This window comes from Lygodium microphyllum, chromosome 16, assembly GCF_053477565.2.
Source record: "Lygodium microphyllum isolate KBCC chromosome 16, Lygodium_microphyllum_v1.1.10, whole genome shotgun sequence".
NCBI classification, from domain to species: domain Eukaryota; kingdom Viridiplantae; phylum Streptophyta; class Polypodiopsida; order Schizaeales; family Lygodiaceae; genus Lygodium; species Lygodium microphyllum.
Genome location: NC_141150.1, coordinates 111,143,783 through 111,213,782, shown reverse-complemented (window position 1 = coordinate 111,213,782; position 70,000 = coordinate 111,143,783). Strand labels below are relative to the sequence as shown.

Below are 70,000 nucleotides of genomic sequence, written 5' to 3'. Positions count from 1 at the left end.
TACATGACACACCCTCCTAAGTAGTATAACTCTTGGGAGCACTCGTGACTTGGGAACAAGTGGGCATTCTTGTGATATTTGAGGGTCTTCAAGCAAGGCTCACTCGAGTCACATCATCAACATAGAAAGAATTATAGTAGTTGAAGGGGCCATCTTGCAACTAAAATTGACAAGAATGTGTGCATATCAAGTGAATCTTGTGATGTTATGATGCAACCATGGGATGTTGTGATTGGGATGGTATAAGGCCACCAACATTAGGCATTGCTAGCACCACAATAGGATTGTTGCACCTTGCCCTACATTTCCTAGGAATCTTGACCTTGCACCATTTGGAAGGTCTTGTAATAGGAAATCTCATTATACTAGCACCACAAGAGCATTGTGTTGGACTCGAGACTTTGTACTCAGAAGGGCCATCTACTCTTAAATTCAAGCTATCAAGAAGTTAGTAGTGGGAGCACTTGAAGGGTTACAATAAATGACATCTCATTGCCACAAGATCCCATTCTCCCCTTGAGGAGTGGTACACATGCAATTGGAATACCTCATGTCACTAGGAGCATCATAACTTGTTCAAGCTTAGAAGGAGATGTATGCCTTTCCTACTTTTGCTCTGAGGGGACCCTTCCCTACCCATCCGTCCTTCTTTACCCCCTTCTCAAGGCCGTTCCATCTCTGTTTCTCGTTATTTCTTGTTTTGAAAATTTTTCATGATAACACATCCTCCATTCATGGGAACCCCCATCCAACCTTACAGCCCTCTTTGTCCCTTTGACCTAGACACTTTTCCTTTTTACAACCCCCTATTCCGAGCCATGGATCATGAGTTATTAATTTTTAAAGAAAATTTCGCCCATTTCACACGTTCCTATGTAAACGCTCCCTTTTTGCATCGAAAATGCACTCTGCTGAGCCAACCCTAACCTACACCTTCCCTTGGAAAATTTTCCTTTTTATTGCCTCCCATTCCAATGTATGGTTTGTTCGTTATTAATTTTTCTATAAATTCTGGTATTTTTGTGTGCATTTTTTTATTTTTTTTCCATGTAAACCTACCTTAATTACATCCGAATTTAATTTTGATTACATAGCCATGTCCGACTTGGCCCTTGCATGATTTTTCTTTTTCCTCCATCCTGATCTGGTATACCAAGTTTATTTTATTAATTTTTTGTGCATTTTTATGTTATTTTTTAATTCTTTTTTCCATGTGAACTCCCCCTAACACCCTCAGATCTACATTTTGACTGGACAACCTATTCCATTCCTCTCTGTTGACATTGATTCCTTTTCGCTTCCCTCCGTTCTGATGCACGGATTTCTTTGTATTAATTTTCGAGTCCGTTTTTCTTTTTGTTTTGTAGTTTTCCCATGCAAATACATCTTACCATCTCCAAAACCATGTTCAACCTTACCCATCCTGTCCGCCCTATTCTTACGGACATTTTCCATGTTCACTTTCTTGGGTTTTGACCATTGAATATGGTTTAATGGTTTTTTCCACATGAACGGATCCTATCTTTGTTAGAATGGCATTTTGATATGATACGCCTGCGGCGGACATAGTTTTGCATATTTTTCCTTTTTTTGTACTTCATTCTGACAAACGGATTTTCCAAAATCAAATTTTGTCTACTTTTGTGTCCCGACATCGCGGGGTTTGCGTATGAATGCCCTTATTTCCGTCTTTCGACGCAGGTGTCTCGTTCATTCCATCATCCTCCATCCTTGTGCCTACCCGCATCTGCTCTACATTCTAACGCAAATCCCCCCCCCCCCCCCCCCCCCCCCCCCCCCCAAACTACCTCTCTCGCGTCCCCACCTCTCTCTCTCTCTCTCTCTCTCTCTCTCTCTCTCTCTCTCTCTCCACCCGCTATTCCTGCTCCCTTCCCTTTCTTCCTCCTCCTCCTTCCCCGCCCCATCCTCTCCCCTTGGCGCCTCCCATTGGCCACCCACCTACTTTATGGCAACCTACAACACCTCCCGCCTTCGCCTCAATCACCCCCCCCCCCCCCCCCCCCCCCCCCCCAATAGAAACACCCCCCATTCCCACCACCCACCCTTCCCCCACCCCCTCCCCCTGCACCCCGTAAAAACACCCCCCACCCTCCCTAGGTCCCCCCCTTCCCACGAGACACACAACCGCACCAACACACCCCTACCCCCCGTAGGCCCCCTTTCCTACTTGGGCCACACCGTCGAAGCCGGAACACACAATGCAACCACACCCTACCCCACCACAGGCTGTTTACGTGCTGGTGTGGGTTTTGGATTTTCTGTAGGTTGGAAGTGCCCGTTCATGTGCAAGAACGCACGTCTTGTTTCACCCATGCTGTGGAGTTGTCATTCGCACGCACGTGATGTCACATACCTTATTGTCCCGATTTTGATTATTTTATTTCCATAAACTAGAAAAACCCGCAAATATCATTAAAATTTTGGCAAAACATGTAAAAATCAATTTTAAAAATCCATTAGAATGCTAAAAACTAAAAATAAAAAATTAAAATCCAAATTTTTTTAAAATTTAAAACAATTTTCTTCATGTTTTTAACATTCCAAACATATAGAAAAAATAAAAATAAAAAAATAAACAAGAAAATTTCTAGAAAAATAGCTTTAAAATTTTGTAAATGTTTTAAAAATTTGGCATAATTTTTAGTAATTGATAATGCCATTAAAAATGAAAAAACATAAACAAATCTCATTAAACCATAAAATTTCATAAAAATTCCATAAAATCCTTTGAAATTACCAAAAAATCCCAAGAAATTTCCATAAATTCCAAAAATTTCTCTCTCCCATTATGGTTAATTAACATGAGTTGGAACTTTCAAAACACATTGAAAGATTATAAATGATTGCATTTATCACAAACATATTTTAACAATCCAAAAACAAAACACTTCTCACTTCCATACAAATATGCTTACATTAGCTACATTAATAAAAAATTTAAAAAATAAATTATAAAATTTCCAAATTTTTTATAATAAACCAAAAAAACAAACAACCACGCTAAAATCTAAGCCAATATATTCTATACCATAAATTCATCGTTGAAAATCTAATCATCACATTAAACACGTGTTGAAAATTTCTATATGATGCTTTATGTTTAGCTTATGTCCTCAACTTTCTAGCTAGTTGACTTGTTTGTTGGCTTTCATTATGATTGCATTCAATCAATGTTTGCATCACATCAGTGGACAAGTGCGCCCAATTTTTAGTTGCATACACACCCTTGCCAGGTATTTCTCTCTCTATTTCTTTTACTTTTGGTTCTCTCAAAACCACAATTAATTACTACAATGAAATTTAATCCACACACATTTTCATGCGCATCCGCGCTAAGCACACATATTTCTAAATTAAAAATAAACTTATCACTCACTTAGCACGCGCTTCATGTGCTACAGACACATCTAAGTTTATTTAAAAATGAACTCGCCATCACAAATGCACGCACTAAACAAAAAGTGCTAAACACACAATTAATTTTTAATCAATGAATTTGCATTTAGAGACCCCAGTCAAGGTTCAAGATCCGAGGTATGTTAAAACACACCATTTCACACTTAATAATTTTTAACTCAAGGATAAGAAAGAACAGTTGTTTTCTTTTAAAGGTTTATAACTTAATAAAATCTCACCCATTATTAATAACTTTATTAAAATGAATCATTCATTATATTTAATTCACCTATATTGCATATTTCATTTTTAATAAACATGATTCGTGGGGACGGGTCACGGTAGAGTCTTGTTTAGTGTCTTTTTGTTGTTGATGGTGGTTAATATTTCCAGTGTCATGTCAATGACGTGATTTGTTCCTTTGAAATTTTCCTTTTTGTCTTGGTCATATGGACAAGTCATGGTACGGTATGTCTTTTTTTTTAATACCTAATATACAGGGATTTAGGTTATCTAATTATATTACATCGCATGAAGCTTTCAGTTGCACATGTGTAGAGGTCATGCTAGATTTTTTCTAAGATGTGGATTGCTTGGGGTGGTCAATTAGTTGGTTGAGTTTGTGTTAGTTCATTTAGATTGATATCTTATTCCTATCCTAATATTTTGCAAGCATTCGTTGTGATTGTCTGTGTATATGGTGTGTGTGTGTGTGTAATCCATCTGAATGACGCTCGTACTCCTCCTCCAGTTCAATACATTCCATTGGTGTCTCATTACTATTCTTTATTACTGGATTCAGATCTTATCAACAAAGTGGGCTTAGCCAAGTTCGTAGCACATTCATTGCCACTTATCCCGGAGGATACTGATACTTGTGATCAGTTTCTAGCTTCTTATAGTAAGAGGTCTGGCCCTGTAAGAGGAACAGCTATCCAACTGGCGCCTAAAAGCTTGGGCAAAGCTCTATCTTTACTCTATCGAGGAGACTCTTTCCCTTCTGCTCGACAATTATTCTCGAACGAGGACATCCTTAAGTAGTTGCAAAAGTAGACACAAGATGTGTTGGACCCCAAGAAGGTTATTACTATCTCAAGCATCAGTGTCTCCATGACCTCTAATTCTATATGGAAGCAGTTATGCCAATTTCTTCAGGATAGGTTTATGCCTACCAAGACACCCTCTAATTACCTTTCAAAGGAGTTGTTTACAGCTTCCAGAATGGTGTTGAAAGGCATAACTATTGATTGGAGTTCCTATCTTTTGTCAAAGATAGATCAACACTTTGTTAAAGCCACAAAGGGTAATGTAACTAATGTTACATTTGGTTCCTACCTTTTTGTCTTCTTGGCATATGTTGCCCCTCTGAAGGAAGTTCCTACCTTGATAGTTGATCCACCAAAAGCTCCTTCTCCTAACTAAACACATTGATGTTATCATTGAGGATCTTGATCCTATCCCTCCTATGGTAGTTCAGAGGAAACGCCTCAAACGAGTGGCTTAATCAGCCCCAGTTCCTCTAGTCTCCATTCCTATTCAATCTAGCAGTCAACTACCAGCTTTCCTCACAATGCCAAAACTTTTCATAGCACATCATGATGGTACTCTAGAGATTTCCATTCCTTCTGTACAATGCTTGGTATCTGGAGATGCAATTCTCTTCCTATGTCAAGACATTCAGAGTTCTATTGAGCTCTCGGTGATTGCCTGTATCCAGCAGCTCTATTCTTCTTGCTATGATGAAGTTCAACAGACCAAAGAAGAGCTGACTAAAGCAAATGACAAGCTAGCTTCTGCTCAAGAATGATTTTCTACTCTCTGTACTCAAATGAAGCGACAAACTCAGTTCATTGATGCTCAGAAAATGGAAATTTTTGGTTTGCAAACTCAATTAGCTAACACTAAATCCCAAGTGGTTAATGTGATTGAGGAGAGGGATAGATTCTTGAAGGAATCTCGAGAGCTTCAAGCTTTGATAGCTGCCCAAACATAGGAGCTTAAATTAGCTAACACCACCCTAGAATAGAGAAACTTTCAAATTCAGCAACTTAACGATTAGTTAGTTCAGTCACGTTCTTCTTCACAGAGTCCTACTGTACATCTAGTTCCTTCTTTGTCCCCTGCTGCAGACACGGTAATTCTTCACAAAGACAAGCCACACTATGCCCTTTGTTCCATGCTAAAGTGGAAAGGCTTCGATCCAAGATGGACTTATCATGGTCTTCATTTGAGCACTTCCAAGAGTATGTTCCTCTAGATCACTCTTTTTTTTTGCACTATCAGCTCCAGAAGTTGATCTTCAATATTAAGCTCTCAACAATGGATTTACGTCTTCCAGAGGATGGATGGAGTGGAGCCTAGTCTTCTGACTTGTTGATTGAAGTAGTCCGAATGGTTATTGAAGACTCTGTGACTTCAGATACAATGTTGATATCTTATATGTATTTGAGAGGTGATCTGCTGATTTCAAACGATGAAGATCTAGCTTGGTATGTTGGGGATGTGGTCTTACAAGCTGCCTTGTACATCAAACATTTGGAGTTGCTGATAGATGAGATGTTTCAATGTTATTCCTCCAAAGTGGCTAATTGTTGTGACACTTTGTGGCATACAATGATTGATTCTGTGATCTTGAACCAAAGACATAATAAAACCTCTATTCATGTGCAGAACATTAACCAACTGAGAGTGGATCTTTTAGCCTATCTTTCCAAACAACATCCATTTGATTCATCTTTCTTTTATTCTTACCATTTTCCCCTTCTCCGTCTTGGCCTTCCCCATCTATACATATTCCTTCCACTTTTCTTGCCTATCAATTAACACATTTCTTAACAGATTTGCCTAAATTCTCGGTTAATCCTTCTTTAGCTCATTCCTCACTTTATGATTTTGCCTACCCATCTCTTCATCCTCTTGTACCGGTTCCTCTTACATCTCCTACTACTTCTATTTCTCAATCCCCCTCAATTGGTTTGTGGATATGTAGGGTTTGATCAAAAGATTCCTAGAAGAAGAGGATGGAGCTCAATTGATTCTCTTACTGGAGTGCAGATTAATTGGCCATTAATTCCAAGAGAGTAGATGACTGCCAGTCAAGCATATAAAAAATTATCTCTATTTTGCTCAATAATATTCAAAATCTACAGATCCGTTAGTGAGATTGATGGCTCACTTTGCTTGGTACCTAGCATATATACATAGGAATTCACATAATGATCAAAAGGCCATTCCAAAGTTATGCATGAATGTCAATGTGAACATTGATTTCCAACAACTGGATGTATTGTATTTTCATCCCCTTTGTTTGCCTAGTAAATACCTTGCCTTGCTACAGAGGATGTGTTGCCTTCAAATTTTTCTAAATCCTCCAAAAACTTTTGTAGATAAATCCTTATCCATGGATCGTTTTCATAATCATCAAGCCTTTAAGGGGGATCATCTTCATTGATACCTCTAGATGTATCTTTCATGATTCATAATGATATATCTCTATTTTGGAGGTGCCATTTAGATGGGTGTTTTGTGTTTGTGTTGTGTTAATTTTTATGTGCTGAGTTTGTGATGGCTAAATATTTGATTTGTTCAAGAGCTATATTTTTGGAGATTTGCAATGATGGTGTTGGTGGATGGAAAGCTTAAGAAGCAAAGTTTAAGAACCTCTTATATCCTTTACGAATTTGTCATGATTTGTTGTTGTTTATAAGATATGTTAATGGATAAAGGGTTTTCGTTTCATTGTATTCATTACTAGATATAGGTTATAAGTTGGGGTTGTGGTTTGATGGTTTCTTAAAGATGATAAGGACAATCAAGTTGAGCTCTTTGATGAACTTGTATTCCCTTTTTCTTAGGTCACAAGGATGCTCCTTTATTAAGTGTGAAAAAATATTGAATGCTGAAATGATTTGATTTTTTGGATGATTTTTGTTGTTTTTTAGGGCTGAATGGTTGATTTTTTACGGATGTTGAATGATTTTTAGTTGTTTGGGAAGTGTTTCAATGTGTTTTGGATGAGGTTGATTATGTTTTGGAAGCTCATAATGTTTTATAGTAGAGATATAAGGCTCTCTAATGTTTTGGTAGGTTCTATTGAGGTTCTGATTGGTTTTGATAGCTTCTGTTTTGTTCTGTTTTTCTTTTATATGAAGCATGGAGCAATGATTGATGAAGTTTGAGGTTGTTGAAAGCTCATTGAATGGTTTTTGATAGTTTGGAATGGTTTTAGTATGAGTTGTGTGGCTCTAATGCTTTCTATTGACCTTATGTAACCCTCTATTGAGCTTCTATAGACCCTCTGTTCCTATTCCTATTCCTATTCCTATTCTGTTATGTATGTCTTTGTAAGTGTCTTGTGGAATGTATGTGAGACTTTGGGAAAGTTGTCTAGCCTTGGAAAGAGGTGAATGTAAGTTCAAAAGAGCTCAAGGGAGTGAAAGAAGTAGCTGTTGAAGACTCAAGAGAAGATTGGAGTGAAGTAACATTGATGAGCTATGAAGAGTCACTGTAGTGGCTTTGGTGACCTTTCATATCAGACACACCTCTTGGAAGGGGCATCCACGACCAAAGAAGGATTATTATGAGTGATTATTGAGTATTGTAGTGAGGAGATGATGTACTATTGAGAGAGAGAGAGAGAGAGAGAGAGAGAGAGAGAGAGAGAGAGAGAGAGAGAGAGAGAGAGAGAGAGAGCCAATTTTATGCCAAACAATGTATCTACCTATGAGAGATTGTGAGAGAAAGCTATGAAAAATTTGAAGATGAATCACATGTGATATTTTTCCATTCAAAGTGGAGATTCTTTTGTGTTTTCAATGTCTATCAATAACTCCTATGAAGAATATGAAGAGAATGATGGATTTTGTTAAAGTTGAAATCGTGGGAGAATTGTTTCTATGAAGTTGTGTGAAGTTTTCTTATTTCTGGTGTTGTTTTCTTTGTTGAGATCATATAAAAGATGAAAGAGATGGTTGTTGATGACACAAGATAGATTTTCTTGCAGTAGAAACCACGTTTTTTTGGTGTTCCTTTTGGGGCTCCAAGCCCCAAATATTTGATTCAACATGTCCCTCGTGTCCTTTCTTGTGTCACATCCATTAACATGATGGATGTAGGTGTCATCTAGCTTAAGCTTGATATAGTTTGGGCTTTATCATCTATAACTCCTAAGTAATTATTTGCATTGCATCTCATTGCTTCTTCTCTTTCCCATTTGCAAGGCTCCATAGTCCTTTCATCATGAGGGTTAGCTTAAATCCTTATTTGCCAAGTATGGAATGCACAACCCTTGAACTTAATGGTTGCAGCTTTATTATTACTAGTGGATGACATGGTTGTTGAGATTAAGTTTAGTTTTGGAATAGATTGTTCAATTTTCTCTAAGTAACAAACATGTGTAAAACATGGAGAATTAATGCTACTATAATAGAGTTCACATGTGGACGATGAAATGTTGTAGAGAGAGGTCTTTAATGATGGTGTAAAAATGGTTGTAGTATCTACTTTAAGTATCTAGTCTCTAACTCACAATGGAGATTGAGAGTCACCAATATATTTTTAGCCACAAGACCTACACTTGACACATACTATAGATGGACTATGGTATCTTAGAGAATAATGATGTGGATGAAGAGTATGAGTGCTCCACATTTGTGTTTATAGATCCTCCCTTTTATTATAATGATCCCCTTATTTCTCGATGTCCAAACCCTCTTCAATAGAGATGCATCATTGAATGGGATTTGAGATGAACTATAAATTGCCTTGATTAAATCATTGGTTTCTTAAAATGACCTCTCCATTGATAGGTACTTGTGCTATAAAAAATGGTATTTCTAAAAAAACACAACAATACCCAACCTTAACTAGGTCAAGTGACTCTAAATGTGCCTTTGAGTGGGTAGCAACTCCTTCATTGATGGGTTGAAGAGAGTTGGCCTCCATGTTGGTGTAGATGTCCTCTACTAACAAGTAATGTTGTTAGCTTGCAGGCTAAGAAAATATAGGACCTTTTGAGTAGAAGAGTATTGTAGAGAAGGCAACAACTTGGTAGTGATGTCATTATTCAAGGGAGCAAGCTCTTCACCTTCTACTCATAGTTGTACTTCATTAGTAGGGGACATTACTGATCATGCAACAACATGCTTTAGGGCATAGAGTAAGCACAATGAAGTTGAACACTATTCCTACAATGATCTATACCTAAGCTGCTCTGAAATACCATGTTTAGTGGCTAAGAAGAGTGATAGAGAGAAAGAGAAGTAAGCACATCCGAAGCCAAAAGAGAATGCATTACCTATTTAGAAAAGACGAAACCTTATAAAGGAAAATATAAACTTGGTTTGTTGCAAGTGGATTTGAGAGGTAGATTATGGCTAAGTGGTAAGCAAATGAATCTCCTAAAAAACTTGTGCTAAGTGGCCAAGGTGTGTTTCTATGTGTGCAAGTGTGCATAGGGAGACTCTCCCTTCATTGATGGATACAAAATAAGTTGTGCTCCTAACCTAAGACCTAATACATATCATGGGTTTGATATTTCAACACTAGTGTCACCAAAGAAGATGTGACTAGCATTAACAATTTATCTAGCTTGTATGAAAGTTTCTCTGATATCCGTAGTTCTAGTAGGAACAAAACTTAGGATTTCTTTAAATGAATGTTTAGGCATGTTGGATTCTTTTAATCTCAAAGATATTGGCTTTGGAAGAATAGTAAGGTACTTGGAGTGCTCGATTAGAGTTGGCAGTTCCCTCAAGCAATAATTTGGTTTGATTGTTGCAAAAAATCAAAGAGAAGGTTGAACATTGCAAAAACGCATCGTAAGTTATTGTGAGACACACACTTCAATCTCTTATAGAGTTTTAAAACATAGACTCTCCCTTTATTGATGGATACAAAATAAGGTGTATCTTTGGCCTAAGCCTTGATACATATCATGGGTTTGATATTTCAACACTAATGTCACCAAAGAAGATGCGATTAGCATTAACAATTGATTGATGGACACAAATAAGGTGTATCCTTGGCCTAAGCCCTACTACATATCATGGGTTTGAAATTTCAATACCAATGGCACCAAAGAATATGTGACTAGCATTAACAAGTTATCTAGTTTGTATGAAGGGTTCTTTGATATATGTGGTTCTTAGATAGTAGGAATAAAACTAAAGTTCTTGGCTTTCTTTAATTGAAGGTTTAGATATGTTGGGCTCTTATAAGCTTAAAGAATAATAAGGTACTTGGGGTGCCCCATTAGAGTTGGAAGTTCCCTCATGTAAACATTTGGTTTGGTGTTGCAAAAAATCAAAGAGAAGATTGAACATTACAAAAATGCAAAGTTGAATTTTGCTATAGTAAAATTGTTATTGTGAGATATGCACTTCAATCGCTTATAGCGTTTGTTTCAACTATTTTCCCTTTTTGTAAATGCTCATTTGACAAAGTGGAAAGGCCTTTTAGAGTGAGAATAGTCATCACTCTTGGCATACTATTCCTTGGAGACAAGGGATTGCAAGTAGGTTTGATGTGGTAGACAAGTATTGTTGATAGGGCTAACAAGTTCATGTGGGAGAAAATTCAAACTCAACAAGTATTGGACTATTCTCCTTAGGAATTGGATCAAAATTTCCTCTCTGAAATGTAAGGTATGGGCTAATGTAGAGTGGTATGATGATTACCTCTCAAGAGTGATAAATTGAGAAAATTGGGCTTGAAAGTGTTAATTCGGTTACGACTACACGGGGGGATTTTCCAAACTAGTTAGAGTGAATTCTTGGGGTTATAGGAGACTCTTCCCTTAATCTTTCACATTGGTTTAAACCTTTTGTTTTCAATCACATCATTGCTCATGCATCATTAAGGTCAAGCTAGCCTTTAAAGCTATATTAGAAAAGTATTCATAGATGGTAGGATCATTGGGATAGTAGTGAAGCGATTTGGTTTGTGAAGCAAGCTGCATTAGGTTTTAAAAAAAGAGTGCATTTTTTTAAATGCAAGCTATCTAGAAGAAGGTGAAGGAGTGGCCTAAATGTAGGGGTCAAGATGAAGATGGCATTTGTTGGAGATAAGGGTAGATTAGATGAAGAGATGTTAAATTATGGAATATCATCAAGGGCATTATCATTAGGGCCATTTGGGCCAAAAGAAATGTGGTCATAGCTACTGAAGGGTTAATTACAATCTAGCGTTGGGTAGATTGCGAGAGAAGTACTTGTGATGTGTAAGATGATGAGGAAAAGAGAGCATGTTTTCAAAGTGGGATACAAGCTCCTTAGGAAAACACTTGAAGTTTGTGGGAACTTTTGAAGCCTAATATCATCGTTCAATATTTGTAAATTTAAAAAAATCACATTGTGAGGCCTTTTTGATGTTTGGAATATTATTAGAACAGCCATCCAAAACAATTTGGGACCATAAGAATAAGGTTGCACATACATGGGTATACATATATCAAGAACTACATGATTGTCTCCATGAATGTCGAGTTATTTCATAACATCGATGTACAATAACTTAACATAAAATCCTCACTCTACAATCCCTCATTGATAAATCACAATTGTCCTCACACCTTCCAAATTATGAGAATGATGATGGGCATTTTGAGAATTTTGGGCAAAATTCACTTTTGGTAATTTTAGCCAAGGGGGAGGGAAAACGATGAGATATGGAATGAGTTTATGTACATTTCGTTTAGTGTTCGCTTAAAATCGAGGTTTTATGAAGCGATAAACTTAAAAAAAAACCTTCAAAAGTTAAAGAAGAAGGTTGAAAATCTTGAACCTTGGAAAAAAAAATTCTAGTTATAGAAATGGTAAACCTTCTTCAAGGGTTGAAGGTTGAAACCTTATAAAACTGAAGTTATAGGAATGGAAAATGCATGTAACAATCCCTACAAACCTTCCGATGAATCACGATGGAGCTAGATGAGAGCAGCAAAGCCCATATATGAGAGAGAGAGAGAGAGAGAGAGAGAGAGAGAGAGGAATCGCGATGGAGGTAGATGAGCAGCAGGCTAGCCCATCTGTGCCCCCGCGGTTCTACGGCCGGCTTCAGGAACCTGTCTGTATCTCTACTTTCAATGCACTTGTCCAATTTCTTCAGCTAGAAAAATCAAGCATGATGATTGCTGATCAACGTTTTTGTGCATTTTTAGTCTGCATCTGAGTTGGAGTTTCAATGGTAAAGCTGCGATTTTGATATCCAGCTTCCATTTTAGCTTCTCTTGTAGACAACTACTGTTTTTTGGGAAAGTTAGGTCTTGATCGGAAACCCAGGTAATAGAAAATACTGGTGTCAATTCTAATTTGAATGTACAAATTATCTGGATTGGTTGTACAAATTATCTCCGTGGCCTTGTAAGTCCAGTCCAAAGGAGGAATGAGATAGCCTGGATAAGTCCATTCCTAAGGAGCAAGATGACGTAGCTAGGCACTTACATGACGAGGGCTTTATTGACCCAAGTAAGTCTCCTGGGGATGCACAGGTCCTGAAGAAGGATGGTACTATGCGCTTCAGTGTAGATTGCAAAGGCCTCCATAAAGTGACCCTCCTAGAATGAATATATGCTATCCAAAACAGATGCCCTTGTAGATTACAAAGGCCTCCATAAAGTGACCATCTTAGAATGAATACATGCTGTCGAAAACAGATGACCTTTTAGAACGACTTTGCGGCACAAGTTATTTCAGTTAGGTTCATCTAAGGTCCGGATACTTCTACATGGATATTTCGACAATGGCTTTTTGATTGTTGTATGTCACTATCAATTTTTGGTTTTACCTTTGGGTTGATCATGCTGCCACAACTTTCTAATGGGATATTTGTCTTATTTCGCCTGTGGATAACTGGTTTTTGCAATACTATACTTGTTTATAACGAGTCATTGTAGGAACACATGCAACACTCGTACGAGTATTTGGAATACAAGTAGTTACCAGAATGGAGAATTTGTATACAAAACTATCCTAGTGCGAGCTCTTTCAAAATGGCACTATGTAACTTGGATATGCCATCTTGGTTGCCAATGGAATAAGGATAGACCTTGAAAAGATGAGGGCGGTGCTTCAATGGCCTACTCTTTGAAGATTAGATTATCAACACCCCTTTTGAAAAAGATAGAAACCAGTGGAGATTTCCATATATGAGAGAGTATTAACCTCAAAGAGTCTACTAAGAATATCAACCACATTATTTGTTGTGTTTGTATGGTGGCAAAAGCCTTGCATGAATTGAGCTCACTTTACCTTATGGTGATGAAGGTTGGGTTCACTGGTCGCAAAGGAATAAGTAAATGGTGCTCTGTCCATACAATGAATCACATGTCATGTAGGTATTAACATCAAAGTTAAAACATTTGGATGGCCACCAATAGATCTCTAGTGAGTGTGCATATATATTTTTGTGAGCTCATGATGCTCAAACTTCTTTTGAGTAGTATACAACACAAAAGGTTCATGAATTTACAATCTCAAATGCAATGGGTTTGCTCTCTTGATATAAGGCAACATCTATAGCATAGTCATTGGCATCCATATACGAACCTCTTAAGGTTTGTTTGGATCAACTTGCAACATTTTTGTAGTTGTAACCAGCCGTTCAAGGTTTGCAAACATTCATTGAGTTCTCTTCTCTAGAAGAGAGATGGGCAACGTGTTAGTTAACTTCTAAACCAAAAAATAATTTTATTAGCCTAATTGTTCGGCTAGAAGAAATACCCTCACCTTTGTCTAGGTGCAAAGGACGGAGCAAGGAGTCTACATCTATCTTGGCCATTTTGACATAGCTTGTCTTCTTTCACATTCATGAGTTAGAGAATTTTGTTAGCAGACATGTTTCACATTGTCTTCTTCTATGTACATCTCTTACTTTTTTGTGAGCCTTAGTTTGAGTTAGATGATGGCTTTGGAAGCTCTATAATTGCTCTTATCTATCATTCATTCTCGTGTGTCAATCTTGTTCACTTTAGGCACATTAGGTGGAGATTAGAGTGCATTTGTACTAGTTTACTTCAGTCTAATGTGAAGTTGCTCCAGCCTATTCACATTAATAAGTTCCATCTAGCTTTGGAGGTGCATTTCTAGCAGTTTATGGTCGGTCACTAGCTCATCTAGTTTCAGGTACATTACAGCAATGCCACATGGTAGTCTTGGGCGGCAACATTTCGTGCGTTAATGTTTGTAGGTTGGACAGGATTTTTGATTATTTTATGCCTGGTAAAACCGATTTCAGCATTTTGCCACTTTCAGAGGCAGGTTGACTAGTTTAGGTAATTGATTGCGTTCCTTGTCTCTTATTGCCATATTTTGGCGACCTCGTTGACATAGTCAACGTTCCTTCTTCAGAGGGTGCTAATGACTTGATTAAAACTTGATTACAGTAAGAAGCAAATTCACATAAAATGAAATACACACCTTGCCACTTAATCTTGGACGACTGACACTTGATTGGCTCCAAAACTTGGTGCCCCTTGCAGTAGTTTTAAAACTTGTATTGCAAATGGATGGAGTACATCTGAGATTCTTCAACTTTCTCCTCTAATCCAAGTGCCTCTTATTGTCACAAATGATCAATAAACCTTCAAATCAATTTGCTCCTTGATTTGATAAGGGATTGGCCTTCACTTGTGCTCCTTGGAAAATAAATTAGCCCCAAATTTAATGCTGGTTGGTTGGCCTCTTGAATCCTCCTAAAATACACTGATTTCAGCTCTGACAATTCAAGTCCAAAGCCTTTAAATTTGGGCACGCTTCTTGAGTGGTTGTCAAACCCTAATTTCTACTGTAAATTAGGTTTTATAGCAGAGATTCATCAAAATCCTCCAATGATTGGATTGCTGTAAAACTTGGAACAAAGCTAGGAAATGGTTGGAGAAAGAGAGAGAATGCTATAGAGACCGAAAATTTAGAGATTTGTCATGAGAAAAAGGTGAAATTGAGGTGTTGATGTGGTTTTCTAGTCCAAATGGATTCAACAACAGCAAAGGGAGCATTGGAGGTCCTAATCTTTAGGAGAAACTACATCAGCCACAAACCAACTTTCCTTGGTCAAGAATATGCAGCCGCCTTCACCAAGATGGTTTCCAATGGTTGGGAAATGGCCTTAAGAGCAGGCAACAAGAGTTCAAGGAAAAGGAAAGAGAAAACATGAGAACAGTGCAAAGGAGAACATAGAGATATGCACAGGAAATGGAATCCATATACTAAACATAAGATACTCACATACAACAACGAGTGACTAGTTGCATGGGTATTGGCAGTGGCTTCCTCTCTCCAATAGAACTTTGTATTAGAATTTGCAAGTGGTGAATGACAGACTGTGGAGGAGGGAGCCTAAATATAAATGTCAAAAATATGTCAATAATGTGATCAAATTGGCCAGCAATAAATGCCCAAATGATCACCATAATGATAAATAAAAAATACCCAAAATATCACTAAAATGCTTGGCCCATTAGCACATATGCCAGACTCACTCATGAGTTGACTAGATTGCTAACACCCTCTCTTAGATCATGGGTGATTGGATGCAATACAATGATACAATGATAATGACTCATCGTAGTCTATACAACAAAGATTACCTAAATAGAACCATGAATACCCAAGCAGTGGGTGTGCAAGCCACCACCAAGGTGTCTCAAAGAGAACTTGATGTTGATGTTGATCATACGAGAACTTGAAATAGAGAAGAATTACGATAGCTCTCTATGTCTGTCGACAATGTTGCATAGTAGCATACATGACCATCTCGTAAAAAATGCCATTGAATATATGTGACCATGGATTCCTTACCTTTGGCGAGACCGCAAAAGTGTCCTCTTATGTGAGCTCGGACGAGGAGCCAAGCCTACCTTTGTCAAGACTCAAGAAACAACCCATCATGAACTTGGATATCAAATCCAACTCCAGGAGTTTAAAACCTGCTAGACTTTGGTTGATGCGTTAGGGAAGTCCCTCTTTGGAATGTGTGCATCTGTATACATGTATAGATGAGGGTGGCGTGCGCGACCTCACTACCCTCTCACATTCTCTCTAGCACTGGAGAGTCCTGAGAAATGACCACATCATCGGTACTAGAAAGCAGTTGGAGAGGCAGCCAAGCCCTTCTCTTGATATGAAGAAGATGTGAGAGTGCGCAACAGAAGAAGGAACACGAACATAGAGAGAGAAAGCAGAGAATGAAGGAAGAAATACTACACTGACTGAAATGTATGCTGAATACAAGAATGTGGACTGATCAGTCCCTGCATGCAGACCGGAGCATCATCGAGGGCACCAGATCAGGCTGAAATGAGTGGCAACACACTGTCAGAGAGGAATGGGAGCAATGTATGCTGAATTTGCAGAAAAGAGTGGGTGAGAGTGACCAAGAGGGTTGCTATAATAGCCCTCTCCTAAATCTGGCCAACCAATTGGTGGCTTGCCAAAACTGGCTAACTGCCCTAAAATGGGCGGATTGGAAAATGTGCCCTAAAAAATGAGCCAGTAGCCACTCAAAAATGAAATGCACAAACATATAAATGCTAAACAAATTGATAGAGCTCCTTTGTCTCGTGCCAAAATTTGACAGGAGCTCACAACCAAGAGATGACAGATTGATATACAAAATAGGGCAGGCTAATAGAAGATGACCCTTTCTGCACCTTAGCCTTGGCCTTGTTGAGCTACAACACGCTTTACAACAAATGAACATTTTTAAGCAACCCCAAAACACGGTTAATTAATGAAAAATACAAATTTGGTGCATGGCTCGAGAGAGTTTTAGTGGTTTCCCAAAACCCTAATTTTTGGGGCACCCCACCATTCAGCCTTATTCTTTCAGTGCAAATTTTAGCCATTAGCCTTCATCCATGTGGCATTCTACTCTTCGCAATCGCTGCTACTTCTCCATCGGTCCTTGCTTGGGCATCTTTCTCCCTGGCTGTTGCTCACTGTTCGGTACCCTTCTCCTTCCTGCGTTTGGACTCTCCTTGCTGCGTTTGGACTCTTTTGCCATCGCTAGCACATAGTTTGTCTCCTCCAGCTTGCGTTTGGATACTCCTCCACCAAGTGATAGTTTGTAGTGACCTTCCACATCTTCCAATGACTTCTTGCTGCTTGTGTTTGGCCTTCACCCCACCTAGCAGCGGCTGGCGACCTTCGTCCTCCTCTAGGTGGCCCTCCTAATGCTGCGTTTGTAGCTTTTTGCTACCATTCTCATCATCAGGCATCATCCTTTGCAATCGCCTTAGTTCCCAGACACTCTGGCGATCAACATTTGGTGTTTTCTATACTCTGCACTCCGACTTGTGGTCATAGCACTTGGGATCCATCTCCAGTGGATGCCACTCTTCGATACTACATTGCTCTATCCTTGGACATTTTGTACACTCTTACATTCATTCACTTCAGAGTTTTCCTCTCTTTGTGTTTAGTTTTGAGTTTTTGTGTTTTTTTGTTTTGCATTTAGGGTTTGAGTTTTGCTTGTCTCTGGTTGAGTCTTTGTGTTGCAGTCTTGGTTGTACATGCTATGTTTCCTTAGTGCAAACCCTAGCATATCTTCATAGGTCTTGGTTGGAGGATATGAGTTAGAGTTGGAGGAGGATGACAATTGAGTAGAGGAGTTTGTATTTTGGTTCTTCTTCTTCTCTTGCTTCTTCTTTAAAGCTGCTAACTCTTTGCAATCCTTGCGCAAATGGCCTTTCTTACTACAATGATAATACTAGGCCTATTGTCACCCCTCTTTGAAGTGGTTAATGCCTCATTGGAGCCACCATACTAAGATGGAAGCCTTCCCTGTAACCACAAAGATGTCTCATACTTGGGTAGTATGGAGGACATATGGGCAAAGCTCACCAGCATCGATGATGTCTGGGCCTGCAAAGCATTGGCTACTCCATTATACTTTGGAGGGAGCTTGTGTTGTGAAGGTATATGGTCGCGAGTTGAGTTGAGAGTGCAGGGAGTTGAGAGTACGAGAGAGTGAGAGAGTGAGCACGACACAATGGGTATTCGGTACAAATGATTGGTGTACCACATTTTAGGTTTTGGATATATATAAAGTACAAAGTGTAAGGGTGTGTTCACACCCAAACACAATAAAAAGCACGGTGACCCTTTATTCCCAACAACCTCCCACCTAAAGGCAACGTGCCTGAAGGTAGAGGAAAGAATCAGCTAAGTCTATGTATGTACAAAGTTGAAAGACACATATACTATCCAACCCCATCATCTGGTGGCAATGAGCAAACCGCTCGGTTGGTAGACCTTTCGTGAGAAGGTCTGCAGGATTATCATCTGTATGTACCTTGACAAGCTCGATGCCTTTGTTGTCAAGTACATCCCTGATGAAGTGATACTTCACCTATATGTGCTTTGTCTTTGCATGAAAGAGAGGATTCCGTGCTAGCATGATAGCACTCTGATTGTCACAGTGGAGGATAGGAACCTCTGTAATCCCAAGCTCTCTCACTAGATGTGAAAGCCATAAAGCCTATTTGCATGCCTCTATGGCAGCCACATATTCTGCCTTTGTAGTAGACAATGCAACACACTTTTGCAGTCTAGATATCCAAGAGATTGCTTCTCCTGTAAACATAAACACATATCCTAAAGTAGGCTTCTTGCAGTCAGAATGACTGGCATAGTTTGCATTTGTAAAACCAACAACAAATGACTTCTGCTTACCGAAGTAGATACACAAATCCTTTGTGCCCTTAAGTTATCTCATGATACCCTTCATTGCTTCCCAATGCTTTTTGCTAGGATATGTCATGTATCTGCTAACTACTCCCACCGCAAATACAATATCAGGATGTGTAGCAACCATAGCATACATTAAGCTACGAACAGGTGAAGCATAAGGTATCTTGGCCATTTCAGCCTTACCATCGTTTGATGTAGGGCTGTCATTTGCACTAAGTTTCACATATGGAGGCAATGGTACACTAATAGCTTTCCCTCCCTCCATATAGAAACGTTGCAAAACTTTGGTAATATACTCTTGTTGTGACAGATAAAGAAGACCCTTTGATCTGTCTTTGAGTATACACATGCCAAGAATGTGATTTGCCTCATCGAGATGTTTCATATCAAAGCTATTATATAGACTCTGCTTCAAGGAGTCCAAGGCATGAACATCCGTGCCTGCAATTAGCATGTCATCTACATACAATACCAAGAGAATAAGGCTGCCATCTGCTGCCTTCTTGGTATATAAGCAGTGATCAACTTGAGAATGATGAAATCCTTGAGATTACATGAATGTATCAAATTTGTGATACCATTTGTGTGGTGCCTGCTTCAGCCCATACAGGCTTTTGTTGAGTTTACATACCATGTGCTCTTTTCCCTTGGCAACAAAACCATCAGGCTGTTGCATATAGATTTCCTCTTGCAGATCACCATGTAAGGAGGCAATTTTTACATCCATTTGTATGAGTTCCATGTCCTTAGATGTAACCAAGCCTAAGATGGTTTGCAAAGTAATCATTTTGATTACAGGAGAAAAGATTTCATCAAAATTAATTCCATGTTCTTGCTTGTAACCTTTAGCAACCAAGCGTGCCTTGTACTCGGGCAAAGAACCAGAAGTGACTTTCATTTTGTAAACCCATTTGCAGGGTAGCACTTTTTGTCATTTTGGCAAAAGTATCAAATCCCAAGTGCCATTCTTCATGAGAGATTCCATCTCTGATAGCATTGCTTTTTGCCATTTTTTACTATCTTGTCTGTCCATTGCTTCTTGGAAGCATGACGGTTCACCACGATCTATTAACATGACATAATCAACCACATAGTTTACTCCAGGAACAAATCTATTTGGCTGTTTTTGCACTTTGGTTGACCTATGGACCCGGTGGTCAATATTTGCTGGTTGTTTAGCTTGTAAATTTGCATTAACAGCTTGCTATTCTGTAGGTACAGCTTGCTGTATATCTGGTTCAGGTTGTTCCAAGTGCACATGTTGTTGCTGAATTTGTGAGATATCATGGGCAAGATCTTGCTGATCATTTACAGCATCATTCCCTGCATTTTCAGGGACATTTTCAGCAGGTATTTGCTACTGTCTAATGGGCATTCATTGCTGTCCAATTGGTACATCCTCCCGGAATACAACCCTTCTGACTTCCTCTGTTCTTTCGGGCTGTTTGTGCATGCGATCTTTTTGGAAGATGACATCATTGATGTGTACTACTTTTATTTTCTCAGGATCCCATAATCTACACCCCATTTCACCTTCATCACCATATCCTAGGAAAATACATTTATAGGACTTTGGCTCAAGTTTGTTGTGTTCTTCCTTGCCTATATGCACAAATGCCTCGTAGCCAAACACTTCAAGTGTGCATACGAAGGTGGCTTGCCTGACCACACTTCTTGAGGAACGCCTCCCCCCCCCCCCCCCCCCCCCCAAAAAAAAAAAAAAGACCTGTTTAGTGACCGATTAATCAAGTGTACGACTGTTATAACAGCCTCTGCCCAAAAACCATGGGGTAAAGTAGCATGTGACAGCATTGTACGGACCTTGTCTTGAATGGTCCGATTCATACGCTCTATAACACCATTTTGGGGTGGATTATGAGGAGCAGTAAGCTCCCTCTTAATCCCTTGGCTGTTACAAAAGTCTTGAAAGGCTTTAGACACATATTCCCCACCATTGTCAGAGCAAAGGCATTTTAATGTCTTGCTGGTCTGATTTTCAGCAAGTGCCAGGAATTTTTTAAATTTATCCTAGGCCTCGTCTTTGCGACAGATTGGATAAACCCAAACTTTGTGTGTGGCATCATCAACAAAGGTAATAAAATACTTCTTTCCCCCTAAAGATAACTCTGGCATTTGACATACATTTGAATGTACTAACTCTAAGGGTGAAGACTTTAGAGAGATTTTTTGTGTGATGTTTGAGCATGTTTACCATAAATACAATGGTCACACTGTTCAAAATCAGCATTCCTAAAACGCGGTAAATAACCCAAATGAGAAAGCACTTTCATTCCAGATTGACTCATGTGCCCCAACCGGCTATGCCACAAAGAAACACTTGGTTGCTCAGTTATGGCGACAACATGGTCACACACACTAGATATATGCAAAGGATACAGAGTATCACTTTTGGACCCCTTGGCAACAATGCGGGAGCCCTTACATATTTTCCATTTGCTATCCCCAAAGGTGGTGTGATAGCCTTCATTATCTAGTTGCCCTGTGTTGATCAAGCTCTTCTTGAGCTGAGATACATGTCTCATATTATGCAAAATAAACATGGAGCCATGCTGAAATTCTAGTTTTACACTATCAATACTTGCAATTTTACATGCATAGTTATCCCTCAAGTGGACAACACCACGTACTGCACCATTGTAGTTAGAGAACCACTCATGATGTGGTGTGACATGAAAGGACGCACTTGAATCAAGAATCCAAGTGTGAATGTCATCCTTAGAATCTGCAATCAATGCATGTGCATCCAAAGAAGAAGCTAGAAGTACATCACCGTCACTGTCATTATCATGAGTGACTACATTAACCTCTTCTATTTTCACATTGCTCTTTTTGGCATGCTGGCTGTCCTTGTTTTCAGCCTTGTTGGCTTCATTGTTTTTGTTTTTATCCTTCTCTTTCTTCAGCTGAAAGCAATCCCTTTTGTAGTCCCCCTTTTTGCCACAATGATGGCACTCCACATTCTTTCCATGAGATTTGCTGTGTGCTCGGTTTTCAAAACTGCTCTTATGCTGAAATCTACCTCTAGTATGTCATGCATTTGAAGATTTGTTTGCTGAGTTGTTCTGCCTATTGAGTTCTTCCATCAGCAAAGAACTCTCCGCATCATAGTATAACAGCTGAGCATTCGAATTACTTAAAGCTGACCTGAAAGTATCCCAACTTTCAGGTAGGGTGCATAGCAAGAAGGTAGCTTTGAACTCTTCATCAATATGAAAATCCAAGTCAATCAGTTGACTGAAAATTGAGTTAAACTCATTCAAAAGTACAGACATGGCTGTACCCTCTTTCATGCGAAAGTCCATCAAAATTTTCAGCCAATAAACCTTGTTGGCCGCACTTTTTTAAGCATACAATTCTTCAAGCCTTTGCCGCATTGCATATGCTGAATTCAGCTTCTCGATGTTGAAGAGCAAGTTGTCTGACACTGAGAGCTCAATGGTAGAGCAAGCAAGCTTGCCCAAGTCATCCCACTCGTCTTGTTCCATGTTTGCTGGTTTGATTCCCTTTGTTTTGATGGGCTTTACATGTTTCTTCTGCACCAAGACATTGTAGCATTGTTTCTGCTGGATTGCAAAATTATGGGCACCCTCAAGCTTCTTAATGTGCAAAAGATTACTGCTGCCACTGTTTCTAGCCATAATTGGCAGTCACAAATTGACTAACTAGTCTCCAAAGGCAAGCCCAAATATGACACAAGTGACCACAATGCACAAGAGTACCAACCAGCAATGAAAATCCCAAGATTGCAGAAATGTTCAGATCTGCAAATGAATTTTCAGAATTAAAATTGTCATTTGCTGCACTCCTCAAGCAATTTTTGACACAATTAGAGACCAAGCCAATAGTTACATGTGAAATCCCCAAAATTTCATCGCAATTTCTGCTCCAAAAGCATTCCCAAGCACAAATTTGACAATTTGGGTCAAAAGCCCCAAATTTTTGAGGATAATTTGTTCAAAGTTGCATCGATTCAAGTGCCCAAGTGCATATACCGATCAATTCTTGCACAAATTGATGAAATTCTGCAAAAGCCCCAAAATTTTCGGGTCCGGTGTGCACAAATTTCACTGAAATTGAAGAGATTTCACCGAAATGTGAAAAAACCCCAAAATTTCATGGGCAATTGTACACTGATTTCGCAATTTCTGAGTCAGATTGTCCACTTTTGCATTAAAATCCCTAGATCTGGGAAAAGCTCCAATTTTCTTGGGCAAAATTTGACTTTGTCCCTTTGCATGTGAACGCCCGGTACAGTAACTGCAGAAGTTAAGGGGAAAAAAAAAAGACTAACAGGTCAGGTTTGTGACCCGTCTGGTCACGGGTGACCTATCCAACAGGTCCCCGCTTGCTACGTGAATTAGCTCGTCTGGTCGTTGCATCCTGCTCGTCACGTCTGTAGCCTTGTTGTTGTGTTTGCTCGTCATGTCCGCGCTGAGCCCAGTTATGTGTTGCCTGGGCCTGGTCGCCTGCAGTGTGTCATCGCTTGCAGCTTGTCACCTACAGCCTGATCGCCTGCAGCCTGGTCACTTGCAACGTGTCGCCTATCGCTTGTGACCTACCAACTGCTACCCGTCGAGCCTGTGTGCAACTCCCGTGACACCTGCAACACCGCCCGCTGGTCTGATTGCCTCTCTTGCATCTACTAAATGTTGATTATTGCTGCTGACACCTCTCACTTGAGGTCACATGTGTAGCCTATCCAACTTCGGGAAGCGTGCACAACTTGTGTGCTCTGATACCAGGTTGTTGTGAAGGTATGGTTGCGAGCTGAGCTGAGAGTGCAAGGAGTTGAGAGCAGTAGAGTGTGAGAGAGTGAGCATGACACAATGGATATTCGGTACAAATGATTGGTGTACCACACTTTAGGTTTTGGATATATATAAAGTACAAAGTGTAAGGGTGCGTTCACACCCGAACGCAATAAAAGGCACAGTGACCCTTTATTCCCAACAGCTTGTAGAGTATCCTTTGGCTCGAACTTCATTTGTTGGAACTAGCCATAAAGGGTGATTGCACCCATGGTCAAGGGAGCTTCGTACGACATCTGAAGGTTTGCCCATATTGCTAAAGCTGTCTTGTAGGAGGTGACCGTCGGAAGAACTTCTTTAGAGATACAACAAAGAAGAGTTGAATATGTATGGGCATCATCGGTGTCCCATGCGAGCACAACTTCCTCGTGGTTGTCCTCGTCAAAATGATGTGGAAGAGTAGGATGCTAAGGACACTCAATAGCTCCAAAAAGAACGTACGACAGTCGTTTTTGCACAAACCATGCTGTCGTAACAGCACTCTTGGTTAAATAATCAGGGGCATGAAGTTTGTCATTAGTAGAAGAGTAGGGAGGAGCCATTGGGAGATGTGAGAAGGAGAAGATAAAGGAAAGAAGAGGAGGAGAGAGAGATAGAGTACAGTCGAAACATAGCATGGACTGCACTAAACAGAGTTCATGTGCAGTGTAGAGACAGGTGATCACACAAAAACGGCTGCAAGAGGACAAAATCTGATCAAACATAGCCAGAAGTGAAGATTTCAGCCAACAGAACTTGAAAGTACAGATGTCCAGCCTCTAGGAGTAATAAATGCTGAAAAACGGAGTCAGCTGTAGACAAAACACAGGCAGAAAATGGCTGAAATGAGGTCGATCTTGAGTAGCAGTAAGTTGCCCAATCAGTAGCAAACAAAAGAAGATTAGTGATCAGCAGAAAAGAGTGATGGAAGATGTGTAACAGTAGAAAACCGCAATAGGAGTGTAGATCCTGAAATCTGATACCATGTTAGAAGTGGATGCAACGATGGAAGCGAAGAAGAATGCTAAAATAAACTGTTGAACACAAGACATAAGAGAAAGGAAAGAGAAAACATGAGAACATTGCAAATGAGAACTTAGAGATGTGCACAGGAAATGAAATCCATATATCAAACACAAGAAGGGGCTTCCATTTTATCTTGACTTCTGACATCTATATGGACTTGCATATTGCCTGATGTCCTTGTGCATTTTTACTCCTTATTAGCATGTCCTTCTGCTGCCATTTGACACAACTTGGGTAAGCTCACAAGATGCATGTCTGATGGTTAGCTGCTTTGTGAGGATGACTTTCCACATTTATTCTTCAGGTTCCTTATCTAGGCTTCAATAGTTTCAGCTTAGTTATTGGTGTTGCACAGATGGTACTGATACTTTTGATGTTGAACTCAGTTGCTCAGGGACTTTTGTGTTCCAGCATTTCTTAGTTTACTGTGTGTCAACGGGATCTGAAAATTGGTTCTGTAGTGGTAGTCAAGCGTATGACATTGACATGGAATGCATCACTGGGTGGGCAAATTTAATCCCTGATTTGTGTTTCATTTATGCAGTAAGTGTATATCAAGTGGGTACAAAATTGAGCACGTAGTTCAAGCAAGACTTTGGGCTCACAAAATGCTACACAGTTACTTTGCTACCAATTGACAAAGATTGTGCAGTTAAAACAATTATCTGACTTGTGACCTTGTGTGCATCTTAAATTGTTGGTCTCCTTCATATTTGTATATCTGAATCATTGTTATTCTCTCCAAGGATCAGTTTCTGGTGACACATGCAATACAGTATCAGTGTATTAGATGCTTAGTCTTTCTATTTAAAAATTTAATTAATTTTGCTTGGCCTCAAACTGAGTCTCTGTATCAAGAGGTCAGAGAGAGATGAAACATTGCGTACTCTTATTCTGAAGGTATTTTCTTTTGGGGCAGAATAATAGATGGAAGGTAAGTGCGAAGCTTATGGATAGCTCAGGGCTGCTAGTGAAGATCAAGCAGACGATGATACTGCCAGATTGCATTGGTTTGGGTTAGTGTTTGACTTTCAATAAATGTGTTGATCAGGGACTTCCTCTTAGCATGAACCAGTGTGACACAACAAAAAGTGAAAGGTGCTGTTGCCTTACAAATTCTTCATACAAAAACAGCATGCTCACAGTACATGGATTCATCTAAATCTATGCTAAAACCTTACTGTAGATGACCGGAATTCTATAATCATGGTGTAGTGGGGAGAAAACATCATCTAAGTAACCAAGATTATCAAAGGAATCACAAAGAACCTCTACAAATATTGTAAAAGGTTATTAGCCAAGCAAAATATTCTGAACCCAACAGAAGTTATCCACAATTCACAAGTAGGTTATGTCATAATGAGGCAAAGTTTCCTTGATTTCTACTAGCTTTTTTGCATGATCAGGACAATTCAGTTTATGTACCATAACCTATGACAGATCATACAGATGAATTTAACAATTGCATAATCCAGTTCATATGGTCAAATTAAATCATTTCTACCACTTGTATATTTCCAATGACCTTAGCTATATGAGAAACTGGAAAAGTTGTATAGTGTGCTAACAAGGTCAATAAATGACTGCTGTGGAAGCAAACCAGAGAGACAGTAGGGTTTGCAGGGGGAAAACATAGAATGTGCACAGCAAACACTGAAAGAGAAGAGAAACACAAAACATAGAAGAAGAAGAAGTGAACCAAGCTGATACAGTGGAGCCGAAGCTCAAAAGATGATTGCAACTTCTTGTCTGAATCAAGCGGCAGTATCTGAAGGGAATTTGCATTGTGAAGGGAGTGAAACGGAGTCCTCTGGGCAGTAGGCTGTCGAAGTAATGACTGGAAGAGGAGGAAAACTGTCGAGGGAGTGGGATATAGTCCTTAAAAGCTGTATGAGAGGAGCAAGATGATCACCAACTATCGGAGATTGATGCTGAAGCTAGCGAGAGTGCCAAAACTGCCAAACGCAGCCAGCAAGATGACACCTGGAGTAGGGAGACTGCTGTTTGATGGAGAGGAGCCTTTGAATCTGCAAATGCAAGCGGGAGGACTGACGCCAGTTGCTATGGTCAAGCTGCCAAACGCAAGAGAGAACAGCCCATATGATGATGACAGAGGAAGAGGGAGGTCGCCAGGGTGGAAGAAGGTCGTGCACTGCCAAATTCAAGTAGGAGGAGGCACTAGATGTGGATGCAGACGCTAGATGTGGGACAACGGGCTGATGCTAGGTTGCAGATGCTGATGCCAACTGGTGATGAGCTGTTGCTAGGGTGTGGATGCTGACGCCAAGTGTGGGAGAGCTCCAAATGTAGGCCCGATGTTGAGGGGACAAAGTGCTTGAAGTAGAAGGATGAAGATGGTGGAAGGAGAGAGGAGAGATGGTCCGATAAATGGACGAAAGGGTGTGGAGTGATGAGTGAACGGGTGGTGCCGTATATATAGGCACAAATAGTCTCGAGTCTCGCCCTCTGAAGTCTCTTGAGTGGCACTCCGACTCTCTCAGGAGGCACCCATAAAGCCTTTTTGGGATTGGAAATGTAAACCGGAAATGGGAATGAATGGAGGGAAACTGTACTAAGTGATGTGGTTTCTCAACGAATAGCTCATTTTTTGGGAGAAATGATGGTGGTTTTGGGATTTCATGCCAAATATCCAATAGATTTTCAAGATCTTCCCTTGTATGAGTCTCACATATATGAGATGCGAAGATGAACTCGTCCTTTCTATTAGCTAGCCCTTTTTGGGGATTGGTAATTAAGGGAGATCAAAATAAAAAAGAAATAATAAACCTGTATTTTGCATCCCAAGTGTAGCATTGAGTGTTGATAACCCATGTAAAGTCTTGTAGTGTGTCTCATCTCTAAAAATAAAATGACTTAGGTGCATGGCTGCCACCAAAGACACTCCCAAGCATATTGAATGTACCTTGTTGAATACTTCTACTTAGAAAGCTTCCTGTTTATATCCACATTGATACTCATGTGGGTTGCTGTGAACAGAGCTTGATTAGACACCATAGGATTTGAAGAGAGTATGTAGCCATTATAAGTTAGATTGCTAGGGTTTGCAGAGGCAACACTTGTAGTGGATGTACATGACAGACACATGAACTTAGACAAGAATGCAAAAGGAAAAGAAGAAATTGATGACTGAATTGTGAGAGTGCACAATGGAAGAGAAACACGAACACAGAGAGAAGCAAAAAGAGAGTGAGAGAGAGGAAGTAGAAGATGAGGGAAGAATACTGCACTGATTGAAGAAGAATGCTGTTACAATGATGGTGGACAGATCAATCCCTGCACGCAACCCAAAGCTTCAGTGAGAGGGTACCAAATCAGGTTGATGACGATGGTAGCACCAAGCACGGAGAGTTGGACTATGGAGTGTGCACCTGCTAAGGGAAGACTAAAGATTGAAGAGTGTGTGTGTTTGCCAAGTGGGGAGACTGAAACTGGCCAACTTGATCGAGAGGAGGCCATAAATGTTGGCAGATCAACAATAAATGATAGTCATTGAAGTAAAATGCAAGAAAAAATAGGAAACACCTTGGAAAAACCCCAGATGGCAACAACAACGTATGATAGGCGTAGGGAGATTGTGGAAAGCAGTAATTGGCCTAGGGATGCACATAGGAAGCCGACAAATAAAGAAAATGTGCCTAAATTGCCAAAGCTCCTATGTCTTAGTTAGACTCTGACAGGAGCTCACAACTAGGTGATGACAAAGTGACATGACTAACACAGGCAAGCTAGCACCCTCTCACATCCTGGGAGGGTCTGAAGACCCAAAACCTCATGTGATGAAGCAGAGAAGCCTTGGGTAAAGGCTTCATGAAGAGATCTGTCGCGTTGTTCTTCATGGGACAATAGCCTACCACCAACTCGTAATCCATGATCCGCTCTCGAACAGTGGTACTGAATCTCGATGTGCTTCATGCGAGCATGAAACACAGGGTTCTTGGATAGAGCTAGAGCTCTTTGGTTATCCACACGTGGCTTTGTAGGTTCAGGCTAAGGAATGCCAATCTCTGCCATATTTGTAGAATATAAGGCACGATACCGTGCTTCTGTAGAAGAAGGGGCCACAATAGGCTGCTTTCTGCTGCTCCACGAGATCACTCTTGATCCAAGGAAGAAGGCATAACCGGTAGTGGACCTCCATGAATCCACATCACCTGCCCAGTCTGAATCACTCCAACGAGAGAAAGTAACCCTCTCTCCATACGTGATCTCGTCGGATTGAGTCCCATGTAATAATGAAGAACGTGCAAGGCTACGCTCCAATGCTCCTGAGTGGGAGTCTTCATGAAAGAAGATAAAAGAGGCATAACAAAAGAAATATTTGGCTGTGTATGAACAAGCTAGATGAGGAAGCCAACAAGGCACCTGTAACGAGTGGCATTTGTAAGGGGAACTCTTGCTACCAAATGAAATAGGCCGATAATCGGCCATACCAAACTCCAAGAGAAGCTTGGAAATGTACCGGTGCTGCGAAAGAAAAATGCCTTGTGCCATTTGATAAATTTCCAATCCAAGGAAGAAGTGAAGGATCCTAGATTTGTCATGTTAAACTCTTGTCACAAAATCTCCAGTCAACCTCCTGAGTAGGGCTCCCTGTATTGATAAGATCATCCACATACAAGATGAGCAAAACACATCTGCTACCCTCAACTTGGAAAGTATAGGTTGGGGTCATGAGCCGATCGATGGAAATCACTTTGAAGAAAGAATCGATCAATCCTTTGGTACCAAGCTCTAGAAGCTTGCTTCAGCCCATAGAGGGCCTTCCCCAATCTGTAAACATGGTCCTTCTTCCCCTGCATAAGAAAACTAGGAGGTTGGGAAACATAAATCTCCTCCTCAAGGACACCATTCAATGAAGGTAAACTTTACACCCATCTGATAAATAAGCAAGTGGTAGTGGGCTGCAAGAGCCAAAATAACCCGAATAGCAGACATTTGAGCTGTAGGTGCAAAAGTCTCAAAATAGTCCAACCCTTCTCTCTAAGTAAAACCCTTGGCAACAAGCTTAGCTTTGCGCTTGTCCAAGGAACCATTTGCAAGATACTTGTTCTTATAGACCCATTTTACACCTATCATCTTCCACTTCAGGGTATGCGGAACCAACTCCCAAGTCTAGTCATGCTCCATGGAATCAAGCTCCTCTTGCATGGCTTGATGCCAAATTTCCTATGCAAGAGCCTCCTCAACTGTAGTAGGCTTACTATGTTGGGAATAAAGGCCTCGTGCCTTTAAATGTGCTTGGGTGTAAACACTCTTAGCACTTGTACTTACACATATATATCTATCTAAAAACCTAAAGGTACTCTCTCGTTATTGTAGCTAAAAACGGGCTCACTCTCGACTTTGCTCTATCTCACTCTCTCTGTCTCTCACTGCGCGTAACGACTGTCTGTCTCAATCTCTGTGTCCAACCTGTCACTACAAACTAGTATCAGAGCCATCAGGTTCTGTGCGCTTCCCGAGATTTGACAAGACCAGCAGACAATTGGAGTTGTTGACAACCTGTGTGTCAGGCTGAGGCAGAAGGCAATGTGTGGCGTCAAGCAGGCGTAGATTGCCAAAGGTTCAGGCGGGCTAGATAGGCGATAGCAATTGTTGAAGAGTAGTCGCAGGCAAGCTGACGGACGGCGTCTGCAAGGCAGTTGACCTGTGCAGAAACGTGACGGGTAGCAGTCAGCGAGACTGGTCACAGCGGCAGGCAGTAGTCGGCGGGGTGTTGACCAGCGGGCGTTGACAGTGCGTCTCGAACGGGGCGACATTCAGTCGACGCCCCCCCTTGTCACGTTCCTCTTTTTTTTTCTTTAAAAAAAAAGGAAAAATCAGATTTTATCCCTTCCTTGACGGGTTTCGCGCACCAGGCACAAAAGGCCAGATTTGTGCAACTGTGGTTCAGAAAATTTGGGGCTTTTCCCAGATTTGGGGAATGTGATGTAGGACAAGCAAACTTGTCTCAGAAATTGCAGGAATTTGTAAAATCTTGCCTCTGACATTTGGGGCTTTTCATGTACATGCACAAATTGGGCTAAAATTTACCCAATTTCTCGACATTGATGCACATTGGACCCCGTGCAATTTGGGGCTTTTGTAGTTTGGGCAAAATCTGTGCAACATTTTGTCATTTTATGTACATGCAGGTTGAATTCCATGCAATTTGGACATCAACACTTGGTAAAATTTGGGGGTTTTGCTGAAATTGCTCTATTTTGGCAAAATTGGCCTGTTCTATGCATGACAGAGAAAATGTAGATGTGCGGTTGATGCTTTGAGCACAAAAATTTTGGGGCTTTTGACAGAGTGTGTCAAATTTCATGCCCGTGGGTACATGTACAACAGAAATTGCAGCTAAAATCTGGGATTTCTCATGTAATATGGTGCATATGCCCTTGGAATAGCTGTAATCAGTTGTGGAATGCTGTAGCACATGATGTGGTGCTTTTGAAAATTTAAATACAGATCTGAAATTTGTGCTTCTGCGTGGTCATTTATTGCTGATTGGTACTTGTTTGTACCTTGGTCACTTGAGTGACAGTTTTGGGCTTGCATTTGCTGTTTTTTGGTCACATTTGGGCTGAAAATCATGGCTGGCAGCAATGGCAGTAGTAATCTGATGCACATAAAGAAGCTTGAAGGCGCATATAACTTTGCAGTTTGGCAAAAGCAGTGCTACAATATCTTGTTGCAAAAGAAGCAGGCAAAGTTGATCAAAACCAAAGGAGCAAAGCCCGCGGACATGGAACAGGACGATTGGGATGAGTCAAATGAGCTTGCACGCCCAACCATAGAGCTATCGATTTTTGATGCCTTGCTGTTCAACATTGAAGGTTTGGATTTTGCATATGCTATATGGACTAGACTGGAAGAACTGTGTGCACAAAAGAGTGCTGCAAGCAAAGTGTATTGGCTGAAAAAGCTTATGGATTTGCGTATGAAAGAGGATACAGCAATGTCTACTCACTTGAGTGAGTTTAACTCCATTTTCAGCCAGCTGGTTGCCTTGAAGTTCATGATTGATGAGGAATTTAAGGCTACTTTCTTGCTTTGGACTCTACCAGAGAGTTGGGATACATTCAGGACTGCTATGAGCAATTCCAATGTGATCCTTTTGTATGTTGATGTAGAGAGTGCTCTACTTATGGAAGAGATGAATCGGCAGAACAATGCATCTAGTAAGTCTTCCAGTGCTTTGTATACTAGGGGCAGATCACAGCAAAAGGGCAAATATGATAGCAAGGGACGCAGTAAATCACATGGCAGACATGTTGAATGTCATCATTGTGGCAAGAAGGGTCACTTTAAACGTGATTGCTACAAATGGAAGAAAGAGAAAGGAAAAGGCAAGAAGATAGATGATAGCAAGGAAGAGAAGAAGGACAATCAACCTAAGAAGAGCAGTGTAAAATTGAAGAGGTGAATGTAGTCACTTATGACAGTGATAGTGGGAGTGATGTACTCTTCGTCTCTTCACACTTTGGTGCATATGCTTTACTTGTAGATATGGATGATGATATGTATACCTAGATTCTCGATTTAGGTGCTTCCTTTCATGTCACCCCTCATCGTGAGTGGTTCTCCGCCTATACAGGAGGTCGATATGGTGTTGTCCATCTTGGGGACAACTATACATGTGACATTTTAGGTATTGGCAGTGTGCAGTTACAGTTTCAACATGGCTCTGTCTTTACACTTCAGCATATACGGCATGTACCTCAGCTGAAAAAGAGCTTGATTAGCACAAGGCAGTTAGATGATGATGGTTTTCATACTACCTTTGGTGATGGAAAATGGAAGATCTGTAAGGGATCTAGGGTTATTGCCAAAGGTTGCAAGAGTGATATTTTATATCCACTTTATATATCTAGTGTGCGTGGCCATGTTGTTGCCGTGATCGAGCAACCAAGTGTTTCTTTGTGGCATGGCCAGTTGGGACACACGAGTCAAATAGTTATTCGCGTTTGGAGGGTTATTGGCCTTGTCTTCGTTATGTTGATTTTGAGCATTGTGATCATTGTATTTATGACAAACATGCACAAATGTCTCACAAAAAGTCTCTTTCTTTGAAATCTTCTCCTCTAGAGTTAGTACATTCGGATGTATGTCAAATGCCAGGATTATCTTTAGGGGGAAAGAATATTTTGTCACCTTTGTCGATGATGCTATACGGAAAGTATGGGTTTACCCTATTCGTAGCAAGGATGAAGTGCTTGACAAGTTTAAAAAATTCTTGGCATTGATTGAAAATCAGATAAATAAGTCACTTAAGTGTCTTCGCTCTGATAATGGTGGGGAATATGTATCCAAGGCCTTTTAGGCATTTTGTGATAGCAAAGGGATAAAGAGGGAGCTCACTGCCCCTCATAATCCGCCCCAAAATGAAGTTGCAGAGCGTATGAATTAGACCATACAGGGTAAGGTCCGTACGATGCTATCTCATGCTGCACTATTCTATGGTTTTTGGGCAGAGGCTGTTATGACAGCTGTTCACTTAATTAATCGGTCACCAAATAGGTCTTTTGGAGGAGGGGGGGGGGGGGGGGGGAGTTCCCCAAGAAGCGTGGTCGGGCAAGCCACGTTCATATGCTCATTTGAAAGTGTTTGGCTGCGAGGCTTTTGTGCACATTCGTAAAGAAAAATGCAGCAAACTTGAACTAAAGTCCTGTAAATGCATTTTCCTAGGATATGGTGATGAGGGTGAAATGGGGTATAGATTATGGGATCCCGAGAAAAGGAAAGTAGTACGCAGCAATGACGTTATCTTCCGGGAAGATCGCATGCACAAACAGCCCGAAAAGATTGAGGAGGTCCGTAGGGTTGTATTTCGGGAAGAAATACCTTTTGGACAGCAAAATGTGCCTGTTGTACAGCAGCAAATACCTGCTGTAAATGAACCTGTAAATGCAGGGAATGATGCTGGAAATGATCAGCCAGCTATTGCCCATGATAATGAGCCACTACATGTGCAGGAACAGCCAGGACAACAAGCTGTTAATGTTGATTTGCAGGCTGAAATGCCAAGACAACATGCTGAAAATGGAAATTTCCAGGAATAGCCAGCAAAGAATGACCATTGGGTTAGGAGATTGTTGAGGGCTACTAGACAACCTGATAGATTTGTTCCTAGTGCAAACAATGTGGTTGATTATGTCATGTTGATAGACTGTGGTGAACCGTCTTGCTTCAAGGAAGCAATGGATAGACAGGACAACAAGAAATGGTACAAAGCCATGTTGTTAGAGATGGAATCTCTTGAGAAAAATGGGGACTTGGTGCAGTTGCCTAAGGGGCAAAAAACACTTCCATGCAAATGGGTTTACAAGATGAAGGTCACTTCTAGTTCCTCACCAAGGTACAAAGCAAGATTGGTTACAAAGGGGTACAAGCAGGACAATGAAATTGATTTTGATGAGATTTTCTCTCCTGTAGTCAAGATGGTTACATTGAGAACTATTTTGGGCTTGGTTGCAGTTGAGGATATGGAGCTTATATAGATGGATGTAAAGTCTGCGTTTTTACATGGTGATTTGCATGAAGACATCTATATGCAGCAGCCCGAAGGGTTTGTTGAACAAGGGAAAGAAAAAATGGTATGTAAACTCAAAAGGAGTTTGTATGGGCTGAAACAAGCACCAAGAGAATGGTATCATAAGTTTGATACATTCATGCAATCCCAAGGCTTTCGTAGAAGTCAAGTGGATCACTGCTTGTACAGCAAGAAGGCTGCAGATGATAGCCTGATTACCTTGGTCTTGTATGTTGATGACATGCTGATTGTGACAGGGATACTCATGCCTTGGATTCATTGAAGCAAAGTCTTCATGGCAGCTTTGACATGAAGGATCTTGGTGATGCAAATCACATTCTTGGCATGCGAATACTCAGAGATAGATCGAAAGGCTTACTCTATCTATCTTAGCAGGAGTATATCTCCAAAGTTTTGTAGCGTTTCAATATGGAGGGGGGAAAAACAATTGGGGTTTCATTGCCTCCATATGTGAAACTTAGTGCAGAGGATAGCTCTACATCTGATAATGAGAAGGCTGAAATGGTCAAGATACCATATGCTTCAGCTGTTGGCAGTTTGATGTATGCTATGGTTGCTACACGTCTTGACATTGCCTTTGCAGTGGGAGTGGTTAGCAGATACATGGCAACCCCTGGCAAGAAGCATTGGGATGCAGTGAAAGATATTATGAGATACCTCAAAGACACAAAGGAGTTGTGAATTTGCTTTGGAAAGCAGAAGGCATTTGTTGTTGGCTTTACGGATGCAAACTATGCTGGTCATGCGAACTGTAGGAAGTCCACTTCTGGGTATGTGTTTACTTTCACAGGAGTAGTCTCTTGGATCTCCAGGCTACAAAAGTGTGTTGCATTGTCTACTACAGAGGCAGAGTATGTGGCTGCCACTGAGGCATGCAAGGAGGCTTTATGGCTTTCACGTCTGGTGGGAGAGCTTGGCATCTCAGAGTTACTTGTTTCTCCATTGTGATAGTTAGAGTGTTATCATGCTAGCACGAAATCCTGTCTTTCATGCAAAGACAAAGCACATATAGGTGAAGTACCACTTCATTAGAGATATACTTGACAGTAAGAGCATTGAGCTTGTCAAAGTGCATACAGATGATAATCCTGTAGACCTTCTCACAAAGGGTCTTCCAACAGAGAGGTTTGCTCATTGCCGACAGATAATGGGAGTTGGATAGATATATATATTTCAGCTTTATACATACTTAGACTTAGCTGATTCTTTTCTTCTCTTCAGGTACATTGCCTTTAGGTGGGAGGTTGTTGGGAATAAAGGCCTCGTGCCTTTAAATGTGCTCAGGTGTGAACACACCCTTAGCACTCGTACTTACACATATATATCTATTTAAAAACCTAAAGGTACTTTCTCGTTATTGTACCTAAAAACGGGCTCACTCTCGACTCTGCTCTATCTCACTCTCTTTGTCTCTCACTGCACGTAACAACTGTTTGTCTCGATCTCCGTGCCCAATATGTCACTACATACTATCATGAAGAATTTGACATAAGAGCATAGTTTACACAAAGTGAACTATTCCACTGGGCTTGTAAGTGAGCTGATTTGGGTGGATTGGTAGAAGAAGCAAGAAAGTGAGAAACACTTGAATCCTGCATGAGCTTTTAGTACCAACAGGGAATCCGAATGGGTTCATCCCGTTGTGGGGGAGAATGTTGAGTCTTCGGTACCTGCAATGCACTTGTCTGGGTTAGGGATTTTCCCTCACCAAGGGAAGGTAAATCCTCCTCATTTGAAGAAGGCTTCCCCTCCAATGGCTGAGCACCCCTAGAAGCCTCTGGAGGGGAGGCAAGAGGGGTGGTAGTATGCAACGAAGTAGAAGTAGTAGTCGTATCCATTAGTGGTGGTAGGGAAGCTGGAGTAGAGGAAGGAGGAGGAGGGGGAGGAGCCGAAGACGAAGAAGGGGTGCGAGAAGGCAATTTGGAGGGGAGTAGAGGAATTGAGGGTGGGGGAGGGTCACTCCATGATGAAGAATCATGTGCAATAGAACCGTCAATTGGATCCTCCGAGGCCAAAGCCTCATTGAAGATCACATCCCGTGTCGCGGGGTCGTAGATTTAATAGCCCTTTGTGGTAGTGCTGTAGCCCACGAAGATGAGCTCCTTGACTTTGAGGCAAGCTTTGTCTTCCTCTTTTTCTTGTCCAAATAGACAAAAGCATCACAACCAAAGATGCAAAAATGAGACACGGAAGGCTTTCAACAAGAAAGTCTCATAAGGAGTCATGTCCTATAATGTAGAAGTTGGGGAGTGGTTGTGGATGTGAACCACAATAACCACCGCCTCACCCCATAGGGTATGAGGAAGACCGTGATGCTCCAACATTGAGCGGGCCATCTCTAGCATGGTCCGATTCGCATGCTCCACCATACCATTCTCCGAAGGTGTATCTGGATGGGTATACTCTACCCGAATGCCGTGATCCTTGCAAAAATGAGAAAAGAGATTATAAGTAAACTCGCCACCATGATTTACTGGTATACCACAAACTTTGGAAGTAGTTTGCGTCTCCACAAACACCTTCCACTCGCAGAAACAGGAGTACGCCTTGCTCTTGTACTCCAAAAAATAAGGCCACACATAATGACTAAAGTTGTCTATGATCAACATCAGATACTTGGCCTTCTCAAGGGAGTTTGTGCTTATAGGGCCGCTAAGGTTGAAGCCCTCCTAGTGGCAACGTGGGGATGTGGCTGCCGATGTTGCTGCCCCTCAAATAGCTAGGGCACAAAGTGTGAATAGGAGGGAAATCAAAAAGTCCCTCCACCATTTTCTTCTGAGAAGCCTATTGGATCGCATCAAAATGAAGATGACCATAACGAGCATGCCAAAGGAGCCAAAGCTCCTGGGATGACCGCGTGGCTAAGGTTGTGAGTGTGTAAAGCCCATCCTCTTGGGATCATGTCCAAAGAACGGTACGTGTAGAAGCATCCTCCATTGTCACCGCATCTTGTGTAAAGACCACACGGGTCCCAAGCTATGTGAGGCTATGAAGAGACAATAGGTTAAAACCTAAATCTAGTACATAGAGAACTTTGGTTGAAGAAGATTGCGTGTTTGGCAATAAAGGAATAGTCCCACTCCTTGAATGGGAACGATAGAGTTGTCACCAAAGGTGATTGTGCCCCCTGGCTCTCAGGTCTTGAAGCTAATCCTGCCTATAGGTCATGTGAGAAGAGGCCCCACTCTCTACCAACCAATACTTCTTTTGAGTGGAAGAAGTAAGAGCTGTGTCCTCATCAGCAAATACATACACAAAGATAGATTGTCATCGTAGGGGCAGCCTTTGAATCCTTCGAATCCTTCTCCTTGGGCTTCAAGTGGGGATACTTTTGCCAACTCTTCTCCTTGGGATGAGTGCCCTTCTCCCCACAGTGTGTGCACTTGGGCTTCTTCTCCTTTCATCTTAGCCATTTCTACTTTGAGCTTTCATGTCCTCTTTGATGGCCCTCGGTGTGCGGTTTATGATGATTGGGTACCTTCTTCTATTCTATTGACTAGCACTCTCACACCAGGACTTTATCGTCTTGATACTTATGATCAACATGATGCTGAAATTTCTCTTGATCATGCTCCTTTGGTGAGTGATCTTTTTATGATACATGTTCCTTCAGTGCCATATATTTCAGATTTGTTGATTTTTATTCCATACATTGATTATTTGCTTATTATTTGGATCAATGCTCTCCGAATCGCAGCATTACAGCATTATTTCCAGCAACCACTTGCTATCATATATGTTGGTGTTCTTTGCCCACCTTTGGCTCCCCAATTTGTCACCATTGATGGGGGCATATTTCCATCATAAACAAATTATTCAGCTGCCCAATCAAGTATCATAATTGACAGCCCTTTTGTGAATCATGGGCAAATAGTGAAGAGTGTCTTCACTTACCTTGAGGACACCAAGGATTTAAGCCTTTTCTTCAAGGTTGTTTCTACACTTATGCATGGATTCGTGGATTGTGATTGGGCCGGTTATTCAAAAGACATTTTGACAATTCTTTTTATGAAGGCTATTCCTCCATTGGAGTTTCAAGCTATTCAACCATTTCTACTCATGATACCTTTTAAACCATGACTTGTCATTCATTGTATTGTCATAGGTTGCTATATCCATCAAGATAAACATGTGCAACCGTGACCGCATATATCATTTTTTCTAGGATTTTGTTATTATTCCTAATCCATTTGCCCATTTCATGGAGGGGCTTTGTAGGCCATCTCATGGGCTATACATTGATGCCCTTTGATCCATGATCCGAACTTCCCAGACATTCAAACTGTCATTAAATGGAGTTGTTGCCCCTAGTGTCCTAGGCACTAAGTGATACTAGGATTAGGGTTTCCTACGACGGTTAAGCCGTTAGGGTTTCATTTTATTATAGATAGACACTTTGTGCCTCATTAGCACACAAGTGTGGCATTATTCAGTGTTATTGCCTTGAGCGTTGTACTCTCTCTCACTCATTAATACACTATTTCTCATTCGTGCGAGTATCATTGTGCATTGATTAATTCTTTCATTCTCATTCATTTTCATTAAATTAATCATGCAATTGCTCCATGCTTGGGCCAACAAGAATTGTTATTGAAATGTCTTAGGTGGAGGTGAAAGAAGGCTGAGATAAACATAAGGAAGATGTGCTCATAGATGTGTAGTATAAATGAGGTGATTGGGTCTTGTTCAAGACACCAATGCCTTTTAAGATTCTACAAAGAACCAATGAAGTGGATTGTAGACTCCTCTTGCTTGACCATTGGAAGATTCATGATGCTTTTCATGCCACTGCATAATAAAATATGTGGGATTGAGCTAATGAATCCCTATGTGAAGATGTACTTAAGAAGTGAATGATTTGGAGGACGTCCTCCAACTTGAATAGTTTGTGCATTAGAAAGAGAGGAAGCAAGAGGAAAAATTTCTGGAAATTACCCCGTGTAATGTGGCGATTATTCAGTTGCAGATGCTGCGGCATACTTCAAAGACTCACGACTAGTTTGTGCATTAGAAAGAGAGGGAGCAAGAGGAAAAATTTCTGGAAATTACCCCGTGTAATGTGGCTATTATTCAGTTGCAGATGCTGGGGCATACTTCAAAGACTCACGACTTGCACTAGTCTAGGATCTAGGATGTAGAGTTAGATGACCAATGATAAGCTTTAATAAAGGCAGTAAATTCTGTCACTATGTGCATTTATAGAGCATTGCGGTTATAAATGTTGTTGATAGAAGAGTTATTTGTATAAGCTCTGTGAGGATCCAAATCACGCAAACACACAAATATAGACATGCTACATGATTCTTAGGTCAAATTTACTCAAAACCATGCACCTCAATTCATGCCATGCATGCTAGTAGGTATCATTGATCGGGATCTCATATTAAAGGAAACTCAAATGTAAATGGTTAGCATCCAAAGTTATGCTCGTCATTATTTTAGTTTGTGTTTGCATTGTTTTCTTGAACATTGTCTTTCTTTATGAGTGTTCATTTATATAGATAAATAAAAAATTCTCCTGTACTAAAATACTTTCAACTATGGTAAACTTAAGGGTCACATATGGTTTAGCCAGGGATAGTAAACCGTACTTATTATACTTATATACCCACATGCATTTGCTGTATGGTAACATATGCAACTATGGGTAGAAGATTTTGAAGCAATATAGAATCTTGTGTCATTTGGATAATAGGGATTGCTTGAAGAGAGGGACTAGAGAAGATGCAATAACCTTGTGTAATATGATTGTAAGAAAAGAAAAGACGTTATATCTTTCTAATACAAGTTGTAGGGGCATAATCTGGGCATTTTGAATTGTGAAATATAATCTTGTAGTAATGGATTGTGGAAATATGTAAGCAGCAGCAAACATGTGTTGGTTGTGAATAGTATTATGTCTTACATATTTGAAGAGATTCTCTGGGGGTAAAAAGAGATCATGGACATTACACAATCTGCCACATAATCCCTGTCAAGTTGCAGCACATGGATGGTTGCAAGTTTGGCGATCCCATAGAAACTCAAAGCCTAGGAGTTTTAGAGAGTTCTCAAGATGGTTATCAGGGCTAGTTGGAGAGATGGACCTTCATGGTGATTATCCAAGCCCATTACTGGGATATGAGGTCTCTCCATGCTGCTAAAGGTCCCATTGAGGCCTTATTTCCCACAATGAACTGCTTTGAGATAGAGTAGCAAAGTGTAAGATGGCATACCATTAGTATGTCTAGCTTCGTGTAGCAACATGTAACAGGAAATTTGAGCAGCATAGAACCCTGCAGCAGACATGATTTTAGCCAAATGGCCAGACATCAGTAACGTGATGAGATCAAAATGATTGTGTAGAGTCCAGACCATGATATGGATGGACATAAATATTTAAACAGTGTATGATAGATTGCAACAATATACATACTGTTTCTTCACAAGAAGAGAGTGGGCCTACTTCAGAATACTTTATTTATCATTCAGAAACTTTGAAATTGAGGTGATGTACACTTGTTATGCTCTGAGTGCATATGGATTCTTTAAGTGAAGTTTGAAATATGCAAGAGTTCTTGCAGGTAAAAATGGAAGATGGCAATGGGAGTGGATGCCCCTTTCTTTATCAACTGGAGTCAAGTCAGAGCCTACGAATCACGGTCATGGTTTGCATCTGTATAAGAATCTTCAGCCTTACATACGCCTGCAATCCTTGAGCCCTGTACTTGGGAAACTGGGTACATCTTAGACACCCGAATCTTGCTGCTAAAGGCATTGTTATCAAATGTGTAGAGTTTTCATAAAGTGTGGTCTGTTAGAGAACAAGTTGGCAATGTTTTAAACTTCATCCCCTCAGGCTAGCTAGGTTTGGCAGGTTGCCAGCAGGTGTTACAGTTGTGAATGACCTTCTTTGATGGTGAAGATTTTGGTGTGTGCAGCCCTATGGCCTGAGCTGGAGCTTTCTCTTGAACCTGCTGGAGCAATAACGAGGGAATTTTCAATTGGCAATACTAAATTAATATTTGAAGCTAATTTTAGGGTACTGCATTTTTTTACAGATTCATTTTTTGTTACAAGAGTTCTCTTCTCTTGCTAGAAGTCTAAAGATCCATGACAACCTACATGTTTAGAAAACTTCAAGAATGGCAGTTTTTATGCTGGCACTGCAGATATACAAGCATGTCAGGGATACAAATGGCTGGCCTTGTTGTACCATAAAATTGGATTGGATTCCAGACGAGCTGGTAAACTTGTACTGCTTCTTGCATTGGTTGTGTCTTTCTGTTCCTCATATCAAAAATTGAGGGCCTTATAATCCAATTTCATCTCAAAAGACCAAGGTTCAGAGTAAGCTCGCATCTGGTGCTGTAGCTGCAGAGTACTCTCGGAGATTCAGTATAACCCGAAACAGTAAAGTTGTGAGTCTTAATACTCCAAATCTGGATGTAGAATTTGGTTTATAGAGGTTTGTACACATACACATATGTGGAAGATGTTAATTAAACAATAAAAAGGGGTGATCACCAAAATAATATTTTGGGTAAAGTATTACAACTTTGTGTTTTTATGCAGCTGCTCTTCAATGAAGCCCAAATTCTTTTGCATTATTCAATGTTTCTTTTCAAAGAACTGCAGTTTGGAGATTCCTTATAACTTAGATTTTAGGTTTTTAAAAAAAGAAGGTTTTCTTGGATTGAAGTGTTGAGGATCTGAACAATTGTCATTCCTTATAAAAGGTCCTTTCACTTGCGGTTTTCTGGCTTACAGTTTGTTTTTTTAGCAATGCAGGTGTTGTCTGCTGTTTCAAACAATAAATTAACCACAGAAATTTTTACAAACTGGCCGAAATATTGCTCAGTGAAAATATCAAGAACTTTTGGCTGGGTCAGTACATGTCAATCCTTGCTGTATTCTTTCCTTGCTTTTACAAGTAGGGAAAATTTGTCACTTCAAAGTGTTATCTGTGTAGGCCACCAGAACGGCACCTCCATCTACAGCTGTTTATCTGAAGGCAACAAAAGATAAGGGAAAGCTTAATCGTATCTCTATTGCTCCAGGACACTGGATCGATCCTGGGTCTGAAACCGGAGCTCCTGGGGAACGAGATTTTAATCTTGAAGTAAAGACAGTGCTAACACACACACATATAAACAACTGGAAAGTTTCTGATGCATGCCATCTTTTCAGGACCTAACCCTCGTTCAAATAGGTTGCCGATGCTTTAGAGAAACAGCTAGGTGCGAATGGTTGGAATGTTCTTCGACCTGATCGTGATACACATCTGTCATGGGAAGAGTATCTGGATTGGGTATCCAGACAGGTGCAACTGCTTATTTCTCAACTTACGATTTCTGTTATATCGGTAGAATGGCTGATATCTCCCTCTTAACAGACATGCAAAGGTCTACCTGTTCTGGAGATTCATGGCCAGGTTGAAGATAGTCCTCTCCTGTGACATTTATGGAACAGTTTCATTCTCCTTTGTTGCTGCCTTAACATGTTTTGGCCATTTTGCAAGGACAGGGCTATTACAAGGGTTTCTCTCTCGGTGTTATTGGTAACATAGAATCACCTTTAACCAAGGTTAGCCATATCTTGCTCAAGCAAGTGCTTAGACTAATTCGCTGATTGCTGTTTCTCATGTTCAGTTGTTTCATAGGAGCTGGCAAGGGAATTTGGCTACTATAAAATGAATTGGAGAGAGCTTGGTGTGCCACGCCATGGAGGAGTGATTGTGGAGAGCTTCAATGCTGATGAGGTAAGCTCGAAAAAATGATGTGACACAGCACAAAAACAAGGACCATTACAGTTCACTGTGCTGTATTTATTTGAAGTGCAAAATAAGTTATAGGTTACTGAGCTGGTGTAAGTTTTCATACAACTTAGTCGAACAATCAGGGCCCCAGCAGTGTGAAGCAGTGAGGCCCCCCAGAAAACAGCAAAGCATAGTCAGAGGTAGGCATTTGGAGTCAAAACTAAATGTCAGTGAAATAATAGCGAGGTATTTCTGCCCTAATATGCAGTGAATCTAATCAGCATATTTTATTGTAAAATGCACTGGCTAATAAAGCTCAAGAATTTGACAAAATCCAACTAAGAGTCATGTTGACTCAGTTGGCTAAAGCTGGGCTGAGCCGATCTGCAATCCACCTGCCATGTGTATAGCTGACTGCTTCATCCCATCATGGCATCATGGCATGAATCAGAGCAGGTGTGCTGCAAAGGGCTGCTGAAAATGTTGGGCACATTTGTGTGCTAACTGCAAAATGTTGGGACCTGCCTTTGCAGTTGTAAGATGCATTGCTTCTCTTGCAGTGACCCCAGCTGCCAATGTCTTCACAACACTTCACAGACAAAGTGTCTCTTCTCCCTTAGATTTTTGGAGGAGACAAGTTGGCACCTTCAGATTATGAAGATCTTCCTCTTCTTATGCTTGCAGCAAACATGATTCTAGCAAGTTGATTAGGGTAGGGTTCCAGTTGCTTGCACTTGTTATGGAATGGCACAGGAGATATGAAGACACTATGTTTGGAACTGCCATGGATGATACATGATAGCAACTTGAGAAGCCATAGCCTTAGGTCACAGAAGACAGAGGATTAGACTGAATATACAAGGGCAGTCAAGGGAGCTTCTGCCTCCTGCGCCATTCCTACTCTAGAATTTTCTTAGACAGAGTGGGTTGCCAATTGTCGCAAATGGGGTTAGTGTCATAGCTTGGTGCAATTGCACAATGAGATGCAGCCAGCCCTTATGAGCACCAGGATGCATCTCTGGAGAATTTTGATACTATATGCTGCCATAGATCAGCTTCTGTTGTCTGGCATCGTAGACTGCCATAGTTATTCATTGGGCCCTTTTACTACACATTCTCCCTTAAAGCAGTCAGCCTGGGAGATGTATATTTCCCTGTTTTGTTTTTATCCCTGTTTTTTCCTAAAGCGATGTATTATGAGTAGATGAGCCAGTTCTTGCAGACCCATGAGCTGAACAGAGTTTTGGACATCAATCGATTATTAGATTGTGTATCACAGATGTGATGACGCTAAACTACTGAAGAGGTGTAGAATAACCATGTCTCAAGGGTTGAAGACAGACATCTCGAAGTCTGCAATATATGAAATGCTATGCCACATGGGCACACATGGCACCATGCAAAAGATTTGAGATCTGCAATATATGAAATGCTATGCCACATGGGCACACATGGCACCATGCAAAAGATCACCTCCAAGACCTGACTAACAAAGAACTAGTATTTCATGGACTTTTGGTGTGGTGAGAAAATCTATTACTATCTCTACTTTACAAAAAAGGATACATGTGTCTCATATCAAGGTAGCACTTATACCACAACCTAAATGCAAATAGATGGTCATATAGTGGTAAAAAGATCATGACAGAACAGTATCTGCTTGAGCTTTTTCTAGAGGTTTGTGCTTGTAAATGAGGATTCCTTCTTGGTATCAAACAAACAAGGTCTTAATTGATGGGGCTAAGACCATGTACAATAAGTAGGGAGAGAGGAAATGAGGGTCTCTAATGCTTTAGTAGTCCCAAAGGACACATTTCTATCGTTCTTTTTTCTCATCTTCACCCCTTGTGAAGGCCCTTTTTCTTGGCAAAGCGCTTATTCTCTTTCTAGCATATGAATTTTAAGCCCAAAAAAAAAAGGAATATTGCTGAGAAGTTGCATCCATGATTTCCTTTCATTCATCATCATTGATTTTGCTTTCTAAATGCTCATCATATCAAACACTAGTTTGCTGGGCTGATTTTTGAGGTTTTACATGAGGTGTATGTGTAGAAGTGTTGTTCAATTTGTGGCCTACAATATTGCAATTTGCTACAATTATTGCCTATCGGTGATTTATGACCTTTTGGATACTTCTCATGGCTGATAATAAGTTTTGATGATTGGGGATCATGGGTCCACTAAGAATAAATAGATATTTACGGGATTATTTCAAGACAGGGCTTGCAAAGGCAAGATACATGGTGAGCCATAATTCCACTCATGATACTGACTCCTGCGTGGAACAGTTGGGAGGTAAATCTCTTATAGTTTGCTTGATGGCATTTTGGAAAAAGTAAGAATCATTCTACGTATAGATAGCAACATGAATCATCATATGAAGACCATTTGAATGGCATATACTTTTAGTGAGGGATTGTGACCAGATAATTGAAGTGATGTCCAAGTGGCATTTCCAGATCAGGAATATGACTAGACGCGTAAAGATCGATTAGTTTGCATATCTTATTGTGGCTCCTCAATGTAGGTTCGACAAACTTGTATTAACTGCAAATTGACTGCCAAATCAGAAGATACGGGCTCCAGTCACCATTCAGGGGCCGGCATGATCCATCCCAAAGCCAACACAACAAAGCTTTACTTTTCTTTGTTTGCACTAATTAATTAAAGCCCTGATTGCTAGGCTTCTCCACCTCAAACTGTTTTTGTTGTCTTTATTCTTGAAAAGATAGTGCTTAGAGAGATTATCAAGATTCGAAACCTCAGTGTCCTTTCCTGCAAGTTCTGACCCTGAGCAATGACTGATTTAGGTGCTGCAAATGGCACCCTGGCATCGATTGTGGGCAGCAAAGCACATTGCGAGTCGGATTGCAAGTAGTGTTGAGAATGCCAGCTATGAAGGTCGCGTCTCACATGGGATTCATGTAGATACCAGAGCAAGAGATGATGACATCTTCAAGCAGTGTGGGGTTTCTTAAAGAGCGTCTTTTCATCCAATTCTTTCCTTTGAAAATTGAAATAACCGATGAGATTTCTGAGCAGCCAATAAGGGTACATGATTGCCGAGTACAGAATCAGCCTATCTTCTCCATCTGTATGAAGAGGTTTTTGAAGTGGGTGATATACACTCGGGCCTTTGAGGAAGCCTCTCTCACAATTCAAATGTTTGGAAGATGTTCAATCCTTCGTAGGCCCTGTCAGTTTGGAAGATGTTCTGCTGGAAGCATCAAATGGAAGCCCTGTCAATTGTGCGGTTCAAAAATCAGGGTTTCTGTTGGATGAAGAACCACAAAGCCCTCTTTTTGTTTTTGGTTTTATGTCAACCTTCAGAATGCCATTTTCAACCTAATTTGGGATAGCTATTTCTGAACTTTTGAGTTATCTATTCGAGGTTATTGTCACTAAAAGTCGCCAAAGTCTCATGCATTTACTTCATATGTGCTTTCGTCCTTTATTTTTTCCTTGCCCTCTTATGATAAGGGGTGGAGAATTTGCCTTTGTACAAACAAAACTCCGAAATGATGGTAACAAAAGTGCAATTAAGAGCATTGATTGTCATGCCATCGTGGAAGAAATTTGATGCTTATTGAGAGCAATTCTAGAATTTGAAGGACAACCCAAATTTTTAATTTGAAGGGCTGTACTTAAACCACAATTTTGTTAAAGAGATTGGAAGGTACATTACTCTTATATGAAGTATAACCTTATTTTGAAGGGCAAATTTATCTCTATCTTGGTGAAGGATAAACCCCCCTTGGGAAGGGTATTGCAGCCTCGAATTTGAGCTCTAATTGAGAGAGAGAGAGAGAGAGAGAGAGAGAGAGAGAGAGAGAGTCTCAAGTGATTCTTCAATTAAAGCTCAAATCTCTCTTTCTCATTGAAGGCTAGAGCTCAAATTTGAGGTTGTAGTACCCTTCCTCTAACCTTTGATTGAGAGAGAGAGAGAGAGAGAGAGAGAGAGAGAGAGAGAGAGAGTGTGTGTGTGTGTGTGTGAGTGAATGAATTCGATGTTGTGGTAGTGATTCTCTTAACCTTTCAAGAGTATCCCAATGTACCCCCCCCCCCCCCCCCCCCCCCCCCCCCCCCCCCCCAACCCCCAACACACCCACCTGCACGTAAGCATAGAATTTGATGCTTATTGAGAGCGATGCTAGAATTTGAAGGACAGCCCAAAATTTTAAATTAAATGGTTGTACTAAAATTGCAATTTTGTTGAAGAGATTGGAAGGTACATTACTCGAATTTGAGCTCTAATTTTGAGAGAGAGAGAGAGAGAGAGAGAGAGAGAGAGAGAGAGAGAGAGAGAGAGAGTGTGTGTGTGTGTGTGTGTTTGAATTCGAGGTTGTAGTAGTGTTTCTCTAACCTTTCTATGGCATGCCAATATACATTTCCCCTTCCCCCCTCCATCCACCCACCTGTAAGTGTAGCCATGATGTGTGAATTTGTTTATTGAGATGTCTAGTAGACCATTGATAGCTCTAGCATCTAGAAGTGGAGGCAAACACCCTTGCGTGGCTAAGATCCCCTACTAAACCTTGCCATCCATGTGTTGCATTGGCTCCGTAAGTTTCATGGGTTTAACAAAGGAGCAAAGAGGCGAAGTATCATTGCTACAAGCATAGGAGTGCTTGTAGTAATGGTGATGGCAAGGGCGGTCGTGTCACGAGCTTTACTTATGAGATGGTGGACTCAAGGCAACAAATGATAGTGGGGGCTTTGTTAGACATCAAGTATGCAATAGATTAGTTTTGGTAAGATGGTTAGAGTTCTCTCTAATGTTGGAGGTGCGCATCAACTAGTGTTTGGAAAAAATATTATTAAGAAACGTACATGGATTTCATTGGAAAGTTTTAAACTAGCATATGGAGCAATTTAGACATATTTTTAGAAATTTACCATTTCAAAAATGTTTATTTTACAAGCAAAAATTATTTTAGGTGCAAGTCTAATAAGTTCTTAAAGCTAATTGATTGTGATAAGTTGAATACCACTTTTCAAATTGGTGCAAGTTATGTCTCAAAGCTATGGACTGTCACGAGAATGTGAAATTTTGAGATGCTTTAATCTTGTCGATAACATTAAATTAAGTTACTAATCAAATGTGTAAGATTTTTTATCACATGTGATGCACATAGCGGTTATTTCATGGTAACAAGCCAAGGATCTCGAGGATGTAGTGGGTGTTAAAGGTAAAAGTTGTGATAAGTTATGCTAGCTACGCTTTGGGGATTAGTTGGTGTTAGTTTTAACCTTGGGACAATTGTTTGGCTAGTAAGTATTAGTAGTGATACTAGCGAGAGACTAGCATTAATTAATACTAGTCTAAGGATCAACAGAGATTGGGGATCACTCCAAGTTGCAAATGGTATAGCCAATTTAATTATAAATAGATATATTTAATTTTGGATAAGATAGAAAATATTGAAATTAATTTTTAAAATTATTTGATTCTAATAATTAATTTAATGGTTGGATAATAGTGAAAAATGGATTTAGAAGGTTATCGCTTAGTAAAAATGCCCATGTAAATTGAGAAAATGTTTTTAGGGATTGGGTCTCAGTCATTCAGGTAGTTTTCAACTATTGGGAGAGAGAGAAAGGATTGTTGATCATTTTCTGAGCAGAAAAACAACAATTGGCTACATGCGATAGCCATCTGGGACTTTCTAGGGGCATGCAACGACAGGGAGATGTTCTAGGGTTTGTCGACAATATTGCTTATTAGGCGACAATAGTTTGGGGGTGCTTGGTAATAGATGACTACATTAAATGCATGTTGGAGCAGGAAACACGCAAATTTTAGGGTTTTCTCGTCAAGAAAATAATAATTTTCTCTCATCTTGGTTTTCTCTCACCTTCTCCAGGCCATTCTCATGAGATCCCAACTTATCTTAGCCATTTGGAGTAGATCTTAGCCAAATTTGGTGGTTAGTAGAGGAAATTCTGTTGTAAATCCTAGATTTTTGTAAAAATTAAAGTTTAGCAATCACCTTGGGATATGTGCCGTCAGTAGAAGGCATTGTACATTAAAATCTGCACTTGCAATTTGTGGTATTGATAGGGATTTCAGATGCTAAGCTATCTATTGTAAATTTGGGGCAACATTTGGCTAGTTGGGATCTAATTAGAGCAAGTATTGGGTGAAATTCAAGGGAAAATTTGCTCAATTTGTTTGCTAAATTGTTGGACTAGCAAGGGGCTTTTGGATAAGCCAAGGAGATTATGAAATATTGGCTTGTAATAAACCCATTGGCGATTGAAGATAAAGAAATACCAAAAGGGGCGTTAGTTTTGGGGTCAACAAGGTGTCCATTGTCCAAGAATTATAGGTAAAGTGTGTATTTCAATTTATGTTTATTTATTGATTGTTGTAATTAAGTGCTTGATCAAGGAATTACCACGCTCTCTAAGAAGGAAGGTTAGTATCATGGTTCCATTGCTAGAATACCACTCAATCCCTTGATTTGGTAGGTTCGAGGTACTTGATCGTAAGCCAAAGCTTTGTGCTAGTGCTATAGTGAGATGGAATCAAGTAGTGATGATGCCTCTCAATATAGACATTCGCATGCGAAAGAAGGAGATGCAATGCATGATCTTGAACAAGGCTCAGACCATGGACAATGAGTTGAAAATGTTGCTATTGGGCAAGGTGTAGGGTCTTTAAGGCATAATGAGATTGATGTGACCAACAAAGTGAAGAGGAATTTGATGACTAGTTCAATTATCGGAAGAGGACATTAGCCAATCTCTTTGCTAAATTAGCAAAGGATTCTCAATTCAACTGATTTTTGGATGCTCTAAAGAAGGACAACAAGGGTAAGAAGAATAAGTCATCTTCCACATGTTCAAGATAGCAAGGTGCATTAAAAGTAATACCAAATCTTTCACTTGAAGCTTCCAAAGATGCTAATGAAGCAAAATAGTTGGTACCTATGTGACAAGGAATGCAAATGCAAGATCATCATGAAAATGCTAATCCAATGAATTTTGGATAGTCGAGAATGCATGCTATGATGGGACAACTAGGATACTTTGGTGGTAGTATGATTTTTCACGCTATGGTTAAACAAGGACTTTATACGGGAATGTATGGCACAAATTTGTATGATATGTAATAGCCAAAGCATGGTATTCAATGCTCAATGTATTTGGGTGTGGCTAGAAATGTGCAAAACCCTATGGATGGTAGCATTGGTTTGATGCATGGAGCACAAAGTAGCATGTTTGGTAATACAACTGTATCCTTGAACATTTATGGGGCTCAAGGAATGAGTGCTGGTCATGCAAATGTTCCGTTTGGTGTTGATTTTGATGTAAATTTAGCAAGTGCACTCTTTTTGTAGTAGCCAGGATATGATAACTTGACACCCAAAGGGGCATAAAAAAACTATGGTGAGGATGGAAAAGTACTGAAGTTTGAGTCCTTCAGTGGTGCACAAGGTAGTTTGAAAGCTTTGACTTTAATTTAGTAATTTGATACAGCCTATTTAGGGGGGGAACTTTACCGATTCTTCAAAGATTCGATTGATAGCCACTTTTTTAAAGGGGAATACATTGCAATGGTGGTCCACTCTTTTGATGCAAGATAGAGCACCGTCAATATGGATACAAATTGAGAAAATTTTTGCATTGAATTGGTTGACAAGTACCTTTGAGGTGGACATCATGACAACTTGGAATAAGCTAGATGCTAAGGAATGCAAGAATTTGGAGCAATACAATTTTTTTTTTTTGGGATGCATTGCTGCCAATCACTTCTTATCACCTCGTACCCATTAATGAGAAAATGAAAAAATATGTTTGTGGGATGTCTTAAGGGACTAAGGATTTTCGTATTAAATCCACTATCTCTAGCATGTCTCAACTCATAGAGACTGTTGCTACAATCGACGCTTTGTTGCATGGGAAGGATTCATGCTTTCTAGAGAGTGGGGATAAGCGGAATAAAACGTTTTTTAAGGTTGAGAAAAGGGGAAGATCTGAAATTAGCTTAAAAAGAGGCCAAAATAGTAAATAAAGGACTCAAAAACATTGATACAACATAGGAAATTGATGGTTACTAATAAATGCTTTATTTGTCAACAACAGGAGGGTTACATTGCAAGGGACTGTCCCAATAGGCAACAAGTCGGAAAATTAAAAAAGCAGGGAGATCATAAGGGGAAAAAAGCTCAAAACATTAGTGGGATTAGTATCCCATATTCTTAGTGATGAGCCCAATGATGATGTTACTAAGTTGTGTAGAGCGTGGGGCAAAATTAGGGATCACCATGCATTGATATTCTTTGATAATGGTGCATCGACTAATTTCATCACTATAGACATGGCAGTTCGTTTAGGCATCAAAGAGGATGAGATAATGGGATCCATGGGGGAAGTTGAAATGGCATGTAAAGGCCATGTAGAGCCCGTCACACCACACTCATTGGAAAGCATCAGTTGCATATATAGGGATATGAAAATAGTGAAGAGTTTTTCATTGCTCCACTTGAGGGTTGTGATGTGTTGCTTAGTATGCCATGGTGTCACCATATGCATGTAGTGATTGACTCATGAGCAAAAGAGATCACTATGTAGCATAAGAGAAACTCTCACACTCGTTGTAAAGTTAAAAGGGAAATTTGTCTCTGTTATATCTACGACTGCTATTTCTAAAGTAATGAAAAATCATCTTTCAACATACATGGTTTTTAACTAAGGATAAGGATAATAGTGAGAATGTTGGGAATATGTCTAAGTTAGAGAAGGATGGCATATCATTTTTGAAAATGTATATTGATTGCTTCTCTCAATCACTTCCAAGATAGTTACCGCTTGAAAGGCTTGAAGATCACGGCATAGATCTTATCCCTAGAAGTAGCCCACCTAATAAACTACCCTACAGAGTCAATGCAACAAACTTGGTAGGAGGAGATTATGAGTTCCGTGAATGAGCTATTAGAAAAATGACTGATTCAACCCAACTCATCTCCTTTTTGTTCTCTAGTACTTTTGGTGTAGAAAAATAATGGTTCATGGTGTATGTGCATTGACTATCATCCTTTAAACAAGATTACAATAAAGAATCGGCTTTTGATCCCTTAGATTGATGATGTTATGAATAGATTGTAGGAAGCAGCCATATTTAGCCACATAGATTTGAAAAGTGGATATAATTAGATATGCATTAGACAGGAGGATGTGCCCATACACATTTCAGGACATCTTTTGGATTATATGAATTTTTGTCATGCTCTTTGGACTTACAATGCTCATGCCACTTTCAATCGGATGATGGATTGTATCTTCAAGCCACATAGAGGATTTTTGGGCACTTTCTTTGAGATATGATTGTCTATTCAAAGAATGAGATAGAGTATAGAAAACACTTGGGCATTGTGTTCAATGAACTGTGTAAGCCTAGATAGGTTACCAATGATAAAAAAAGTAAATTCTTTTTGCATGAGATTCACTTTTTGATGCATATTGTATTAGCTGATGGTATTTGTATGGACCTTGCAAAGGTTGAGGCAATACAATCATGGCCACTTTTGAGAAATGTACATGAGATCCCTAGCTTCTTGGGTTTATGTTCTTACTACATGAAGTATGTATACGAGTTAGCTGAAGCTGCATCTCCATAGCATGCTTTGTAGAAGAAGAATGTACCATTTAGATGGATAACAATGGAAATTCTAGCATTTGAAAAGTTAAAGGAAAAGATCACTTTAGATCATGTGCTTGTGTTATTCGATCTAAGCAAGTCATTTTGATTCAAGGTGATGTATGTGGTAACAACATTGGGGTTTTTATTATGTAGGATGGTTGAATTGTGGCTTATGAAAGCCAAATTCTCCATTATGTAGAGAAAAATTTATAGATCTATGTGAAAGAGCTCTTGGCTGAGATTCATGCACCATCAATATGTACCATCAATAAGTACTTTCTTTTTACCATTCTTTTTACCATCAATATGTACCGTCAATGAATGTATGTAACATTCTTTTTACCATTAATATGTACCATCAATAAGTACTTTCTAACGCAAAGCTCCATTTGAGGTGGTTGAAGGTGGCAAGAAGGTACTACTTATCTTGTAAAGACTAAGGATAAGATCTTTGAGGTTGATCATTATGTGGAAAATTTGGATGTAGCCTATGCAAAGATAAAGTTTGCACTTCAGAGATCACAGGAAAAGCAAAAGAAGGCACTTGATCCCCATAGACGTGCTTAGTTGTTTACAGAGGTTGATTATGTATTGCAGTGTTTTGAAAATGTAAGGATGAAAAAGATGAAAGGAAGAGAGAAGTTGTATTCGAAGTTGAGTATGAGATACTATGGGCCCTTCTAGGTGTTGGAAAAGATTAGCAATGTGGCATATCGACTGAAATTACCTCCACATTGGCAGATACACAATGCCTTTCATGCCAGTTTATTGAGGCCTTTTTGTGGCGATGTGCTTGAGGATGTATCTACACAAATTCAACCTGAGGTCGAGGAGCTGGATGAGATCTTGGTACTTGAGCAGATCTTAGCACATAAGGAAAGGAATGTCTGAGGTAAAGTTTTCAAGACATACTTGGTGAAGTTTTAGAATTATTCACTAATGGATGCAAAATTGATGGAAGAGGATGACTTGGTAGACCATAATAAGGTGTTACAACTTGAGCTAGATGTCTTTTGGTTAGAGCTAACTTCATCGGGCTCAATCAGGTGTTCAATAGAGTAGGGGTCCGAAGCACTGCCTGGTGCTCAAGGGGAAGGTAGCAGCTCCACTCCTCCAATTGTGCACACCTTTTGTATGTGGTGGATCTTTGATCTATTCAGCATACATCCAAGGTACTGTGTTGATAGTATGTTTGGCCATGGGATCACTACTCAATATACTAGTCACTATGAGTATGCATATAAGAATGGTTATTACTGCGGCTATGAGACTATAGTTTTGCATTAGTTTGGCATGATTTTTTGCATCAATTTGACATAAAATTTTGAACTTCAGCTCAAATTTTGCATCAGATGAAGAACAATTAGTGATTTTTTGGGATCAATTAGTTTGTGAGAAGCAAGATTGAGAAAGGTAAGCAACAACATTACAAACTTCTCTATTACAACTCGTTTGGGCATTATTAATTCTACATCAAGACATGTTTGAGAATGTCTTGCCTCAAGCACTATGGTTTCAAAAAATATAAGAAATATATTATCTACATGCTATATGAAGGCATCGGAGCTCATGATGCTACACAAAATAATATTCGGTACTTGAGATAAGACATTTGGGAATGCATCTCAATGCAAATTAATTATGGTCAAAGAATCAACAAGAGAGAAGTTTGTAATGTTACTGCTGCACTTTCTCAATCTTGCTTCTCATAGGCTACAACAAGCCCCTTCAGGACCAAGAGTACCTTGAAGTTATGATACGAAGAACCTTCCTCGGATGTGATTTGCTTAGCAAGTCTCTAGCTTATTCTTAGTAAGTCTCTAGCTCTATTAGAGCAACTACTCTCATGCCTCAACCTTGTTAAGACTATGCTCGTTGACTAGTGGCCAGTAGAACATTGGAAATCCCTCTTGTCGACAAGTTTTCCTAGATGGAGTTCCAACTACCATGGGTGAGAAAGGGCACAATGGCAGTTCCCAATATAGTGATGCTTTCTAGTTTCATTATTTTTTGCAAGTCAAAATCACCATGAGATGGGGCCTGAGCGATAAAACCTACAATTGGAGGAAGAGGGATTCACTTACTCAATAAAAGCTTTTTAGCAAAAGGACCTTTACTGTTACATATCTCTAGGTAGTTTTCACAATAGGATTGTAACATTAGCAATTGTTGCAATGGTAGAACTTAAGTAAAAGTATCCTGAATCCTTTATTTGGTCTATCTATACCTTGCACAAAAAAAAATTATTGGTAAAAATTGATCAACCATGGATTTGGGAAAATTACAAGAGGAGCCAATATCTATCACTAAAGCTGTGTCTTACCATGGATATGAGAGACAAAGACAAAGACAAAGACAAAGACAAAGACAAAGAGATGAGAGAACATGTTTAGAGAGCTTGATGATTTTGGCTTGCAAGCAATAAAATGCTTACAAATAAGACATGTTAAAGATTATAAAGTTAGGATTTCCTTGGTTGCTTTGATCTAGGTAACAACCGAGTGGTTGCCCACATTAATATTGCTCACTTCTCAATAGAATCCAGGTAATAACTTGGTGGTGGCTATCCACATTAATGTTGATGAAAATTTGTTATAATTGCCATAATATCATTGGCAAGTATTATATTTGAAATTCATAAAGTCTCCAATGTCCTACTATTCAAGTTGGTGACTTCAACACAGTTGAAAATATCCATGTACATTTCTCAATAAAGGGCTAATAGTTGTTAGAAAAGAAAAGGAGTTGTGGAACAAGTGCAAAATTTTCCATGGCCTCATTGATATAAGTATAAATAGTGGCCATATCTGGCAAGGTAAGAAAGAAGCAACACATATGACTTATGTCTCCATCTTGAAAATAAGAGTGATCAAGGAGACATACACCTATAAGAAGAACTTAAATAAGTTAAATCTTGGACTCAAACGAGAACTGAAAAGAAAGACGAAAAATATCCACTTCTTCACCAAAAGCTAGTGGGCAAGAAGGAAGGCTGATAACTCAATTGGTGATATGTTCTCTTTGAATTTAAAAAAAAACAAAAAACATTATCCTCCTCCTTATAAAGCCAAAGAGTATCATAGCTCAAGTCAATGCCAAGAACCTGATAGAAACAATAACTATTTTCCACAATTTTCAATCCCACAACCAATACCAACCCAAAGATCACTCTAACCATAGGTCAAGTAGCTCCAATTAAGAAAAATTAAGTACCTAATCCTTGGTTAATGTCCTAGATGGAGACTTCACAAGACTTGAGCAATACCATCATAGACTCCCTAGTGAAAGGAAAGAGCCTTGCATTAGTGGCCTTTCTAATAATAAATTCCTAATCAAACCATTACCTTTAATCTATAAGGAAGCCATGGAGTTTGGAGCCTATCAAACTCATCCACAAAGGGGATGAGAAGGAATTGTTGGCAAATACACAACATGTCTTACCTCTATGTATAAACTTTATGCAAAAAGCCTTAGCAAGAAGACTCTTCCTCCACCTCGATGTTTTAGGTTCCATCATTGCACTATGGGAAGGAATAAAGCATAACCAAAAAACACTTCAAGATTTCATCTTTTAAAAATTGATTTTGACAAAGCTTCTGATAAGTTGGGATGCAATGGCATCTTCCACTCTTTCAATCAAAGAAGATTTATCAAGTCTATAGATGTACCTTTTGGTATTACCAATGCCAAAGTTGTAGATGGTGCAAAGATGATTGATTCCTTTCCCTTAAGAACATCTATTAGAAAAGGATGCTTTTTGGATCCTCTCCTTTTTCCCATAGTTGCAAATGCCCAATAATAGTTTATTCAATTTGAAATAGAAGCTAGAAAACTCAAGGGTATTCAAATTCCCAATTGAACATTATCCCCAATCATGAATATGGTCCTCAATCAGTTTGCAAATGATGCAAACAATACAATAAAAATTGACCCTAATCTATTTTCTCACAAACATTCTCTAAAGCATTTACATCATTATCAACCCAATGGACACTAGAATCAAAACCTTCTTCCATGACCCCCCTAAACAGTTGCTTGAAGTAGGGTGTAAGACCATCAAGGAAGGAAAGGTATTTAAATTGTGAGGTATACCAATGGAATTTGGTGTAACTGTAAAATAAAGATAGGATTGATACTTAACAAATGCAAAAAGAAGTTGAATATCTTAAATGTCTATAAACAAACTTTGCAAGTAGAATAATTGTTTTAAGTGACATTTACATATCCCCTCAATCATCTACTTCCTGTCCTATTGGACACCTTCCAAGGCATGACTAAGTTAACTTGATACATTATCCAACATTTCCTCTAAACCGTTGATGGAGATAAATTTCCTCTAAATTGGCGATGACTAAGAATCTCCTCTTAACCACTAATGGAGATAAATTAAAGCTTCCAAAGCAACAAGCAAGATATATACTTTCCTTGAAAAGAATGGAGGCCTAATACTCCCTAATCTCAATACTCATGCTACTAAACATGCAACCAAGTAGAGAGCCATGAGCTTTTACATGATGGAGGAGGACTAGGGCTATCTTATTGCATGCCAATTCCTCTAGCTTCCAAACTATAGTATGTGTAAAATGGAAAAACCATCTGGCCCTTATTGTAGCATTCAATGGACTACAAGTAAAGGCCAAATGCTACTCAAACCTGGTTAAATGCTTATGGAAGCCTGGCTCTTATAAAAATGAAACATCTCCCTAAGCTCCAACCATAACTTTTACTTTGATATAGAGATGGTTCCATTTGTTTCAACATTTTTGGCAATAACATTGACCACCAAACCATAAATCAACCTATAAGCATCACCCGATTGAAAGATATATGGGTCAAAGAAACTAGGGATGTGATTATTTACCAACAATATCACAAAGAAACTAGGGATATGATCATTTACCAACAATAGCACAAAGAGAAAATAATGCTTCCATGAAGGAAAGAACCAAGCTATGAGACCCCTACAAAAATTTGTGTATGAATTTAGAAGGTAAAATCAATCCTAGAGGTCTAGAGCTTGGAAAAAAAAGTAGTCTTCTATCACTCCCTAACCTCCAATCTCTCAAGGATGAAAGGACCTTCAAAATACGAATTTAAACAAGATATCCACAATTATAGTAATGAAATTGAGACAATCCTCCATTTGTTTATTAATTCTAAGGCTAACCCTAAATTTTAATGATTTTCAAAATGGCTAAATTTATCTTATCGCTACACTAGCTTGAATTGTAAAGAAATTCTTCTTGGAGAGATCTATGGGATCCCACCAATTATTTGGAATTGAATTAGATGTTTCTACTAATGGCATATTTGGTTATTCAAAATTCATATAAAGTGTTTCACTCCATATACTCTGTCCCTCCATACTCTCTAAAAAAGGATATTATAATGCATTTGATTTAAATGGCTCTTGAAACATCAACATGGGAGGAGGACTCGGCTTCAAACCAAGAATAATGAAAGTTTAAAAGTCAACCAATTGGACCAAAATATTGACACATTTACTGTACTGTTAGACATTAGAAATAGGATCTAGTAGAAGTCTAGCAAGAATGCTTTTGAGTTCACTATTTGGTTACACCACATTTTTTCTCGGATCAACTTGTTTACCCCTTGTATTGAGTTGGTAGTACTACCACGTATCATTGCACAAAGCGCTATTGTTATGCCTATGTAGTAATACATAGGGTTAGGCTTCCCTATTTAAAAAGCCAATTATGTACAACTTTTGTTCTCCACTATACATATTGACCTTTTTTTTGTGGAGAAAGGCATGAAAGTTTGAAAGATGCCTTGAGAGTGTACCCAAGGTTTGAATTCATGCACTTATGTACACAAACACACATTCAAACCACTTGAGCTACAACCTTGTTGGCTACATATCGAGACCTCTAGAAAACCAACTAGATTTTCATTACCAAAAGGGGTAGAGACCGAGGCCGTGGCGGCAGGTCAAGACTCTTTTAACTAGCTAGCTTAACCTCTAGGGAATGGTAGCATTCCTCGTGAGATTAGTGCTTGAGTCCTATACACTCACTACGCAGCATGTCGTCGCATTGTAGGTGAAGCAACACATGCACAGGATGACAAACAAAGCCACCATGTCAAGGCTCCATGATACTTAGGCCATGGGTTCTAATAGATTTATAGTCTATCGCTTTTAACCACTTAGCCACTCTTGTGGGTGGCTTGGAACCCCATCGATGAAAACTTTCCACTCATATCCAAGCTATGAGAAACATGAATCCAGTAGCCCATGGTAGTCTAAACCCATTCCAAAAGAGAAAAGAGGGAAAATTTAATCTGATGTTGCTTTTTAGTATCATATTATTGGAAGTCAAGATTGGAATTCAACCCTTTGGAATTCCAAAAAAACAAAAAGAAGAAGAAGCAGGCTTAATGGTTTTTTTCCAGTTGGTTCCACATGCCGATCCAAATTATAACACTGGGTTTCAGAGAGTTCCCACATGACATAGAAACTTCCATTTGAAAAAATAAAACTGATACCAAGCACCTTTTTTTTACAAACCATCATAAATATCACAAACATCGCTTGGAATAATAGAGAAAAAGTTAGATCTAGAAGCTTTAAAACAACCATTGGTCTCGTTAAAATAAACTTTGAGATTTTGGAAATTGGAGGGCTTGTACCACTTGCATTTGGAAATCTACTAGCAATGAAAAAGCACCTAATGGATGCCAAATAATAGAAAAGAAGTATGTGCTTTGGGTTCAATCTTTGATTGTAAATCTTGTTAGTGGTTGTTTTGCTTACGGTTGTTAGTATGTTATGCCGATACCTAATAAGTTCCTTTCTTTCCAGTCTATCAGATGCACCGATCGTCAATTCTTGCTGAACTCGATGCTAGTTTTTAACTAGGAAGAATAAGATTTTATTTTTGTGCCTCCACCCAATTATTCAAAATGATGGGGTCTAATAATTGTGATCTCTTGAAAAAAACCAAATTGATTTACGGATCTTTCTTAACTTTACAAAATACTTTAATTAGGCTGGAAACTGCTTTTGATTTAGCTCCATCTTTTGTTGGATATATCATTTTTAAACCAGTAAATCCATACCCTTGGGGTTATGCTTGTGGTTTTCTTAGTAACACAACTGGTACTCTGCATCTTCACGAAGAATTCAATTTCCTCCTTCACCCCATAAGCATGCAACCATCGATCATGCACTCATTGAGATTTGACTAGTGATAGTATGTCAAAACCATATGCGACTTTACTTTTAACATCTTCCATCTATCGAAAACCAAAGGATTCATTGCAATGGATTGTGATAAGTGAGTTGAAGATATGAGAGATTAATGGAAAGTGGTAGTGATACAAGAATTCTTTTATTTTTTATTTGAACACCACTTCCTTTCATTGCTTAAGCACATTCACCACTTTGCTTATCTGTTGTGGCAACTAGATTTTAGTGTTTTTTTGAATTGAGTAGGCCCCTCAGTAAAGGTATCGATATGTCTTGCCAAACATCCCTTTGTGAAAGGAAAAATTAAATGAATTCTTGTAGCACTCATGTAGATCTTTGCAAAAAAGGGATTCTTGCCGAAAGGGCTAATTAACCAAAATGAGCACTAAGACGAAAGCTAGGAGAGTGAATGGGATTAGATAACCCAGTAGATCTAGCCATAAACAATGGATACTAACCACTATGGGTATCAACCCGGCCATGGTAGGTGATGTTGGGAGAGGACGATGGTTGCTTGGGGAGCGTGCTTTTTTGAGATAATGTATTCTCAGCTTGGCTTTTTTTTCTACCATCTGATTTATAATAGAAGTTAGCACATGGATTCTCCATTAACATTTTGATTTTTGAAAGCATTACACTAAAGAGCCAATCATCCTCCATCTACAATACTTGGAGCTCACGACCCTGACAATTGATAGTAAGATCCACAGTTGTACTATCATGTCTATTTTAGTGAAGGTATGATCATTCATGCTTGAGCATCCTCTATCTATGATGCTTAAATACCAAGCATAAAGTTTATCACACAACAAAGTACTTATATTTAGAAAGAAAAGTTAACTAAGCAACCAAACTAGGTTAACACGTACAACCAAGTCTAGGTTATGGGGTCTTGTTCATTAGACAAGTTGAGGTGGGTATTGGTAATTTCACCCATCTCTTGGGAAGTCCTTGCCAAAGGGGAATGAATTAGGTAGGGAAACAATGGCTCCAAAACAAGAACCTCACTGTTGTATTTAGTAATCTCTTGCAAATATTTTTTCCATGGGTCTATAGGTCACCATCCAATTCTTCTTTAGATTCTCCTAAGATGACTTGTAAACCCTTCTTTTTCTATCTACCCACCCAAATATAGATGATGATACACATCACGAGGAAAAGGCAACTATACCCTACTACTTGGGCAAAGAATAGCTACATAGCAATGTGACCTATGGCTCTTAAGAGACACACTTGAGTGGAACCATATGCCTTTGCATAGCCTCATCTATAGGCCTTCACATTTTCCTAGCACTTCTCAAAGGTCTCGGGAATAGTGCTTAAAGCATAGGATATCCATGCCCTATAAACACGTTGAAGAACTTAATCATGTATGCTTTTTTGGGCTGATTCATGGGGGTACCTCCTCTAACAATATTAACATGGATACATCTACAATCTTGCTAATATCGCCGCTCTGCCTCCTGCAACTCCATCACTCCGCCTCCCTCCATCACGCCCAACATTAGCCCACCCACAACTCCATCACTCCCGCACTCCGACAAGTCCACCAGTCATCATAGACCAGTACGTAGCCACACATCACCTCACCATTCAGTGCACAGGGGGGCGATCGATGCAGCTTCTCCAGCTCCTCAGCTCAAATGTTGGCAATGGAGGTGCCAGACCATCAGCCACATCGCCTACATGGGCGATCAACGCAACCTCGCCTGACCATTCACGTGGGCGATCAACGCAACTTCTCTTAACTCCTCTCAAATGTTGGCAATGGCAGCTACTAATTACGACATGCTGATCCAGGACCAACCTCCAAGCTGCGAGTTGCTGCTGCCACGCGAGCCGATAGGAGCTCAAAGGGGCAAGCGGAGGAATTCATCACCAAGTTCAAGGAGCACATGCAACTACATCAGCAAGAGTCCAGCTTCATGCGCCATCACCTTCATCGTACTCTCCTTCTGCTCCCTACCCAAATTACCAAGCCCATAGACCAATTGAAAACTCACAGAGAAGGAGGGAGGGAAGGATGTTTACTTGCATGGAAGTTGGCTTCGTACTGATCAATTTCATGGGATTGATTGTTTATAAGGATTGAGGATTGAGCTTGAGTTCTGTTGGACGTTGCTTGCGGTTGATACTTTGTTAATAGCGTTGCGTTTCAAAGCGTTAGATTTTTAAAGCTGATCAAAGTTTTACTCCACCTTTTTGCTATTATTTTAATATTTTATCTTCTTTTTGTTACTCGATTAGATTTTAATTAAAAATTTCAGTCCAAATTTTTTAAAAAAATATAAAAGAAAAGCCATCATTAGCTATACATATAAAATGAGAACATAATTAGTTTAGAGGAGGAGAGGTGTTGTGATTTGAGACTCTGTTGAGTTAAGACTATGAGTGATTTTTGATATTTGAGTTTCACCGATAATTCTCATTAAGAATCCTCTCACGAGACAGGCTTTTTATTGCATATAAGCTCTTGACATGTCTCAAATTCTCACATTCCTCGCACATGTATGCCAAAATTGCAATTCATATAAACCAACATAGGTGCACATTCTTTTGACTTCATAGAGTTCAATATGCTTGGTAAGATTTTTGTGCTACACAGGGTGCATGAATACATGTTGCACCAATATCTCTATCACTCACAAGGTGAGATTCAATATTCCTTTGTCTAAGAGTTGAAATTCCACCTTTTTAATGCTTTAATACATCTCGAATTCTAGATGCTTTCATCTTGAAAGCTCTATTCAGACTTTAGACTTGGATGCATGTGCATACAAGATGAACAATGATATGTATAAATGATCCCCTTCCCTTCCTCATATTTTCTATTATGCACTTCTATTGAGAGAATACTCATTCTTCTCTCGAGCATTATGACCTAGGCGATACATGCAAATAATTGTATATTAAATCCTAAACAATATGTATTTTAATACTGAATAATAATCACAAATATGCCATACAAATATTAATGGCATCAAGAGACATTAGGCATTTTTGTAGTTAGACCCAAACATTAGAACCAAAACACATATATAAATGTACACCAATGTAAATATGGATTGAATTTGAAACTATCACATTCATTATCATGTTTACATGAAATAGAATGAAACAAGATGCACCTAAATACTTAAAAAGATAATTTCATAGAAAAGAAAATCCATTATTGAATAGAGACTATTTTGACTCAATACATTTATGTGAATACATGGGTAATACATAGTAATAGTTAGAAGGATGCAACCAAATGGCAAGCACATTTGAATGGACACATTTGATCGACACCTAAGATGTTCTATGACTCAATACATCATGTGATATATGGATAATATGACATAAAAGTTACAAGACTGGTAGCCAAATGGCATGGAGATTCGAATAGGCACAAGGAACTAACACTTCAAAGGATTTTTTACCCCAATTTCAAGTACACCCACTTTATACAACATAAAGGAAGAACTCACAACAGAAAAGAAAATTGAGAGTTACATGATTTACCTAAACTTTTATTGCACCTACACGTTGGAAAAAACATATCAACAAAAAATAACTAATCAGTCACATAAAATATAGCAATGCAAAAAATAGCAAATTTACATATAAGCAAATTCTCAAAAAGACAAGATGGATTCTTTGCACTTACCCTATGTTGATTATTGTAAAAATAGTAGATTGTAATCTTACGATCATCAAAACACCTATTGAAAGTTATAGATATAAGAAAAGATTAATCGAGAGTTAGATGCTTTACTTAAACCTTTATTGCACCAAGATGTTGAAAAAAACATAAAAGCCAAAAATAACTAATCAATCACATAAGATATAAGACAAGCTAGAATCTTTGCGCTTACCCTATGTTGATTGTTGTAAGAACACTAGATTGTAAACTTATGATAATCAAAACCTATTGAAAATTATAGATATAAGAAAACATAAATCTCTCTTAACCAAAAATAACTAATCAATCACATGAATTTTAGTGATAAAAAATAATGTAAATCTACTTAGGAGCTAATTTGTAAACTAGAAGATAGGATCTATGCATTGCCTTGTGTCAATTGCTATAACAATAATTGATTATAAGGTTAGAACCAACATCAAACCTTGCTATAGAAATAGCAAAAAAGGGAAACACACACACACACACACACACACACACACACACACACACACACACACACACACACACACACACACACACACACACACACACACACACACACACACACACACACACAAAAGCACCTATGCAATCTTGCCAAAATTAGACTTTGTAAGATGACAATATCAAAAGTTAGAGCCTACATGAAGCTCTACGAAAAAATAATGATTGATTGATAGAAAGCTCTACTAAAAAATAGTGAGTGATTGATAGAACACACACACACACACACACACACACACACACACACACACACACACACACACACACACACACACACACACACACACACACACACACACACACACACACAGATGAGCATAATGTAATCTTGCCAAAATGATCTCTTAAAAAAGAAGATAGTAAGAGTTAGAACTAACATCAAGATGCACTTTAAAAATAGCAGAAAAGAGAAACACACAGAGAGAGAGAGAGAGAGAGAGAGAGAGAGAGAGAGAGAGAGAGAGAGAGAGAGAGAGAGAGAGAGAGAGAGAGAGAGAGAGAGAGAGAGAGAGAGAGAGAGAGAGAGAGAGACCTATGTCTCTTTCCTAAAATAATCTTTGCAAGAAGACAATAGAAAGAGTTAAAACTCATATCAAGCAAAAGAGGAACCACACACCATTAGGACAAAAAATGCTTTAAAAAAGGCACTTGTAAGAAAATAATTGAGTTGCTAATTAGTTGAGATTTTGGAAAAATGAAAGCACCAAATTTGGTTGCTCAGATGTGATTAATGAGAGGATATTGAATTCATTAAAGAGCTCGGCCATTAATTGTCCCTCATCTTTAATTTATGTCACGGTCACCTTTTTGGCTGTTTTTTGTCATGGAACTTGGGAGAATTTGTATTTTCGAGAAATATCCACCTATATTGCAGTTTGTCTACTCCTGCGTCTTCTTTTCACATGCTCTTTCTCCATTCTCTTTCGCCATTCTCTTCTTTGTGCTCACTTTCTTATCACTTTGATCGTTGATATGCTAAAATGTTTAGCAATACCTCTGCAAGTAATACAGATGGTGCGAGCACATGCAAGTACAAACTTACCATCCAACTAGATCCAATTTATTCATATTGAAGAAGTATACATCGTCGAGTACTAATAGATGAGATGGAGGCCAACAGATTGTAAACTCAAGGAAAGAAACATATAGATTTGTGGGCGGATGGAAATATTTATCCCAAGGATCCTTCGGCAGGTAAACCTCCTAATTTTTTTAATATTCATGACTTTGTGAGATATGTGGGGGAAGGTTATAATGGGATGCTTGGCTATTGTAAAAGGTTATTCTCTACATCTTACACATACATGGCTCAGATGAATGAAATGAGAAAAGCATTATTTATTGCACAGACAAGCATTTCTAAGCTTACAAATAAGATTGACGTTTTGGAAAATGCTAATAAGTCATTACAAGACAAGCTAGCACACTTAAATAAGACTCCAATAGGATTCAGAGAGAGAAAGAGATAATTAAAAAATATAACTAGCTTGTGTGAGAGAGTAAAGAAAAGAAGATTGAATCTTGCAAAGAAATATGTCTCTAACATGTCAGGTATTAATATTTGAGAGACTGAGGAGAGAATCAATCTTTTAAAAGAGACCACGAATAAGAATGATATTTTGAGGATTCTTAGGTCACCTCAAAATATGGATTTGAGTAGCCCAACTCTCAAAGAATTGGTTAAGGACTTAAAGGACACAGTAAAACCAAATAAAATTGTAGAGACATGTGATACTGTGGGCATTAGTTGAAAAGGTTATTGGGCTATCTCAAGATTATGGTTGAAAAATCTACGATGTAATAGAATAATTGCATTTGGGTTACCTTGAGTCCCAAGAGTATCGGTTGCAAGGACTACCACGAATCATAAGATTCCACAAGTTTTCGAGGAATACATTCATATTGAAGCATCTATACCATATGAAAAGACAAAAAGAAAATCTAGTTTTGAATACAATGCATTTAACAATATATGGGTTGATCTAAGAAGAGTGCAGATTGCAATGGTTCACACGTATAGACTCACATTAGAGGAATGTCATGGTGTTTTGAAGTTTGCATTGAAGTTAGATGAATCACAGATTTAAAAAGGACAAAATATGGAAAGAGTCAGCATTTGCATCATGAATAGGGTATTGGAATATAGCAATGGTGGGGGTCAAGCACCAGTGCATAAGTTCTAGTCTGAGATAGAGATTTGGTGGGTTGGTGCACCTCAGGTACCAATTGAGAATCATCAAACACTGAAATGGTTGTTTACTCATATAGGTATTCCAAACATTATTAAATCTCAAAGTGAAGGAGAAATGTTGGTTGTTGATGGGGTTGGTAATTTTAATGTGGAATGGCACATAAGCACTGACTTGAAAACTATCAATGTTATACTTGGAATATGTAATGGGGCAAATACAAAATATCCTTGTATTTATTGCATGGAAAGTGTTTGGTCTAAAGATTGAAGCAACTTGTGCCCTGTAAAAAGAGCCCCAACTAGAGACTCTATAGATCTAAGTTTGAAAAAAAACAAGGAAGATATATGGGATTCAATTCTTTCAATTCCTCTTACAAATGTTCATATATGTACTTTGCATGCAGAGATTAGAATTATTGATAAACTTCTTAGGTTGCATCTTGACTATGCATACTCAATTAAGCCTTTGTCTTTATTGAATGAGTGTATTGACAAATGTGAGGCATTACTCTCCAAAATGGGTTTTCATGGAGGTCAAGTTCACTTAAGAAAAGATCCAACACTTTCAAGAAAAACAAGAGATGTCTTGGCTGATGTCTCAATGGGAGGCTCAAAAGCTAGATGTTTTTTAGGAAACCATACAGGAAGATAGGTGAGCATTACTTGGGAGCATTGGAGAGAGCTGTGTGGGATAACAACAAATGTTGCAAGCACACCATGACTTGCATTTCTAAGGATGGACATTTGAAGACACCTCAATGTCTTCCTAAAGCTCCTCAAGCAACAAACAAAAACCTACACGTATCCAAAAGAGTTTAAATGCTCGAGTACAAATCTTGTTCAAGCAATAAAGGAGGCATGGGGAGAAAACGATATCACATTTTATATGGTAAGAGAGAATATTTAATCCAAGATTTCTTTGATAAAATTTCCATTGGCATAAAATGATCGTTACTCTTATGAATTTGCAGCATATCCTTCATATATATGGGCCTTAAATTGTGGAGGAGCAAGACCCCCTAGCAACTTATAGTGGCCAAGGCATGGAAAAATCTCACTATCAAGCAAGTACAAGTTTTTTTTGAAGCACAAGACATGGAGGAGTTACAAAAGCCAATGCTCTTGAGGAGCTATTCAATTGGTTTTTTCGACGACAGCTTCAAAGAATGAATACTTCAACTTGAGAATTCATAGTATTTTTCAAGAAAGAAAAGTACAAAGCTAGCTCTTAGGAGCCTTTACATCATCCTCCCCCTCCAGGATATTTCCTCTATAACACATAAATTTTCTTCTCTTGTAGCCAACTATCGATTTTATATCAGTTCAGTTTGTTGCCAAAGCATAAGATGAGAAGGCCAGAAAGTATCCTACTCTAGAAGTAGAGAAATCAGAACCATAACCCAAAATCCTAATTGTCGCAGTCTTCTCCAAAAACATCACCTTGTGTGCATTGCACTGTAACCTAGAGAAACTAAGTAGCCTTGTAAGTGCCTTGATACATAGTATAGGCCGTGTTGCTTCCTCTGAAAAGATGTTATGAAATGCTAAGAAAACATGCAGATCAATCCTTGCTAAGTAATGGCCAAGTGCAACATCTTTCAGTGAACTAATACCAACTCTTGTCCCTTTACCCTGTCCCAAGAAGTTATCGAAATCTTCAATCTCCAACTGTAAAAAAAGATAAATGTCAAATGAATGTTGAAATCAAACATATTAATGTATATCTTATAGAATTCAAGATTATAATACCAATTGATTTTCATCATTCTCTAGCTTAGTTGGATTTCATATGTTAATTAATGATTGTGTCTCATTAGCGTCCAAAATTGAAAATTCCAAGTCAGTCTTGAAGGCTATGGAACTCCTCTTCAGTAATCCCATACTCTTTCTTAGCATTCTTTGCCTTATGAAAACAAAGAGAAAGGGCATCCCCTACTCCAATAAACTTGTCGTTCGTAATTTCGGTGTCAAGTTTAAGTAACTCTTGTTTCGATTCATTTTTGACCTCAACAAGGCCATTTGCAGCATCAGAAGCCTATGTAATGATCGCTAAACAATAATCCTCCCTAAGATTGAAGAGCCTTTAGATGTCTGCTAGTAGTATGTATTCCTTGTCCTTGATAGGGAAAGCTGGAAGTAAAGCAATATTATAAAAAGAAGAGTCACATACAAGATCTGCATTTGCATGGTTTTCGTCAATAATGATCTCAGCTTTGAATTGGGCAACATCTAGTTTGCCAACAATATATGCTTCTTGCTCAAGGTCCAAACATTCCTCTGCATCCTTGTCATTTGCTACCTCATCCAAAAGGTAGAAGTTGGAACATTTTGGACCCTCTAATTGTTATTCATCAAATTTTACAGGATATTTAACAAGAGTATACGCAATGAATGTAGCTGTTTTTGACATTAGCCTAAATTTCCTAGAATGAGCAGAACAAAACAAATCTGAGGTACAAAACCTGTCAAGAGAATGAGATGTACACGTTCTTGAAAACAAAGCCTTCTCTGAAGGTGAGCTCCCAATAGGTATGTGAGCATATTCCTTTGCATCCTTTTCAACTACCAAAAATGCAAGACTTTCAAACTCAACAAACTCCTCTAGGAAAAACTTCTTGCATGAGTTCAATACATGGTCAATATCCCAGTGCTTGAAAATATCCTTTGCAGTTCCGTAATAAGATAACTCCATGCCATTCTGAAGAAGAAAGTCTAGGAGCCTTTCTGATGGGGAAACCTTTGTGATCTGAGACAATCCAGAAACCCTCAATGGTGACTTGCCTTTGACTGGAGTCTTCCTAGACATTCCCACACTTCCTGCTTAACAAGGGGAAGAAGCTGTAGGAATTTCACGGGAGAAGGCAGCACAACCAGAAGCCCTTAATCCTAATGACAATCTTATTCTTCTTATTAGGGGTGACCTGCTCTTGGGAGCTTGCAACATCCTTAGGTTCAGACATGAGTGAAAGTACGATATGGCACGAAAGTGTGCACCCGACCTAACAAACAATGCCTCCTCGCTTTGTATTTGGGGATCCACAATAGGGCGTGAAAGTGTGTACCCAACCTCACGAACAATACCTCCTTGCTTCCTATCAAGGCATGCATGAAATGGTGCAAATTGACATATGAAAAACTGAAAGAGGAGCTCAACTCTAGCTAGAGCTTGATAATTTGCCAAAAAAATCATAAATGTCTAATTACTTGTATATATAGACAAGGACAACTATTTGCCACTTGGAAAGCCACGTAGACAGCCACGTGGATGGCCTGCACAAACCTTAGCCAATAAAATAGTGCCACGTGTTGCCTATCCCACATGTATAAAAGATCGATGCCAGCTTACATGACTCATTTTTCAAATCCATGAGTGTGAAAGACGATACCTTTTGAGTGACATTCTATCTGCACATACAACACGAATACACAGCAACGTCGAGTTCAGTGATTGTCGCATCGCCCCGTATTGATAATTTCAACGAATCTCATGTGGATAGCAAATACGGCACGAGTAGGTTAATTTAAACCCGCGTTTCACTGCATTCACGCCAT

At 39.3% G+C, this 70,000-nt stretch overlaps 1 protein-coding gene across 4 annotated transcripts; it reads left to right on the top strand.

Moving 5' to 3' along the window:
* The first annotated feature begins 12,261 nt into the window (after positions 1 to 12,261).
* On the top strand, positions 12,262 to 46,924 carry LOC148023243 (uncharacterized). 4 transcript variants are annotated; one of them, XR_015693628.1, is made up of 13 exons: positions 12,262 to 12,477; positions 25,854 to 25,950; positions 41,057 to 41,212; positions 41,414 to 41,514; positions 41,645 to 41,719; positions 41,810 to 41,893; positions 42,264 to 42,359; positions 42,445 to 42,594; positions 42,685 to 42,795; positions 42,868 to 42,906; positions 42,999 to 43,032; positions 43,124 to 43,233; positions 46,041 to 46,079. XR_015693628.1 is itself a non-coding variant. In XM_087696267.1 (13 exons), exons 1-13 carry the CDS (start codon positions 12,364 to 12,366, stop codon positions 46,206 to 46,208), a joined length of 1,350 nt encoding a protein of 449 aa, XP_087552393.1. In that variant the 5' UTR covers positions 12,267 to 12,363; the 3' UTR covers positions 46,209 to 46,924. The 4 variants fall into 4 exon arrangements, 2 of the variants coding, with proteins under 2 accessions (XP_087552393.1, XP_087552394.1); XR_015693627.1 differs by having other exon boundaries at positions 12,263 to 12,477; positions 42,999 to 43,058; positions 46,041 to 46,176; XM_087696267.1 differs by having other exon boundaries at positions 12,267 to 12,477; positions 42,999 to 43,058; positions 43,135 to 43,233; positions 46,041 to 46,924.
* The last annotated feature ends 23,076 nt before the right edge of the window (positions 46,925 to 70,000 follow it).

Excerpts from the sequence above, each read along its gene's own strand:
- LOC148023243 (XM_087696267.1), top strand. The coding sequence starts at position 12,364 with ATGAGAGAGAGAGAGAGAGAGAGAGAGAGAGAGAGAGGAATCGCGATG. Across the intron at positions 41,894-42,263 it reads TAACCCGAAACAGTAAAGTT|GTGTTGTCTGCTGTTTCAAA; the intron begins GTGAGTCTTAAT and ends TTAGCAATGCAG. Across the intron at positions 43,059-43,134 it reads TAGAATCACCTTTAACCAAG|GAGCTGGCAAGGGAATTTGG; the intron begins GTTAGCCATATC and ends GTTGTTTCATAG.